The sequence below is a fragment of the Dreissena polymorpha genome, chromosome 3 (assembly GCF_020536995.1).
Source record: "Dreissena polymorpha isolate Duluth1 chromosome 3, UMN_Dpol_1.0, whole genome shotgun sequence".
Taxonomy (NCBI): domain Eukaryota; kingdom Metazoa; phylum Mollusca; class Bivalvia; order Myida; family Dreissenidae; genus Dreissena; species Dreissena polymorpha.
In genome coordinates, this window is record NC_068357.1 from 36,011,032 (window position 1) to 36,066,133 (window position 55,102).

At 36.8% G+C, this 55,102-nt stretch overlaps 1 protein-coding gene and 1 long non-coding RNA gene across 2 annotated transcripts; both read left to right on the plus strand.

The window, feature by feature from the left end:
• Positions 1–607: 607 nt before the first annotated feature.
• On the plus strand, positions 608–30,119 carry LOC127873675 (zinc finger protein ZFP2-like). Its single transcript, XM_052417606.1, has 4 exons — positions 608–663; positions 783–927; positions 24,537–25,008; positions 26,512–30,119. The coding sequence occupies exons 3-4, from the start codon at positions 24,561–24,563 to the stop codon at positions 28,329–28,331; spliced, it is 2,268 nt and encodes a 755-aa protein (XP_052273566.1). The 5' UTR covers positions 608–663; positions 783–927; positions 24,537–24,560; the 3' UTR covers positions 28,332–30,119.
• Positions 30,120–39,557: 9,438 nt separating this feature from the next.
• LOC127873684 (uncharacterized) lies at positions 39,558–41,255 on the plus strand. Its single transcript, XR_008046329.1, has 3 exons — positions 39,558–39,701; positions 40,132–40,207; positions 41,132–41,255. It is a non-coding gene; the product is annotated as an uncharacterized LOC127873684 (long non-coding RNA).
• The last annotated feature ends 13,847 nt before the right edge of the window (positions 41,256–55,102 follow it).

A 55,102-nucleotide genomic window follows, 5' to 3' on the forward strand; every position in this document is an offset into this window, starting at 1 on the left:
TGCAGTAATGTACGATGGTGTCATTTTAAGAGGCATTTATTGTGGCCATAGTCGACTTTTAGTAATGAACGATGGTGTCATTTTAAGGGTCATTTACTGTGGCCATAGTCGACTTGCAGTAATGAACGATGCTGTCATTTTAAGAGTCATTTACTGTGGCCATAGTCAACTTTAGTAATGAACGATGGTGTCATTTTAAGAGTCAATTACTGTGGCCATAGTCGACTTGCAGTAATGAACGATGGTGTCATTTTAAGAGTCATTTACTGTGGCCATAATCGAATTGCAGTAATGAACGATGGTGTTATTTTAAGAGTCATTTACTGTGGCCATAGTCGACTTTCAATAATGAACGATGGTGTCATTTTAAGAGTCATTTAGTGTGGCCATAGTCGACTTTCAGTAATGAACCAAGGTGCGATTTTCATTGTTATTTACTGTGGCCATATTCGACCTCTAGTAAAGACTATAGACTATATAGTCAAGAACAATATTTCGATTTTATAATAATCTTCAGTGGTAAAGGATGAGGTGTGTTAACGAATGCAATTTGAAAAAATATTTTCTCACGCCGTGGCTAGACATATAGAAGGAAAGATCTAAAAAAAATAGACTTTTTTTTAATGTATTAGTCCGTCGGTACCGGACATATTACGAACAAAAGTAGGCGCTTTAAAATTTAACTTAAATCTTTTGAACATCATCCACAAACTAATTAGCGTTGAACTGTTTTGCTAAAAAAAACTTGTTGCGTAATTTAGTGTTTCACTGTCTTTTTGCAGACAATGGAAAAGAGACGTTTCAGACAATGGAAAAGAGACGTTCCCCAGCCGCCATTTTGACAGAGAGACCGTGACAAAGCGATTTAGTCAGATTAAGATTACAAATCAACCAAGTGTTGCCAACAAAGAAGTATTCATTGCAAAGGTTTGTTGAATTTGAGACATCTTATTGTTTTATTTGTTTTCGACTATGCTTTGTATTTACTAATAACAAGAAATATCTTTAAAAAAGATATACGGCGTTGATTGTGGTTTGAGTTTGTGACAGGTAAAGAGTTTAAAAAATGAGACCAAGGATAGCGAATGTCTTTTTCTGTGCGGTTCTTAGCTGGATCACACGCAATACGGGATGTTACGCGGAGTTTTCGCGGCTTATTTTACATAATTACATATTGCTGGTCATAAACCTATAGATACAAAACAGAAAACCAAATGAAGAATGGAAGTGAAATTTAAACATATGAGTCAACCGGCCACACGTGAAGTATTCGTACAGATTTTAAATATTTATACACGCGTTCTTCGAACAAACCTGTTTTAGTGGTTTGTCGGGCATTGGTTTTTGATTCGATTATTAACAGTATCGAGAATCATCGCGCTCATGCTTAATACATTAGGCAATATGGTGGAATAATTCTTGTTAAATTAATTAAAAATAATATTTATCATGGTATTGTTATAAACACATAAAGACTCTATTATTGACATACCAAAATTATATTGCTGAATATCTTCATTTAACATTTTTTGTGGTCTTAAAAAAATCTCAGTTCACCTTGTTCACGGATAGGGTCTATATTATATAACAAACTGGCCACGAACTCAGGTCAGCACATAAGCGTCTTCGGACGCAGCGATGACCTGTAAATAAACCCTGATAACTCGCTGGTTGAAATGCAATGCATTAAAGTGAGGCCACCCTTCCACTGCTTTTTATACTTTTACATGTTAAAATGTTGATAGGAATATGAAAATCAGTACTAACATGAGAACATAGCCTTTAAGTAAAAACGCTGTTGGCTCTGAAAATAAAAGGAGGACGCACAAACTGTATTGATGTCGAGATTGAGTGTAAAATTGTTCTACCTATTAAGCCTTTTCATTAGAGATAAATTGTTTCATGCTGAACACGCAGTAAAACAGTGTTACAAAGACGCGGACATGTTTCCAATGTTCTGATGGTATGCTCATATCAGACTATGGGATAACTGAAGTGTATTCATTCTGAACTAGCCGCGGGAAATTTTATTTGAATTTTATTGGACAGTTAGTGAGTTACAAAGGTCAGGTAAGGTGAAAAGCTGGCGTATACAGCTAACGCCGAAAAACAACGGTGGGTAGTTTCACCAAATCATGCGTATCATTGTTAAGACTTCCATTAGTCAATATAAATTGCCGCCATATAGTCTTTTGATGATTTTTGTTTTGGCAGACTTTATTCTGAACGCGAATTATTTCAGCTACACTTCCATAATCCGATAAACATATGTTGTGGCTTTTTTCAAAAGGCTTGGTCAAATAAAACTCTATACTATTCATGTTGGTATTCTTACAAACGTTAAATTTCAATGCATTGTGTGGTGAAAACTTAATTTACATTATTTGCTAATTTATTATTTTAAAATAGCTCAAAGATTATAGAATTTTAGTCATTTTTAGCTCATCTATTTTTTGGAAAAAAAATATGAGCTATTATCATCACCTTGGCGTCGGCGTCCGGTTAAGTTTTGCGTTTAGGTCCACTTTTCTCAGAAAGTATCAATGCTATTGCATTCAAACTTGGTACACTTACTTACTATCATGAGGGGACTGGACAGGCAAAGTAAGATAACTCTGGCGTGCATTTTGACTGAATTATGTGCCCTTTTTATACTTAGAAAATTGACAATTTTGGTTAAGTTTTGCGTTTAGGTCCACTTTTTTCAGAAAGTATCAATGCTATTGCATTCAAACTTGGTACACTTACTTACTATCATGAGGGGACTGGGCAGGCAAAGTTAGATAACTCTGGCATGCATTTTGACAGAATTATGTGCCCTTTTTATACTTAAAAAATTGAAAATTTTGGTTAAGTTTTGTGTTTAGGTCCATTTTATTCCTTAAGTATCAAAGCTATTGCTTTCATACTTGAAACACTTACTAACTATCATAATGGGCCTGTGCAGGCAAAGTAATGTAACTCTGACTGGCATTTTGACAGAATTATGTGCCCTTTTTATACTTAGAAAATTGAAAATTTTGTTATGTTTTGTGTTTAGGTCCACTTTATTCCTACAGTATCAAAGCTATTGCTTTCATACTTGCAACCATTATTAACTATCGTAAGGGGACTGTGCAGGCAAAGTTATGTAACTCTGACTGGCATTTGGACGGAATTATGGGCCCTTTATACTTAGAAAATTGAAAGTTTGGTTAAGTTTTGTGTTTTGGTCCACTTTACCCCTAAAGTATTATAGATATTGCTTTCATACTTGGAACACTCGCAAACTATCATAAGGGTACAGTAAAAGGACAAGTTGCATAACTCTGGATGTCATTTTTACGGAATTATGGCCCTTTTTTGACTTAGTAACTTTGAATATATGGTTAAATTTTGTGTTTCGATCCACTTTACTTCTTAAGTATCAAGGCTATTGCTTTCAAACTTCAAATACTTTCATGCTATCATGAGGTTACTGTACCTGGCAAGTTGAATTTTACCTTGACCTTTGAATGACCTTGACTCTCAAGGTCAAATTATTAAATTTTGCTAAAATTGCCATAACTTCTTTGTTTATGATTAGATTTGATTGATACTTTGACAAAACTACTCTTACCTGACAAACCATTAATAGACTCCACCCAAACCATCGCCCGTGCCCCCCCCTCCCCCCCCATTTTTTTTTTACGGTTAAAAAACTAAACTATTTATTTTGATTATTTTATGTTTGAAATACCGTCCAACCATCGCACCCAAGAAACACCCCTACCCACCCCCCCCACCCCCCCTCCCCCCAACCGAATCCCCCCCCCCCCTAAATTTTTTTTTTTTTTTTTTTTTAAGATCACAAATTACCACCACACCCTCACACTATACCCCCCCCCCCCCCCCACCTCACCCCCCCCCCCCCAATTTATGTTTTTTGAAACGGTTACAAAACAAAAATATTTATTTTTATTATTTTATGTTTGAAATACCGTCCAACCATCGCACCCAAGAATCCCCCCCCCCCCCCCACCCACCCCCCACCCCCCCCCCTCCCCGATTTTTTTTTCCTTTTTTTCGCATTTTTGGAAGATAATGTAATAAATGTCCACACCCCCACACAATGCACCCCTCTTCTATCCACCCCTCCCTCCTTTGTGATTGAATTTGAAAATGATAGTCCCTTCACCTTTAAAAAGAAAATAGATGAGCGGTCTGCACCCGCAAGGCGGTGCTCTTGTTTTATTTTTAATCACTTTCAGTGTTATCAACATATGTCCCAGCTTTTTTCGAAAGGCTCAGTCAATACTATCTCTATAATAATATTGTAGGTATCTTTACAACCGTTACATTCTAATGCATTGTGTGCTGCAATTTTTATTTGTATTATTTGCAAATTCATGATTTTGAATGAGCACAAAGACAATACAATTTTAGTTTTTTTAATTTTTTTTTACCACTATCAGTTTGATCAACATATGTCGTGGCTCTTTTTAAAAGGCTCAGTCAATACTAGCCCTATAGTTATCATGTTTGTATCTTTACAAACGTTACATTTCAATGCATTGTGTGGTGAAAATTTAATTTGCATTATTTGCAAAATCATAATTTTGTATTAGCTCAAAGATTATACAAATTTAGTCATTTTTGACGATGCTGGAACAGCATCGTCCAAGGTATGATAACCATCAAAATTTTTTTCACAATGGCGACCTATTTTAAAGACCGAGCCAGTCCGATTGAGATAACTCGATTTTTCAGTTACTTCCCTTTTGCATTCGCCAGTGCGTAGGAGATTGCTCGTCATTGAGAACATTCTCCTAGCAGAGTTGTCGTTCGTGTTTCAACATTCAACAATGGCCGCCCCCATGAGAGTCTCGATTCAAATCTTTCTTACTGCATAAATTGGCTTGTTTTGCTATTAAGAAGCTGTCATTTAAGATATATGCATTATTTATTCACTATATCTCCGCTTATGACAACAATAGTTGGAATTCGAAGGATATATACTCAATGTGAATAAAGGACTTTCTGGATCGTAACAGCTTGACACCGCAAAACTGGCATTCTGGTATTTTTAGTTATCAATATAAGTCACATTGTGCTTTATAAATTGTAATCGAGCATTGTGCGACTTATTGAATGACTATGATACCCGATATCAACATTTCATCGGGGATTTGCAGATCACCAAGCTGTCCTGAAATTCAACATTGATTTCAAACTCTTTACTGGTTTGTATACTCTTTCTTAGTGTTAATACTTTTTATGCCCCCCTTCGAAAAAGAGGGGGTATCAGCGATTTTCCTCCTTCTTTATAAAGTACCGGAAAACTGTACTTTCCCAATCGAGCGAAAATTCCCAAATTCCCAATCGGCATCTGAAAAAATCCCAATCGGCGTCCGAATTTTTTCTCAAAACGATAGAAAGTTTCGTAACAAAACCCAACTTTCGGCGAGCGAACAAAGAAAATCGTATACTGTGAAACCATTTATTTTCGACAGCACAAAATTTCGTCATTTTTATAAAAATGACGATTTCGTCAGCACTTAAATTCGCCGATTTCTGATTTTGAATTTTTTTAAAAATGCGTCAGTCAATATCCGATTGGTGTGTAATACATATTCGCGATCAATCGCAGTTGCGAAAAATCGTGGTACGAATGCGGGAACACACTTGAGAATCACTGCAGGAGGTGGGGCCTGTTTGTCACATGCCAATTAACTAGTCTTTTGTTATCAAGGGACATTAATGGACCCTCTTAATGTATGCCATTCACACGTTCATTGTTATGATTAACGGACAAGTAGGATCGAATAACCGTCAACGAGTGTTTGTAACAACGAAGCCAATTGCCAATTAGTCTTATTCTATTAATTGCCATACTAAAATATTCTTTATTAATTTGTGATAAATACGCATATTGATCACACATCGTCATCTTTTCATTTGGTTTATTGTCTTTCATCGGCATTCGCACATGCGTGATGGCTAATATGCAACACCCCTGAAAACACAATGCACCTAATGGGTAATAACGTTATAAACAATAAGCGCTAATTCATTACCATTCTACATAAACGAAGTCAACGCATTCGATACAGCTGTACTGCACACGCGTTTTAAAGAAGTGTAACGTGTCAGTTAAGTACCTTGTGTAATCTACATCCCTTTGTGTCAAAACCGGATTAGTCTTGATTACGAAACAGCAGTGAATGTGTGCATGGATTATGTTGGAATTTAATGCCTCATGTCTACGGTAAAGTTTTAAAATATTGTTCAACTAAGTGTTTGTTTTTGTTCAAACAAAGAGCATGATTGTTCGTTAGGATCTTAAATTCGCCGATCGGTCGACTGACGAAATTTATGAAAATTAATGCCTGACGATTAATAATGGTTTCACAGTAGTTGTGTGTAACCACGCGCTCGATTAATATCGGGTTTTATTATTCAGCGCGTTCAATCAAAAGAGTCGTTACTGTTTGCGGTTCTTTTGTCAGGCAGCCAGCGTACTGATTGACGTCGGTTTGAAACCTTATCGTAGTTTGAAATGCCCTCCAGCACTGCCACTGTGGAAAGGTTGTTCAGTCTAATGAACAATCTTTGCACGACCAATCGGAACCGTCTATCACAGGACACATTGACAGCTCTACTGATGCTGTGCAGAGAGGGATGCCAGTTACTGAGTGATGATCAAACATCAAAGATTGTTGAAATTTTCAAAAAAATGAAAGCGAGAGACATTGCTTTATTAAAGATTAAAACAACTAGTTATTGATTTTGTGTCTTCTATATAATATTTTGTTATTTATATCAACTTTATTACTTTAAGTAATGGTCATTAAGGCATGCCTGCAAATGATTATTTTAATGGGTATGTTCAATTAAGTTTGAACTGTATGATGTATTCAATAAGACCCAAACTTCACGACGCGATTATCCCAATTGAAGGATTTCACGACTCGATTTTTCCCAATTTTGAGGTTTTCACGACTCAATTTTTCCCAATTAGACCGGTACGGGTTCTTTTCCCAATTGGACAAGGAAATCGCTGGGTATATTGCTTTGCTCATGTCGGTCGGTCTGTCGGTAAGTCTGTCGGTCCGTCCACCAGGTGGTTGTCAGACGATAACTCAAGAATGCTAAGGCCAAGGATCATGAAACTTCATAGGTACATTGATCATGACTCGCAGATGACCCCTATTGATTTTGAGGTCACTAAGTCAAAGGTCAAGGTCACTGTGACCCGAAATAGTAAAATGGTTTCTGGATGATAATTCAAGAACGCTTATGCCTAGGATCATGAAACTTGATAGGTGGATTGATCATGACTAGCAGATGACCCCTATTGATTTTCAGGTCACTAGGTCAAAGGTCAAGGTCACGGTGACCCGAAATAGTAAAATGGTTTCCGGATGATAATTTAAGAACGCTTATGCCTAGGATCATGAAACTTGATAGGTAGATTGATCATGACTCGCAGATGACCCCTATTGATTTTGAGGTTACTAGGTCAAAGGTCAAGGTCACAGTGACCCGAAATAGTATAATGGTTTCCGGATGATAACTCAAGAATGCTTATGCCTAGGATCATGAAACTTGATTGGTACATTGATCATGACTCGCAGATGACCCCTATTGATTTTCAGGTCACTAGGTCAAAGGTCAAGGTCACAGTGACCCCAAATAGTAAAATGGTTTCCTGATGATAACTCAAGAAAGCTTATGGCTAGGATCATGAAACTTCATAGGTACATTGATCGTGACTCGCAGATGACCCCTATTGATTTTCAGGTCACTAGGTCAAAGGTAAAGGTCACAGTGACAAAAAAAAAAGCGTTTTTCTGACAATAACAAATAATTTAATTGGATACTGATTTGACTGCGCTTTTCCTGTGACCTGGCTCAAATAATAGAATTGTCATTAATCAAATTATTTATTTCGAACATTAATCAATTGTTTTTCTTGTCCCTCGGGATCAATGACTCCAGCACTTTCCTGTTGAGAATTAAATACTGCTAAAGGCGATGCTAGGGGGCGTGAGAGAAGTTGCACCTTCCAGCAGGGGTGGCAAAATCTCAAAAAAGTATACTTGTCCACGGACAACCATTTAAGAAATTTAACTTGTCCGTTGCTGAACTACACTTGTCCGTTATTGTTTATATAAACTATTAACGCATTTATTGATTAATGTTCAGGCTTGGCGAAATTGCCAGTCCGCCGGTCCTGACACGGCGACCGGCAAAATGTGAAATGAATGCAAACAAATCATATTTGTTTCAAAAGTGAAAACTCAAAAGCAAACCCCTTTCTATGTACATTGTTTTGATGTTTGCAATAAGTTTGTTACATACAATTAGCAAATCTGACTGGTTACACAACAGCTACTTCAAACTCAGTCGCAATATCGGCAATTGCGTTCTAACAAAAAAGATCTTGATAGCTTTGACATATTTTTCCAGTAGATAAGGTCATGAAAAATGCATTTCTTTATGTAACATGGCTTTAAAAAGGTTGTTTATAAAAAATAAACAATGTTCTAGTGATATCTTAACAACATGCACTCGCCATTGGACTCCAAAAATGTTATCATTTTACATTGTACAAGTTAGTGTATGTTAACCGCAATTTTATTTTCGATACTTCTTGTTTCTTTAGTTTACGTTGTTTTAATGGCTAAATGGATATAATTGGTCAGTTAAGTATAGTTTAACCAATAAGATGCTATGATACATATTTCGTTGGATGATCATCATCCAATATATTGTCGTTTTTATGTTGTTGTTTCGGTCCGTCTAAATTTTCTCCGGACCAGCACATTTTCTGAAATGCCTGTCCGGATTACCGGCATTTTTTTTCCCAATTTCGCCAAGCCCGATGTTATTACAGGGGTGTCAATTTTCCGGATTATTCCGGAAATCCGGATTTGAGCCGTCCAGGGTTGATTTTGAGGTGAATGTAAATCCGATGAGTTTGTTTAAGGCGGGTGGGGTTAGGGACAAAATTCTTTTAGTGCGGGATCATTTCAGAACGAATATTGTTACGGCATCGTCGGCATTCCGGACATTTGCGCTTGGTACCGATTTTATTTATTGATTTCTGATTGGTAAGCGGCTGGCACTGACATGAGCAGGCACTGGCAAAGTAAAGCACTGCAATATCATATTTTAAAACAATATGTTAATCAAATTATATATTGACTGCGTATTTGCTAGGTTACTGGTTACTGGTTTTCATTTTCTGCAGTCAAACGATATGCATATTTAATTTCATTTGCAAATGATGTATCGCGACATGTTTTCGGACAGTCGTTTTCGGATACGCTGGTTTGTTTATTACATTTCGAAGTTCTTAATATCATTTGTTTAGAATGACAAATACACCTGCAGTGTTACGGATGGTTTGGCTTATAATATTTCGCATTGTACTCACCAGAAATTGCACCTAGAAAGACTATAAAAAAAGAACAATAAGCTAGGGCTCGGGGGGGTGGGCCCTCTCTTCCCTTTATCCTACGGCTTAATTTTCCGGATTTCAAATTTGGGCCAATTGACACCCCTGTTGTTAAATAATGTGGAATTAATTAAAATGAGTAGTATTTGCTTGTTTTAGTTATAGTTGTATTTCCATTGTACATTCATTATAGCAGTATATTATAAACAATATTAAGACTTTTTCAAACTTTAAATCTTGCAAAGCTAGTGTTATCATTGTTCTGCTCTGTTGAGGAAGATTTTTTTAAAACGTTCCATCTTTACTGTTAAAGTTGTCTGTCATTGTGTGCACTCCCGTCTTACTGACAATAACGTAGTGACGTCACCATCTACATGTATGTATAGAATGTTCGTCTGTAATAAGGTAGACCGTGCTTTGATCATATTAGTTCGATACTTTTATTTCCATCTGATTGTAAATGTGTCAACAAACGATCTTTCGTGTCAATAACTAAGTGACCTTATCATCATGTATAGAATGTCTGATTGTAAAAAAAACAACAGTATGTACACTGTCTAACAGTCAGGCAGAATGTTGAAAATGCAGCATGCTCCCGGTCTCTTATAGAATAAGGGAGATCACTGCGCAGGAGAGTGTCCATATTTTAGGTTCATTGCTCCGCAAATTGAACTGACAATGTAATCGCGTCGCCGTGTCAACATCCGGTTTTGTAAAAATTAATTACGGCTTTAATTCGATGTATTTTTTTGTATTCCTCGACCCGACTGGTTGTCCACGGACAACTAAATTGAAAAAGATCAGTTGCCCAGACAAGCAAATGTACGACTCGGGCATTTGATTTCGCCACCCCTCATTCCAGTATCGCTCGATTGTTCATTGTCAGCTCGGGTACTACGTACATGTACCCCGGGTACTCTTAAGTATACTTTCATGTATCCCGGGTACGGTAAATATACTAAAATGTACCCGGGAAATTTAACCCTAAATCAATCGTTGTCGACTATTTTTTTTGTAATTATATAATTATATATACACATCAGGGCTTAACACTAACTTTTTTTCAACTAGCCCGTTCGGGCTAGTAAATGCAGAACCTACTAGCCCTGACCAATCGTTCATGTGTCCTGACCCAAGTATTATAAAAACCTTTATATTTATCATTCAACTTGTATTTTCTTGTGCTTGGAGATGCGCAATTATGATTGAATCATTCTAATTAGCTTGCCTTACTAATGCTATTGAATTCAATATTCATCTATTTAAGACAACTATTTGTAATCTTCTGGAGAAATTTTCTTGTTTTTTTATTTCCTCATACTTTCTCTTATTTCCTCCTTCCCTTTTCTTTTCGTATCCGAGGAACCCCCATGCCCACCCGTAAAGCCAAACTTAAACACAACATGAACGTTAAACTCTTTTTTACATAGATTGCCGGGTTACCGTCTTACAAGAAATGGTAAGTGAATCTTAGCAAAATAACGTGTTACGGTAGTTGTAACAATTGTACAGGGTTAACTCTCTACTAAAAGCGAGGATCGACCATTAATATTAGTTTTGCTAATTGAATTGCGTAAAAAATATTGTCAAAACACTTCTAATCTAAATAAAGTCTCAATCTTCCTCTAAATGGATTTATTAATCGTCTAAAGGATGGAATAACTTTTCCATAATGACAACAAATTAAAATTATTTAAAATTGATAAATACACTGTCGAAGGAAAACTTTGTAGCGAAGAGAATGCTGTATCTTTGACGCCATGCTCTTTCAGGTAGTTTAGTTTTGAAACAGGTAGTGTACTGTGTACTGATTTACCGGAAAATCTGGTCAATACTGGATTTAATTTTGGGTATTGTGAAAACATGATTAGCAGTGTTAAGACTGCGTTGTTTTGACAAATGTGTGCGTTTTCGATTGTTTGACATCATGTTTAGATATGATTTACTGCGACGCATTTGTCATACATGCCATACGTCGCGGATCGTCCGGGACAGTCCCGGAAATGCATACCCTGTCCCGCAGTCTCGGAAATTTGTCAAATGTCCCGGATTTCAGTAAAACCTGTATGTTCCTTATCTAATCATGCAAATCTGTACTTGCCACTGATATTGCGTCATCTCCAAAGCAATGCTTGTCCGATTAGGCAAAAACGCTACGTGTCAAAATCGATCAATTGACGGGGGGTCCTATTATCTTGACGATTGTCTCGTAATCACAGTCAAACAAAAGGGGTTAATTCGTTGTGAATTGGCTTGCTCAAAATTGATGGCTGTGTAGTTTAAACGGATTACGCGATGCACATTCATGAATAAATCCAGTTTCACCCGGATTTTTGCGGTGTCAGATTCATTCACACTCATATTGCGACAAACAACACGCCTTTACGCTCAGCGCATACAATGTAAGTTGTAACAGTTTGACGTCATAGCTTACACCGCGCGCGCCACCCATGACAACGTCCGAATTCATCACCCGTGTTACAGGCAGTCCACATTTTAAGTGTATACAGTGCCTGAAAATTAAATCAGCACTGAACTATCTCATGTTTATATACATGTACTCTTTTCAAACACGCAAAACACGTGGCTTGTATCTAGTAACAGATGTAGAAATGTTTAATTTGTCAATTGTTTAAGCAATTTACGATGTTAATTATAATTTATTCTTCTTGTTTAAATAACGTTTTTTTGTGCATTGATCTTAAATGGATGTTAAATTTGTTTATTCCAGGTAAGTTACATAAGTAATTTAACTAATTGGATATCGCGAAAAAAATGCGTACCAAAAATACATGTATGACTTCATATATCGCTATTTGTATACATGTCCAAGAAAATCGGCAAATGTCCCGGAAAAGTTAGCACAATGTCCTGGATTATCGGTCTGGAAATTTATGGCATGAATGGCATTTGTGTATGTTTATATACACGAACTGAGAATATAGTGTAACCTATTGCAAAATGTCGAGCAAGACATGTCAACAGTTTGTTTCTAATCAGCAACACACTCTTTAATTGTTTCTAAGCGACAACAAACTGTTGAAGTGTGTTACTCGACAGTTTGCTTTTGAAAGTTTGCACCTGACTGCACACCGGAGACTCCAGTGTTTGCATTGTACTTGTTCGCATACTACACCTGTTAGTCACGTGACGCTTGACAGACGCTGCATACATGAATGGTGTGAAATGAAAACAAAGGCAGTCAATTGAGCGTGTCTGTCAAAATCGTCGATACGATGCGTATCCTTGGAGATTCATGACATTCTTTGCTGGATTATAGTGTGGATTATAGTGTTAAATAGAAAATTGACTATTCAATTAACCGAAATACACCGTATTTCCTATCAGAATATGTGGAGTTTTTACAACGGGAAGATATGCAAATGGTTTGGTGTTTTCAATTCCTAATCAATTAACCGAATTATTCGATTATCCGATATTCAATTAAGTGGAATCTACTGTAACTATTATTTTAATAGTTACTTTGTGTTAATGTTGAGTTTTATACCTACATCATTCCGGACAATCCTGGGCGATCCTGGCTTTTAGTTTCAAACGTATTTTCATTGAGAAAACACGTCACTTCGAGGAAACCAATCAAAAACCGTGTCTAGCGGCATTCCGTTTAAAAAAAGGTACTGACGTGTTTTACCAGAAAAAACGCCGGGGATTTTCTGAATTGTCGGCCTCTTTTTAATCGCAATCAGGGGGTTCCGAATCTATTTCGAGATACGATCCTTTTGTTGTCTCCGAACTCACTCTGGGATTTAATTGTCATCTGATCGTACTGTATTAAGATTTTTGCATCTTTGAAAAGCTTATTTAAAACTCAGTTTATTGATATAGAACATATAATCCCGCCCAAAATACACACGACCGGTCGGGCATGTTCCTGGGACATTGGCTAGCCCGGACCAAGGTACAGGCTGTGAAGGTCGTTCGGATGTGCCTTAGTGTTAAGCCCTGCACATTTATGTCAATTTTCTGTAGAATGGCCTCTATATTAATTTATCGGAGCACATACTCAAAAAGCATGTTGATGCAGTGTTTTTTGAAGAGAAGTGTGTTTAAGATAATCGGTTGCGCGTTTTACGACATCATATTTTGGGCGCGAATACAACTCGGGTACAGTCTAATATGGACCGAGTACAATTACGTTTATTTACCGTACCTGGGGTACATGTAAGTATACTTAGAGTACCAAGGGTACATGTAAGTATACTTAAGACAGCGCTTCCGTTAGCTTTCAAAAGTTGCAAGTCCCGACTTCCAAGCCTAAAAGTTTGGACGTCCCAGGCATACATTTTGAAGTCCCACTTTATTTTAGAATTTTAATATACGTACATGTTCCAACTCTTTCCATTACCCGATAATCCAGTATTAAAACGATTTCTATTTTCAAAACCAAAATACGGACAATATTGACGTCCGCTACCGTCCGCCATTTTACGCAAGTTGAATTGTGAGATGGGGGAATTCCCATTAAACATGCGTAAATCACGTGACGCGATTTGAGAGCAAAGAGCTGAGCACTGTTCATATTGAGTAATTATGACAAATCAACGACTGAATTTTAAATGTAACATGTAAATTATGATCGACGACAAATACTGTATCCGAAAACGACTGTCCGAAATAAATGTACTTGTTTTGCACATGAAATAACATGTGCATATCGTTTGACTGCAGAAAATGAAAACCAAATACTCATTAAATACGTAATGATTAATCAATGTATAATTTGGTTAACATATTGCTTTACAATATGCTTTTGCACTACTTTACTTTGTTTACTAATATTTCAAGATGGCAGACATTTGACTTTAAAGATTTTTTGGAAACTAGCGAAGATATTTCGTCAATTGCAGTTCATGTCCGTACCATCTGCTAACAAATCGGAAAATAAATTAATAAAATACCGGGGAAAATCGATACCGAACGAACATTTCCGAAATGCCGAATTCGTTCTCAAATGATCGCGCACGCGAACGAATTTTCGTGAATTGATTATTTGTCGGTTTATTTCCAAACTGTCTTTTCAGATTTTTGCCATCGCCAGAGCCGAGATTTAATCGCATTGGCGATCAGGCGATGGGTTAATTTTGCAGACTGCTTATTTTCAAATGCGTATAATCAAACGTGTTATCCGAAAAATTCAGGACTTTATTATTCACGGAAGGTTACGAAAATTCTAGCAAAAAATAAACATTTCTCGTGTATTTCGTGTACAGATGAAAATCATGCGAAAATTAGACTTCATGTACAACGTCACGTCATTCTTCCTCGGGGAAAGCATGGACTTATTTGATTGCTGAATAAAAACTTCGTAACGCAGAGGTCGCTAATATTATTGTATACAGCTTCACGTGGAGTCGGCGTGTATTGGGCTGCATGAGCGCTGATTGGCTGATGCGCTTACCAAGAAGACTTTAATTGACAGCTGGAAAAATCAATATTGGCCACTCGCTGAGAAATTCATTGAAAACAGTAGCTCTTGGTAACGCATGCGCAATTAATTTCCTTCTATATTACATATAAAATAGTTGAAGTTCGATATTAATTTTTACCATGATCAAGCGCATACCCACTGTATCATCATACATCATTGGAAAGATAAATGCATAATCTTTTGAAAAAAATGCATGTCATTAAATTCTATACGCGCTAACTCAAAATATTTACCTTAGAAAAGGCAAACCGGTTTTGACAGCTATTCAGACAACCATTTTGGGCTCTCTACATCTACATCTACATGGTATCATCAAACTGTCATGGATTGACATTTCTTTAAAAGTGCGCAAGGCAAGAATATATTAAAGTAAAGAGTAAAGCTACAATAGTAAAGGTAGAAAAAAGCTAGATAAAAGTAAGAAAGTATAGTAGTGACCCCAGTTACTTTTCACATCCATCAGGGCAAGACCTGTTTAGCTTCCGTGACGGTACCAGGGCACAAGCCCCCGCCAACATAGCTCTAGTCTGTCATTTGAATGCTTAATTCGTAACTGGGAGGGTGTCCCCTTAGAAGGTTAGGCTGGAAAGCCCACTCTTGAAGGATGCCAGAGATGGGGCCTCAGCAACGGATGCTGGTAGATCATTCCAAAGTGGTATACTACGTGGAAAAAAGCTGTATTTGAAGGTGTCAGATGTAGGTGTGACTGGTAAGAAGCCGGATCCGTGCGGGTGTCTAGGCATCTTCCTTCGTGGTGTCAGGTACTTGTTGGCATCAATGTCAACCAGCTTGTTGACTATGCGGTAGAGCATTGTAAGTTGATGTTTTGTGCAGCGTGTTTCGAGGGTTTCCCAGTTTAGCTCTTCCAGCATACTATCAACACTGCTTGTATTGTGGAATCTGTTTGTAATAAAGCGCGCTGCACGACGTTGTACCATCTCGAGCTGATACTTGTGAGTTCCATAGTGTGGACTCCATACTGTGCAGCAGTACTCTACGCTGGAGCGAACTAGTGCGATGTAGGCGTTTGTCTTGGTTTGTTGAGAGGTGTTTCTCAGATTCCGCCGCAGGAAACCGAGCATGTTATTTGCTTTCTTGGTAACTCGGTCATAGTGATGCCTCCAAGACAATTCTGAGTCAAGATCCACACCTAGGTATTTAGTTGTTTTGTCGATCGATAGTTTGATGCCTTTCAGTATGTATTCAGATGGTATAAGGTTGGATGTAGCACACTGCACTTCTGTGGGTGGAAGTCCATACCCCAGGTGGCTTCCCATCTGGCTAGTGCATCCAGGTCCGCTTGGAGAAGCTGACGATCAAGGTCAGTTTTGATCTGGCGGTAAAGAATGCAGTCATCGGGGAAAAGGCGAACTCTTGACAGCAGCCCCTCAGGCAGGTCATTGATGAAGATTAGGAACAATAGAGATCCTAATACCGAACCCTGAGGGACACCACTGACTACTGGGACCTCTTCTGAATGTTGACCGTTGACCACAACTCTTTGTGTCCTGTGTAAGAAGGATGATATCCAAGCTAAGGTGTTTCCTCTTATACCTCTTATACCGTAATGGTTTACTTTCTTGAAAGGACGCTGGTGTGGCACGCGGTCAAACGCCTTGCTAAAGTCAAGTATGATTAGGTCTGTTTGAATCTGCTTGTCAAGTGATTCTGCAAGCTCGTGGGTGAGGGTTAGAAGTTGTGTCTCGCAACTTCTCTTAGCTCGGAAACCGTGCTGGCAGTCGTGAAGAATGGCATGCTTGTCTAGGTGCTTGAGTGTCTGGCTGACGATAACATGCTCAAGCAACTTACAACAATAGCTGGTTAGGGACACCGGACGGTAATTGGCAGGCTCAAATAGTATGACCTACTTTCAAAGCCGGGAACCATCAACACAAAAAGTAGAGCACAAAAATGGCTAATTTTCTTATTGCTTACATATACCTTCAAGTTGATACCAAAACTAACCATTTGCAATGTATTTTACAAATCCTAGGCAGCATACACTCAACAATGTGTGCTAAGTATCAAACTGTCTGCATGTAACCCTAAAAACAGGAGTTCCGGTTTAGGGTTATGTGACCTCTTTGGCGGAGTTAACTGTCTGAAAAACCTGATTTACTGTTGACATTTGTACGTGTTGTGTATTCGAAAATAGCATACATGCGGATTATCGGACGTCCAAGGGACTTCCACCATTCGCATAATGGACGTACGACTGCCGTTTTCGGGCGTAATTTACGCCCGGACGTCCCCTAACGGAAGCGTTGTTAAGAGTACCCAGGGTACATGTAAGTAGTACCAGAGCCGACAATGACCAATTGAGCTCCATTATCCCTCAAGAACCGACTAAAAAAACCGAGTCGGTAATATTTGACTTAATTTTTGGTTTGGTTGCTCTCGAGGGATCGAAAATTTCAGAATCTTCCTAAAAGCCCTACGGGTTTGATCCCCAGAAGCGACATTGAAAAATAGCAGACTTTGTTATCTAAAAGGCTGCTAAACCTGATATACAATGATAATGTGAATTTTCTCTCACATGATGTTCATCAGTCATATTATATAAAAACTTACAGCAGTAGTAAACAACTGGACAATAATTAATGACTGCATCTTTCATTTGTCTTTGACACTTTGATTTTGACATGGCTTAGATTTAAATATGTGACTGGACTTTACCAGCACTCTTGTAACAGAGCTAAAGTTTAAATGTACCATTGAAGATCACCTAAATCCAGATTTGCTATTATAGACGTGTGGAAAGTTTTAAGGGTGTGACAAGTAAGCAAAAATTGGTCATTACTTAGAGGCCACAACTAATCTATGACTGTAGATTTCCTTAGATAGTTCAATAAAAACTTATTTTATAAGCCTGGTAACAGTTTAAATGTAATGCTACCAATGTGTCACACCAGGGCCTTGAATTTGAAATCTAGGACATGCATGGTCATTTCTTCATGAAATCAGGACACAAAATTGTATTTTAAGTCCTTAATTGACCTGGCTACAGTTCTCAGATTATTATAAGCTCAATCAGTATATTTATATCATTATTTATGCTTTGTGTATTGTAAACATATACACAATCATGCAGTTACATGATAGCAATAAATAATATCAAAGCTACCCATACTATAAAGGTCATTAACAAAGCCTATGGTCAAAATGTGAACACATTGCAGGGCCCTCAATCTATCAAATCTGCCGCCGAATTTCGGCGGCAGTCCCCCACCTGAAAAGTATACTTTTTTCCCCTTTTGGGGGAAAAAATTCCCCCTAAAAAAAAAAAAAAAATTTTTTTTTTTTTTATTTAATAGAAAGATGTGTCTCATGATTATTTTATCTCAATTCTATTTCAATTTAATCTTTTCAAACATACTAAATTATGAAAAATGCAATGAATATAGTGCAAACATGTACAAATGAAATAATGAGAGAGTAAGTAAAAAATTCCCCCAAAAAGGGAAACGACGCGAAAATTCCCCCTCCTAAGGGCTGCAGACCCCTTCCCCCAAAGTAGTGCGAGGGCCCTGCATTGAGTGTAATCGCCCTCTTGTGCCAGCAAAAACAACACGTTGACAGGTTGTCATTTTTTACAGTTCTACTTTCACTTTCATTTTGTGATATCAAACTATTAACAATTATGTGGCTGAGAAAAATATCGCCTTTGCTTTTTATCCCCGGTAGGGTGGCCTATATCAGTTGAACTGTCAGTCAGTCAGTGTGTCAGTCTGTCCGTCCGTTCGAAAACTTTAATGGCCATAACTTTTTTAATATTGAACATAGCAACTTGATATTTGGCATACATGTGCATCTCATGGAGCTGCACATTTTCAGTTGTGAAAGGTGAAGGTGAAGGTCATCCTTCAAGGTCAAATGTCAAATATAAGCGTCTGTCTGTCCGAAAACTTTAACATTGGCCATAACTTTTTCAATATTGGCGTGCATGCGTATCTCATAGAGCTGCACATTTTGATTGGTGAAATGTCAAGGTCATCCTTCAAGGTCAAGGTCAAAGGTCAAATTTTGCAATATTGAAGATAGCAACTCAATATTCGGCATGCATGTGTATGTCACTCATGGAGCTGCACATTTTGAGTGGTGAAAGGTCAAGGTCATCCTTTAAGGTCAAAGGTAAAATATATGGCTTCAAAGCTTCGCAGCAGGGGGCATTGTGTTTCACAAACACAGCTCTTGTTTAATATATTTTCTGCACATTTCTTTAAAAAACTTACATCAATACACGATTTTCTTTGTTAATTCAATCATTCCTGACAGACTTGTGTACATATTTATGCCCCCTTTCGAAGAAGAGGGGGTATATTGCTTTGCTCATGTCGGTCGGTCGGTCGTTAGGTAGGTCGGTCGGTCGGTCCGTCCACCAGGTGGTTGTCAGACGATAACTCAAGAACGCTTGGGCCTAGGATCATGAAACTTCATAGGTACATTGATCATGACTTGCAGATGACCCCTATTGATTTTGAGGTCACTAGGTCAAAGGTCAAGGTCACGGTGACCCGAAATAGTAAAATGGTTTCCGGATGATAACTCAAGAACGCATACGCCTAGGATCATGAAACTTCATGGGTAGATTGATCATGACTCGCAGATGACCCCTATTGATTTTCAGGTCACTAGGTCAAAGGTCAAGGTCACAGTGACCCGAAATAGTAAAATGATTTTCGGATGATAACTCAAGAACGCATATGCCTAGGATCATGAAACTTCATAGGTAGATTGATCATGACTCGCAGATGACCCCTATTGAATTGAGGTCACAAGGTCAAAGGTCAAGGTCACGGTGACCCGAAATAGTAAAATGTTTTTCGGATGATAACTCAAGAACGCTTTTGCCTAGGATCATGACACTTCATAGGTACATTGATCGTGACTTGCAGATGACCCCTATTGATTTTCAGGTCACTAGTTCGCTTAAATTTTGACGCGCGCAGGTAGGACAGCATTACCGCTTCCGAAATGTGTATTCATACTATTGCCTTCGAGGAACTTATCTGATGTTTGACGGAAAGGGCCGAAAATGTGCGAGTGTGGGTCAAGTTCCCCACAGGTACTACTTTCCCGTTCCTCCAATTTTTTTTCGTACCTAAAATTTTTCGTACTCAATTTTTTTTTTCGTACCCAATTTTTTTTTCATTCCCAATTTTTTGTTCGTACCCATATTTTTTTTGGTCCCAATTTTTTTGTTCCCAATTTTTTTTTTTCGCACCAAAATTTGTTTTCATACCCAAATTTTTTTTGATTTTTTTTTGTACCAAATGTTTTTTTGTACCAACATACACAATTGTGGTGATTGTGGTGATGTAGATAAACTTAACTTGATGCTTTTATATCCATCCTCTCAAAAGCATCGTCACACCAGTACTGTCAGTACTTTGATTTAATTTTGTTATCACTATCAATTTTATCAAATATGTCGCAGCATTTTTCGAAAGGCTCAGTCAATACTAGCCCTTTAATAATCATGATGGTATCTTTACAAACGTTGCATTTCAATCTATTGTGTGGTGCAAATTTCATTTGCATTATTTGCAAAATCATAATGTTGTAAGCCCAAAAATAATACAATTTTAGTCATTTTTTAAATTATAACCACTATTAATTTGATCAACATATTTCGCAGCATTTTTGGAAAGGCTCAGTCAATACTAGCCCTTTATTTATCATGTTGGTTTAAATTCATATTGTTTTATATTTTCAGTGCGCTGAAAAGAAGCAAAAGAAGGTCTCTTGCTCTTAAGACGGAAATTTTGACCCCGCAAAGGAAAATGTCATGACGCCAGCGGAACTTGGGCGTACAAATCCAGGTCATTTCCACATTAAGAACTTTTAATGGTTGAAAAAACATTGTGGACTTTAAATAGTGCTGACATACATGGGTGTTCACAGCTATGCCAAGGATACTGATACTGTCTGATTCAACACGGAAATTGGATTCCTTTCTTTTCCTGAGACGTACCTTGACCATCCCAGCACTAAGATGATGTTACTATATTCATGTCAACGAGATAAAGCAGTGGCGACAACAAACTTCACAAACCTTCAGACTTGCCGAAGACAAAAGAAAATTCAGTATGAATTAGTTTTAAATATTCAATTGATTAAATTAAACTGTTGCATTTTTTCATAAATGAACACGTTCCAGCAGTAAATATCTCTGCTTAACTCAAAAGTGACTGTTAGATCTTTGATCATGTTAATCAAAAATGTATTCCCAAAACTCATTATAAATATGAAATTTTCAAACTTGTTTAAACAATATAATTTGGTATTTAATTTTAGTAAGCTTTTTGTATTGCTGTAGGCTTCGAATAAATCTGCATCACCATGTCAGGAGGAATCTCAATCTTTTGTTGTTGAAATAATAAATAGAAAAATTGTTAGTATTATTATCAAATTTATGTTGTTCTATTTCACCTTGCAAAATGGTTACTTGTGCAAAATCTTTTACAAACATGTGTTATTTTACATGCTATTGAGTTTTTATAATATTTTCTTTAACTGAAGGCTCATTATACTTAGTAACATGAATGTATTGTTACACATACATGTACTCTTAAAATTAAATAATACTAAGATTACCTATCATGCATGAACTAACGTGTATATTTCAGGGATTTACTGATTTATACTGAGAAATAAAACATAAACGACTTTTATGAATTGCATTGCCTTCAAATTCTGCTGATTTTTGTTCAATACTTGAACACGAAATCACGAAAAGACTTTCAGTACTACTATGGGTATCATGTTCATAAGGAGTCCAACAAAATAATATAATGGCATGCGAACCTTCATTGTCTTGGATGATAAAGAACAATTATACATTTTAAATTGTAAGCATTTGACAGGCGTTGATAATGTTGATATTTTTCACACAGCAGAATAACATTTTTAATTAATTAAAAGTCCGGATTTTGCTACATGCACATATTATGTGCGATATACAATGGCAATTGAAACCCTGAGAAACAAATGGCAGTGTTACTCGTCAACGCATCCGGTAATTGGGTTCCGTGTAGCATACTGCGTGTTAATATTACTAATTATTAATTTACAAGAAAAACAAGGCAAAATTGAACGAATATGTATTTGTTTATTAAACAAAGAAAGTCGAATATTGCGAAACAACTATCACCATAAATGAGCGAAATCGCTCGCAATCGAATGAATTGATCTGCTTTCCTTCAACTACATGAAGGTCAGTCTGGCTGCACAGGTTCTGAGCGACTCTGTTGGTGAATATTAAAATGGCATGCGAAACTTTGCTGCGTCGGAGGTTAAAAGAACAGTTATACATTTTGAGTTGTTTGCACTTAACATGTCTTGATTATGTTGCTGTTTCAAACAAAACATGGTAACATTTTAATTCTATTAAAAGACCGGTCTTTTGTACATGCACATACGTGCGATACACAACGGCAATTTAACCCTGGCGAAACAACCGGCAATTAATATTCATCAAAGGGTCCGATAATTGGGTCCCCGTTCGACATACTGCGTAATAATTAGACTAATTAATGATTGATTTTGAGATCAACAACGCAACAATTGAACGAATATGTACTTGTTTATTTAACATAATATAATTTGAATCCGAATAAACGTAACCCGCTCAATAAGCGAAATCCCTCGCAATCGATATCGTGTAGCCGCATTATCGCTACACAGGGACCAGTCAATCGAGATTATCAAATCTCGCGCACCGGTTTATTTCGCGTGCTGTATCGGGATATCGCGAGGTTGCGCAGCCCTTTGTTTGTATAGGTCCCTGTTATAACGTTTTTTTTCTCGGTACATGAATAACGCTCTCAAACGTTTGCGCGCTGACCGAAATCGAACCTGTTATTACGTGTGATGTTGGTATTAGCAATAAATTAACACTTCTTCAACGGCATTTACCCATGTTATTAACGAAACATTTCCACTTGTGTATTTGACACGAAATAGCGCTTTAAACTGGGATTTCGGTGAAGTTTTACACGCTTTCTGACACCGAGTGTACCAAAATCCCACATGTTATTACGTATAAAAGTGATATTAATAATATTAAATATTGATTATGGAACATTTATCAATCACCATAATTGAAAGTGCAAGACAGCACAATAAGTTTGGTCGTTGTCATATATAAAGTAGCGCTGTATGAAGGGGAAATTCAGTAAAGCTACCTGTATCAGACGCTGGCGCAGGTACCGACTTCTCCCAAGTTCGGCATTTATTGGTTATATCAGTAATAATAAATCTTATTATGTGGCATTTATCGATTCGATTCTATTTAAATAGAAACATATAATCGTTTTCACCTGTATCTGACACACACAAAACTCGATTTATAACGGGGATTTCGTTAAGTTACGCAAAGTTGGTACCAATCTTCTCTATTATTCTACAAGCACACGTGATATAATTCATACTTAATAATGCGTAGTTATTTCTAACATAACATTTCCAGTTTTTTAAATAAATAAATGCTCCATAAGGGTGATCTCGGTAATTCTACACCTTGAAGCTTCCACTTGCTCTTGTCAAGACCGCATTTCCGCGTTTGAAATGGTATATATTTAATTAATCTAACTTATGGATACCGAATGTCAGAGTTACATAAAACCTATTCACACCGTTTTTGAAATATGTGATAATAAGATCGACAACATAAACTATTTAAATCTGCTAGTATATCCGATAAAAATATATTATAATTGTCTTTGACAGTGTTGACTTTCAGTTGTTCGTGGTGACGACCTCATGCATTTATACATCTCTTACACTTCTTAAGATCTCTTTTCGGCTTTGGAAACGATATAAATTAAATGTCACCAACTAATCTTTCAGGATGTCCGAGTTACATAGTCCCCATCGACACCGTTTAACCATTTTTAATCTACCTTTTTTAAAGAGGAAAACAAAAGAAACTCACTAAAGTAAAGGTGAACCTATACATAGCTTGTCTAGAAAATGGCGGACAGTTCGTTGCTAACTAACGCGCCCGATTAATCGATCGCTGATTGGTAGATCAGTTCTTAGATAAGAACTTGATTGACAGGCGGCGTCATGTCAATTGTGCGCGGTTGCTCTCCTGAATATTCATACCAGCCATATTGCTTTTAAAACTATGTTTTGTTTCTGGTGTAAGAACCTACCTAGAATGATGAAATTGAAATAAAATTAGAATGATATCGCCTCTCACCATTTCAACGTTCGAAAATGAAACCATACCTTCCCTACGTGCTAAAGCGGCTGATAGTAACAAATGAATATTTTTATTATGATTATTATTTAATTTAATTAAAAATCTTAACCCATTACTGAGATATTCAAGTTAGAAAAGGCTTACGTTAGATAAGTATCCAATTGTATTTAGTCAACACAATTATATGTATGCATCTCATCTTTGTATGGTGGATTTGGTTTCTCAACTGAATTACGTTAATTTAAAGGTGATTGTGTTTAAGAAGATCTTTAAATATATGCGAAAGTAAGTGAGTAATGACTGTGGATTTGTCTTTTTCCAAATATGTGTCATGGGGGCTTTAGTGTCTGTAACAAATCATGTTAATAATGTACCGTTTTAGTTTTTACATTTCGAGGAAATACGTGTTGCCAATTATTCGTCAATAATAAATGAACACTTTATTTGAATTATTACAGGTTTGCCAGTGTATTAAAGAGGAAATGAAATCCAATGGAAACAATACACAGTTCCCACTGCATTGCGAACGAGAAATGGAGTCCTCAGCGTCCAGAAAATGCATTGACCCTGATCCATTAACACATATGCAAACCTATGCGAACCTCTTAATCGGTCAAGATATATTGACAAATGCAAACCCATTTGACGAAAGAGAGATGCCAGCATCAAACAACAACTTCTCTGAAGATCTTGTAGAATCACATTGCAGCTTTTATAGCAAAGTAAAGGAGCAGTTCTGGTGCGACCTTTGTGGTCGTGGTCTGCGGGACCTGATAAGCTTGCGACGGCATGTTGCGGATCACATTGTTGATTCCACCGCAGACAAAACTGACACCTATGCCAGCCACACTTTACATGCAGGTGCTTTGAGTAACCAGGAACCTTTAACTGGTAGAAATATAAAGATAAAAATAGAAGACACTACACTAGGTATGTTGACCCTCTGTGCGCCACTTGCTTTGCTATTTTTATGCCCCCCCCCTTCGAAGAAGAGGGGGTATATTGCTTTGCTCATGTCGGTCGGTCGGTCGGTCCGTTCACCAGGTGGTTTCTGGATGATAACTCAAGAACGCTTAGGGCTAGGATCATGAAACTTCATAGGTACATTGATCATGACTCGCAGATGACCCCTATTGATTTTGAGGTCACTAGGTCAAAGGTCAAGGTCACAGGTGAAGGTCACAGTTACTGGAAATAGGCATTTTAAGGATTTAGCATGGTTCAAATAAGGGAAACAACTACAGTTTATGCATGTTCTTTTTATTACAGCATTTGCCTCCCTTTAATTCATTTAAAATCTCATTTTACAGCAGAGATTCCAATCTGACCTGTAAATGAGCCCCATATTTACTGCCAGTGCTAGGTTACCTTTTCCCATTTGATCATTCTAAAGTATTGGTATTGTTATGCTGCTGCTACTGCTACTGCTACTACTACTACTACTACTTCTAGTACTACTACTACTGCTACTACTACTACTACTACTACTACTACTACTACTACTACTACTACTACTACTACTGCACCACCACCACCACCACCACCACCACCACCACCACCACCACCACCACCGTTCACAGTGACAAAAAACGTATTCACACAATGGCTGCTACTTCAACTTATAGCCTTTATAGGGGGGCATGCATGTTTTACAAACAGCCCTTGTTTAGTTTGTTTCTGTTGTGTACGCCAAAATAGTTCATTAATGCGACAAACAGTTGATTGTTTTACAATCTAGCAACTGGACTTTAGTATAATAATTATTTTCGTTTTCCCTACGTTCAAATTTGAATTATTATTGTTGATTTGGTGATTGTATAAGAAGGCAAGTTGCGAGTTGAAAAAATACACATCTTTAGAAAATGCTTATTTGTGTCATTTTACGCACAACCAGAACAACTAATAGGGCTATTCTATGCTACAATATCATCCGTAGTAAGTCCGGACAATAATGACTCTATAAATAAGACACTTTTTAAATGAACGTTCCTTAAATGATCAGCTAATGGTGAGCTTTGAGACCCATTGCAAGAACTCAACCCTTGACTTCAAAGTCTATGTGACGAATAGACGTCAAAGGCACATTATTCCTATGTTTAAATCCTGGGTATATCTGGTTTGTATGAGGTAACGAACTGATTTAAAAGGTTGAATGTAATAATTATACTGTAAACATTGTTGACCTCGGATTATATATAAGACTTTGTCTTAACATTTGTCACAATATCGCCAACTGTCTGGAAGCTGGATCATTTGGGATCAAAAATGTTTTTTGTCTGGATTTTATAACACTACATTGATTTGTTGGTTGTGTCAATTTGTCTTATCAAGCAGATTTGAATTATCTTCTGCACATTTTTTCATGAAGCATTTATTTGGTCTTTATAATGTTGTGTCATTAAATTGATTGTCTATTGCATTGCTGTTTCAAAGGGCCTTGCGACTGTTCAGAGATTGCTGGATGTCGGTACACTTGCTCAATATGCGGCGCAGAGTTCTCAGTGTTGCAGGAGTTCAGAAGACACCAACGTGTACACAATGGAATAGGTATTACATCTCCAATTGAAAACGTGCTTCAAGTCAACAAGGGGATTCGGTCAAATAACCTTCATAATCATAAAAGGACTCACGAAGGAGATCTACCGCATCCCTGCAGCGTGTATGGAAAGTGCTTTCTCTTAAGCAACGATCTAACTAGGCATATGAGAATTCATACAGGAGAGCGGCCATACAGTTGCAGCATTTGTGGAGAGGCATTTTTCACCAGTTTCGAACTAACAAAGCATATGCGGATTAACACTAAAAAGCGGCCACACAATAGCAATGTTTGTGGAAAGGGATTCGTCAAAAATTTCAACCTCACTCAGCATATGAGGATTCACACCGGAGAGCGGCCACACAGTTGCAGTGTTTGTAGAAAGGGCTTTGTCAACAGTTCTAAACTCACTAAGCATATGAAGATGCACACTGGAGAGAGGCTGCACAGTTGCAGTGTTTGCGGAAAGGGCTTCATCACCAGCTCTGAACTTACCGTGCATATGAGGATTCACACCGGAGAGAGGCCGCACAGTTGCAGTGTTTGCGGAAAGGGCTGTATCACCAGCTCTCAACTTACTGTGCATATGAGGATTCACACCGGAGAGAGGCCGCACAGTTGCAGTGTTTGTGGAAAGGGCTTTGTCAACAGTTCCAACCTCACTAAGCATATGCGGACGCACACTGGAGAGAGGCCGCATAGTTGCAGTGTTTGCGGAAAGGACTATATCACCAGCTCTGAACTTACCGTGCATATGAGGATTCACACCGGAGAGAGGCCGCACAGTTGCAGTGTTTGTGGAAAGGGCTTTGTCAACAGTTCTAAACTCACTAAGCATATGCAGATGCACACTGGAGAGAGGCCGCACAGTTGCAGTGTTTGCGGAAAGGGCTTTATCACCAGCTCTCAACTTTCTGTGCATATGAGGATTCACACCGGAGAGAGGCCGCACAGTTGCAGTGTTTGTGGAAAGGGCTATATCACCAGCTCTCAGCTTACTGTGCATATGAGGATTCACACCGGAGAGAGGCCGCACAGTTGCAATTTTTGTGGAAAGGGCTATATCACCAGCTCTCAGCTTACTGTGCATATGAGGATTCACACCGGAGAGAGGCCGCACAGTTGCAATTTTTGTGGAAAGGGATTTGTCAACAGTTCCCACCTCACTAAGCATATGAAGATTCACACTGGAGAGAGGCCGCATAGTTGCAGTGTTTGTGGAAAGGGATTCGTCAACAGTTCCACCCTCACCAAGCATATGAAGATTCACACTGTAGAGAGGCCGCATAGTTGCAGTGTTTGTGGAAAGGGCTTTGTCACTAGTTATAAAGTCACTGAGCATATGAGGATTCACACCGGAGAGAGGCCGTACAGTTGCGGTGTTTGTGGAAAGGGCTTTATTACCAGTTCTCATCTCATTGAGCATATGAGGATGCACACCGGAGAGAGGCCGCACAGTTGCAGTGTTTGTGGAAAGAAATTTGTCAACAGTTACAACGTCACTAAGCATATGAAGATTCACACTAGAGAGAGGCCGCACAGTTGCAGTGTTTGTGGAAAGGGATTTATCTACAATTCCGATCTCACAAATCATATGAGGATTCACACCGGAGAGCGTCCACACAGTTGCAGTGTTTGTGGAAAGGGATTTGTCACGAGTTCCAACCTCACTAAGCATATGCAGATTCACACGAGAGAGCGGCCACATACTGAGTAGTTGTAGTGTTTGTGGAAAGGGATTTGTCACCATTTCCAATCTCACTCTGCATATGCAGATTCACACGAGAGAGTTGCCACATAGATGTAGTGATTGTGGAATGGGATTTGTAACCTGTTTTTCTTCTCTCTGAGCGTATGATAAGTCACACGGGATAGGATTCACACAGTTGCAGTGTTTGTGGAAAGGGATACATCAGCTGATCAAACCGCTATCAGCGCATGAAGATTCATACAGGAGAGCTGCCGTACCTGTGAAGCTTGTGTGGAAAGGGCTTTGATAATGATTTCATCCTCAAAAGGCATATGTGGATTCACACGAGAGAGCGGTCTCAAAGTTAAAACATGTGTGGAAGGGGATTTCTAATCAGATCCCATCCCCAGTGTTACCTGAGATTCGACGCATGGAAATGGTTGCACAGATGCAGAGTATTGGGCAACAGCTATTAAAGTACATCAGGCCTGTAAGTGCACATAAGGAGCCACACCCGATTAAAACCTGAAAAATGTAGCTTTTGAGGGGCGAAGTTATGCAAACACGTATAATTTGATATACATATACAGATCCACAATAACGAGCTCAGATATGAATGCCTTGTTTTCAAGAGGAACTTTGCGAAGTTCTTTTCATTAAACGCTCATAGCAACCGCTGTTATCACGATGATCATAATAAGTAACGCCAACTTATCACAGTTTAAGATTAATGTATATTCACAAACGACTTATGCACAGGGATTGACATACACACCATGTCGTTTTATTATTTGTTCAAACATTCTCCGGATTATTTGACCATATTGCCTAAGATGTAATATGGTCATTTCTTTATATTGAGCTACTTTGCTATGTTCACACAGCCTTAAGCCCGCAAAAGTTGGGATGGCGGAGATTTTATAAGCAATGCCAGGGAGTTCCAGTGAGTTGAATAAGGGATATGTACGAATATTCGAAAGTCAGCCGAATATTGGAATCCTGTATTCCTATTTGAATTTTCGATTTCTTTTCAAAGATACTAAAAACAATATCTTGCCATTTGTTCATCTGTCTGGTTGTATTGTAAACGATTAAAGTGATTTGTCCAAAATATATTATGAACAAGTATATACTGTATAGATATAAGCAAGTTGTATCATATAAATAAAGTGTTTTATTACTTAAAATGTTAAATATTGTACAATTTTATACAATTTACTTCAAAACACTTAACATACTTAGGTTCATGGGGGGGGGGGGGGGGATAAATTTCATTAAAACTTCGCCTTGGTTTTTCTTCATTGAATGTGGTACAATATGGTCAAACTATATATCATTTTAAAGCTAAAGACGGATAGAATAACATAAACACATTTTCGACATTCAATATTTGTGTGCTTTATTCATATTTTGGTTTAAAACCAATACATTTTTACACTAATTTACAAAATCTCAATCTAAAGTTAGGAAGGACATGCACTACCTTAAGTTGAATAAATACAAAGCTATATACATATACAAGGTCAAGTTAGCAACATTTCACAGAAAATAATTGTCCTAAAACAACAAATGAGTTTTTATTCAACTGCCTTTTTTGGATAAATATCCTAAACAGAGTTCTAAAAATAACTAAAACGTAACTACTTTTTAAAAATCCAGGTATGGTGGATAATAAGAGTCACAATTCTATTTCAAAGGCTTAACAATTGTGTTATTTACCTCTCAACCAAATTGCAAATTTTAAACCATCTCAAATTGAAATAGATTGCAGACGACATATAAAATTGTAAAGGAATAAAGAAATTGGCAAAATTATTGATTTTATATGTCGATTCCTTCTACCCATTTTGAAAGCGTGGCCATCGCTGTGATCCGTAGAAAAACGTGCAAAACAAATGGGTTGAAACCACGTGCAGTGGTGAGAAAACAGCGTATATATATACACATACCTGAGAAATTACATGTTCTTATTTTGACAGTTGGGTGGCAACTAGTAAAACAACTATTAACATTAATCAGCAAGAGATCGCACTAAATAACAGAAATGACCACGTAGAGATATCATCACTTACCCTATTTAAAATATTTTCCAGCTGAAAATTGTCCCCCACACGTCTTTTTTAGTTTATTTGTTTTGTTTTTCTGGAGCCGAAGTGCATCTCACAGAATATCCATCCAACTTCCGTTGTTTTCACTTTCGTTATTAAAAACTCCGTTTAAAAGAATTATTTCTACTTTTAGATTGTTAAAGCGATGTATTATTATATATTATCGATAGAATAGTATACCTTGATGAATTGAACGGAGTTACGTATCGATCTTTATGTCAGTCTGTAAGCGTACTATTTTATGCGCAATAATATAAGTACAGTGACTCGACAACGATTGTAAACATTGGTGAAATGCTTCTTACATAGTTATTCTTTTGAGTGTTTATGAGGTCTGATCGTGCAGTTTGCAAACATCAAAGGAAAGATAACAATCCAATGCATTTGTCATCGTCAACCGTTTGGAATGTCAATTAGGCGATGAGTGAGTTTTTAGCATGTTTCTTTCTATTTAATTAATTTAAAAATAGCTGCCCCCATTGTGATGAAATGACATGTGTTCGAGTTTTGATATTTCTAGATATGTGAAGTTTTTTTTACTATTTAAGCGTAACTTGCCCTCGTCAATGTCGATATTATTCACTAGTTATATAATTTTCCGCCGAAATACGTGGAATAAACATGATTCAGATTTTTGAAAATAATGTATATTTTAGTGTTAAAATCGCTTTGTATTTTGATTGATTTTGTGGATGTTATGATACGTTGATGTACAAAATTGGTAGCAGTTTGAAGGAAAAACATCATATATGTATACAGTTTCAATGCGGCACTCTTCCTTTAGTCAAATTTGAGTTCAATGCTATGGGTCCCACATTTTTCAAAATGAAGCCTCTACATGAACCTTAATGGGTACCGGTCAATTGATCTCTTTGACCTTCACCTTGAACTTAGGGTCCGCGTTTAGGTTTCAAATTCTGCGTTTAGGTTTCGAAAAATGCTCATAACTTCTTTGTCGCTTCAGATGTTACCTTCATATTTGGTATTCATGTGTGTATTGACAAGACCTTTCTATACGCACACATATTTTGACCCCTTTGACATTGACCTTGAACTAAGGGTCTACGTTTAGGTTTCGAAATCTGCGTTTAGGTTTCGAAAAATGCTCATAACTTCTATCAAGGAGTTTTTTGGGGCATATGTAATCCGATGAAGACAGCTCTTGTTTTAAATCCGGAATGCTTGACAACGACAATTGTAAAATAATTTTACTAAAATTGTACTATACGTACCTGTAGGTTAACACTTAAAGCCTGCCAAAATGGTCATTATTTAGCGCCACTAAATTAAATCAATTGATAGTACTAATTCTGGACAATAATCTGACTAAATGGTAAGTTATTCAATAGATTTGAAAACGTTACACCTTATGCCAACTGCGTTCAAATATCCTTACTCTGATTATATACTGGTCTATTTCGCTGTCTTGTTGGTGCAATTGTTGGTACATGCGCTTCTCACCTATGCGACCCGGGTGCAATCCCCGTTCTCGGAAGCGTCTGAGTCTGGTTGTTGGTCACCTTACCGAAGGGTGGGGTTTTACTTCCTCCACAACAAAAGACCACATAAAAATTGACAGTCTTTTAGTCACAAATAAAAAGCTGGAAATTGCGGCTATAATTCAAAATTCGTCCAAATTTTCGTGAGTCTATTAAGTTAATTCGGTTGAAGTGATGGGACAAAAACTCCGAGCCCACACAGTTTGTAACCTTAGGCACGGAAGGACCTCATTAATTTAAAAGAAAAACACACAATGATACCATTTAAATTAGAACATGTTTTTGCAAATCAATTTATCTATTAGAAGTGAAAGTCGTATTTTTATTGCACTTATTTCTTTCACAAACAGACGTGTACATAACAGGTAGCAATATCTATTTTTATTATCAACACATATTTCAATGGATGCAGTACCCCAATCGGTAATCAAATGATACCACGGAGGCTTAGCGGTGTATACATACTGATGTCAAATATGATCATTACTTGTCACTGATATTGCACGATAAATGACGAAGTTATTATTGGTCTGTATTGCCAACTTTAAACTTATTATTCTGACATAACACTATTGGTCAACGTGTGGTAATTTTCTGTAATACCGTTGCCCGTTGTTAACGACTCGACGTTTTTTTACGTTGACACGCTTTAATTAGAACAGTAGTTGAGACGTCCATTTGATATAAGTCCCTGGCCTGGGTAACGAGTGCATATTGTGTTTAAATTTGTTGATATATAATGATCTTAAAGTATCGTTCCTTGGGTTTTTGTGTCGAACCAACTTCAATTTTGGGAGTAAGGATCTGAGGATATTGCGTTCGGATTCTGCGATTAAGAAGTTATAAGAACCGAAAGTTTGAATGTCATTATTCACCAAAACATGTCACCACTGCTGTTATTTCCATACATGGCTTAAGTGTGCCCCCAAACAAGTATGTCAGACCTTACATTTTAATACAAGCTGTATATGTCTGTTTTTGCAAGTGTCCTATTGGCGCTACATAATTATGTGATACAAATTATTTTTTGTTTTTGTACGGGTAATATTGCGTTTTGTTGACAGTTACATCGGATATTGATATATTTGTATTCTATTAAATAACCTTAATTAAGATATAATTATTGCATCCATATATTTAGTATTTTTTCTACGGGCATTGTTATTTAATGACGGTGTATAAATTAACATCGTCATTTGAAAATGGGTCGCACATTATGTCAGGAGCTACCCTGTCCGCTAAATAGACCATGAATCATTATAGCGGACAGCGTATGTCTTGACCAGACGGCACGGATACACAGGCTGGTCCGGAGCTTAATTGAAGACACATAGAAACGACCATAGGCGCATAGCGCAGGTCATATAATACCAATGATAATCATATGTGTATATCGGGTATGTTTTTTCTGATTGACTGTCTTGCGATGAAGTGGCTGCGGCAGACGGTGTATTTTGCAGACATAGGAACCCTTTGGGACTTTCATGGTTTCCTTATAAACATTGTAGAAATTCATTCTTTAATGTTTGTATAAAATTCATTTAGGGAGACATGCAATATTCACACGGCAACACAATAATACAGTAATAAAACTGCCTTTTATGATTTTTTTTCTTTAACTTTTTAGTTATCGCATGTATGCATTCGATTGTGATTACCGTTTTAAAATATGATGAACATGCTTTTCGTGGTATAATAAGGTGTAAACAATATTGGTTGTTTCGACTAACCCGACCGACCCTGATATTTCGCACCGACATTGATTTGTTTGGTATTCCAGATAGTTTTCATTTGTTTTGGTATATTAAATCCTATTCGATAAAATTACTTTTTAATAAATAAACTAAAAAGGCTGCCAAGCGATTTTAAATATTTCTCACGTTGAACATTGTTATTATCTGGAAATTATTAGCGTGTTGTAAAACAAAAAACGTTAAGAAAATAATTTTTTTTTTCGGCTAATCAATCCTATATTACGGAGATATAATGAAAATATATAGCTTAGCTTCTTGGAATTTATAAGGGGAACACAGGCTTTAAGATTAATACAGCCCTTGATGCATCATCAGTCTAAGGTTTGAGTCTGTCAATATTTTTTTCTAGTGTGCGCAGTGAAGTCACACAACTACTTGTCTTATCGTCGGTTTTTTCAGTGTAGTACTACAAATACTGAACACAACCTTGTAAAGACCATTACAAGCATGAACGTTAAACGCCTCAATATCGTGTAGCGGCTCGACAAAACAACTCGCGTAATATGTCACCATATTGGCGGAAGTAGATTTTTGTACATGTTCACACACGCGTGGAATTTGTGCTGACTTTATGCGCTCTAGGCAAGTGAGATTTTGAATATATAGTACTGTTCTGCAGCAAAATATAACATATTTTAAATTATCATTGAATTTAAAGCAGAATGAATTGAAAAACAACACCAACAAATTTATTCCTAAATGATTGTTCTGATGATAATGATGAAGATTTAATTATGATGATGATGACGAAGAGGAGGAATACGATGGCGAAAAAGTTGCTGATGCAAGTGATGATGATAACGATGAGTGTGGTTACTATATTGCTGTTGTTGATGATGGTTATGATAATGTTAATGATTATTATTTATTTTTTATGAAATAAATAGGCTGTAAATAAGATAAATCTTGACAACCTAGATTTATACATAAAAATATGTTTTATAAATGTCTGATTGTACTTAATAGTGATATAACAATGAAGTTATCTAATTTTCTGCAGACCTGATGTTGGTTAACTTTAATCTGAATAATATGTTTCATATTTATGGAATCATGTGTGCCCATTTATTAAAAAGTTTAAACATTACATAGCATTAAACTAGTCTCTTACAGCCTGGAAACGTAGTAAAAATGTAAGTTACAAAATTTGACGGCCTTTGAAACGTTTGAGAAAACTCCTTTTTAATTGAATTATGTAAACATTGTATGCTTGATCAGCTAGTGCCTCAATCACCCATTCTCTATATACGGTGTTGCGAAATCTTAAGCACACAAACACCACTAAGAGGGTCTTCTGCAGAAACAAAGATTTACTACGTAGCCTTTAAATACATGTTTATACTGCTTCCTTACCAATATAATTATTACATGTAACCGTGCCCAATAGTCCGCCTTGTTTCCAGAACAAGCCAGATGTAAACAAATAGCATGGCTATGACAGCAACACATTCAGGAGGAATTGGGTGTGAGGACGCAAACCAATGTCCAAAACTTTTATTTGCAATTTAGCAACTACTGTCACATATACCAATTGAACATCAACATAGAACTATGCAAAAACCCTAACCTGCAATTTAGAAGACTTATCCCTCTTTATGTACTTTGTAAATTCAGGAAGAATGTATACATTTTTGGGGGCAAAAATCTACCATTTTAAGGTGACTTTTTTCTTCCCAATACAAAGGAATACACCTTTTATCAACTCGACCATATGCCTTGTCTCAAAAACTAATCTTTATGACATAACTTAGAAAAACTGAGGAACTTACCTCTCGCGCGTGGCTTTTGTTGTTTTCTGTTATCAAAGTACCATCTATTATCGAAGTATCCGCATTACCAGCGTGTTGCCTGCAATAACTTATATCTCTAGATGAAATGTAGAACGGTAATGGTATTGTATTTGATACTAGTTGGTCACGTTCATAGTGACCGGGTGGCTGGTACAATTATGGGCTCAATACATTCATAAGGAATGAGATACTGTGCTTAAATTTTGTGTATAGTTAGGTTACATGCTATTTACTAAAAGGAGTGCTTTTCGGACAAAACAATCAAGGTCACTTGTAATTTTGCTTGTAGGTAGCCTTCATAGAAAGCTAGATGGTGATGCATTTTTGGCCAGTGCCATCAAAGCCCCATTTGCTGAATACACAAACATCGTTTCCGCTCAATAACATATATTGGAGGGACGAATTGTGGTCATGTTGTTCGAAGGTAGATTAAATGCAAAATTATTTATCGGAAAAAAAGATGAATCTCTAGTTCATTGGCATGGTCAAATTAATTGTTTTAATTTATAATTGTTCACCTTTGATTTTATTTACACCATATCACGAATATAAATTTGCATGATTTAAATTCAACTTTAAAGAGGCCTTTTCACAGATTTTTGCATGTAATGAAGTTTGTCATTAAAGGGACCTTTTCACAAATGTTTGCATGTATTGAAGTGTGTCATTAAATGCTTTATATTGATAAATGTAAACATTGGATCTAAAAGGCTCCACAAAAAAACAAGAGTAAAATTTAAACAAGAGAAAAAAGTAACCCTCAAAAGGGCTCGAACCACTGACCCCTGAAGTTATGGAGTAAAAAGTCACCCACTAGACCACTTGGCCATTCGTGCTCATACAACAAAGGATGTATTTTGTTCTCTTTATAAGCAATCCTCGTAGTTTCACAAAACGACAACAACCGAACTCTCCAAATTATTCAATCGTTTCGCGTTGCGACGCTTTATAATTTTCAGGTTTTTAAATCGTCAAAAGATGCATGTAATGGGTATTTTTTAGCATGGTAAATGTTTAGTGTAATCTTTCCTCACAAATATTAGCACTACAACGAAAATTTGCAAATCTGAAACAATTGTCAATTAACCAAAACGTGAAGGCTTTATATTGATACATGTAAACATTGGATCTTAAAAGCTCCATTGAAAATCAAGAATAAAATTAAAGAAAGACAAAAATGTCACTCTCAACTGGGCTTGAACCACTGAATCCTGGAGTAAAAGTCTATTGCTTTGACCACTCGGCCATCCGTGCTCATACAATGAGTGATGTATTTTATACGTTATATAAGCAATCCTGATAGTATCACGCAAAAATAACGACACAACACAACTTATTCAATCGTTTTGCGTTGCAACGCTTAAAAATTTTCAGGTCTTTTAATCGTCAAAAGATGTATTAAATGGATATCTAAGAGCATGTTAAATGTTCATTATTACTGTTTCCTCACAAATATCATAACTACAACGAAAATCTGCTAATTTTTTTTTTTTTTTCTTATTTTGTCAATTTACCCAAACGTGAAAAGGCCCCTTTTAATGTCTTTGAGGTCAATATATTGGGTTCTGACGTTGTACAATAGGCTATCACCGCGGAATAATATCAAGTCTTGAGACAGCTTTTGTTTTCACATTCATGAAACATTTGTTTTAAGAATATGTTGTCTGATTTGTAAAATGTTAACGAGTACTGTTTTTTGGGGTCTTGTGTGAATGGTCTTGGGGCTTTTGCCCTCTAGTTTTAGAAAGTATGGATTCAGTTGGCCATGATAAGATATATTGCCATATATATATATATATATATTTCGTTGTTTGCTGGGCATAAAATATTGTAGACGTTTGTAGTGTACGGAAAATTTACTAAACATATTCACCTGTGTTAATTTTGTTCTGACCAAGTGGCATGCAATCTTAACAAATATGCTGTTCTTGCTTGTTGTTGCCCCATCTTTCGAACTACCGGTACTTTCAAAAGTACAACAACATTAATGACAGTAGAAGACAATTTTAATTGCGAAAAGTTGAAAAATTGAGTACAATGTCACGGTTGTTGAGTGGTGGAATAGAGTTATTTTCAACTGTACGAAGCATTTGAACTGGTAGTGGAATTGTTGGTGGAAATTGAAATAAGAAATATGTCTAATAATTCATCATCGTGTAGAATAATCAACAGCATCATTTCTGTGGAAAATTGCATTATTCAAAATACAAGTGCTTCATAGCTATGGTGCTTTTGACATAGTTCACTAACTAGTTGAAATAATCCAACTCCCAGCTATTGACCCTCCGGGTCGCTGGGAGTTGCAACTGCTAACCCGATTTTCCATAGAAACGTGCCGCCCAGAATCCGGGCGGCAGTTTAATCGGAAATATGAGACACATAAACTATTTTCTGGCTTAAATAAACAATTAAACACAAATAGATTGTTAATATATCCATTATAAATGCGCAAATTAAAACATCTTACATGATATGTTATGCTCGCATAATATTGATATTAACCAAAGTTTCAAACACGTCAACGGTTCATTTATATATATATATATTTGCAATGGACAAAGCCGAGTATTCCGAGTAATTCCGAAATCAAAAATACGTTATAGACTATCTCCGGAATCCTCGGTGAGAAAGATCTCGTGGCTAATCTACCAATCGTAATATACCGACTATCTCCGGAACATCCGTAAGATAGCTCGATTCGTCAATTCAAAACTTCGGCTTTCGGTTTGATAACGGTTTTTGGCCTGGGGCGAAGCCCCTAGGCCATAGTACTCATACCGATTTTTGAGACAAGCTGACTTGGCTGGCTGCCAAAACAATTACGAATGAATGAATTTGTGAAAGTCCGATTTACCACTTGGCGGTCATTCATGCGCAATCAAAGAAGACGGACCTATACAAACAAATAGGTCCCTGCAAAGAAGTTCTCAATAACCCGCATTGTAAATACAGAATATCACTATATAACATGACAGTGTTATAAAACGTGTAAAAAATATTATTGAAGCAAAATCGCTAAGCATTGGGTACGACATAGTTTTAATTATTGTTTGCATATTCATGCGAGAATAAGTTCCTCGCTTGACGGTCTAGGCCGAAAATATACGAGTGTCTACGGAGACAGTAAGAAGATTTTTTACTGATACATTTTTTAAGGTATTAGCACTCTAATGAACTTCGTTCAATATCGCATTCTTTCGTACATATCCGTCACTCCGAACGCTGGACTGTGTAGAAAAATAAGAATATTCTATAAATACGCTATGAAATACTAAATGTAGGACCCGCTTAAAGGGATCTTTTCACGCTTTGGTAAATTGACAAAATTGAAAAAAGTTGTTTCAGATTCGCAAATTTTCGTTTTAGTTATGATATTTGTGAGGAAACAGTAATACTGAACATTTACCATGGTCTAATATAGCCATTATATGCATCTTTTGACGATTTTAAAACCTAAAAATTATAAAGCGTTGCAACGCGAAACGATTGAGTAATTTGGAGAGTTCTGTTTTTGTCGTGAAATTTTTTGAAACAACGAAGATTGCTTATATAAGGTATAAAATACTTCAAATATATGTACTCGGCGGAATAGCTCAGTAGGCTAAAGCGTTTTTACATCAGGACTCTGGCAGGACTCCTGGGGTCACTGGTTCGAAACCTGGTCCGGGCAATGTTCTTTTCCTTTTTTAAATTTTATTCTTGATTTTTTACTGGAGCTTTTACGATCCAATGTTTACATTTATCGATATAAAGCATTTAATGAATAAGTTAAAAAATGCCAAAATCTGTGAAAAGGCCCCTTTAATACAATGACAACAAATATGGCCGACATTGTACCTGACAGATTGGGTCGTTTAAAGAAAAAGCAATTTGCTATATTGAAAGAGAACAATTAATAAAAGTGTTATTATTGTTCATATTAATGTGACTGGAGTTAATGATAAACGTCAACTAATGCATGGCAGTGTTGATATTTATGAAGAAAACGATTCCTGGAAATACAAATGTCAAACGAATGAAAATTTTTACCACTGTGAAGAATAACGTCTATAACCTGTGTCATTTACAAAATTTAATATTGTTCTTGAGCAGTAAAAGGGGATAAAGTGGATTAATGATTGTGTGATGACTGTAGCCATGTGAACGGGTTATCGTACGGCAAAACCCATCACGTAAAGAAGAGTCTTCAACTTTTCAAGAAAGGAATGCCTTGTTTTGCTATCAACACAAAGCTCGGAACAGGAAGGTACATGGATTACAGTATGCAATATTTTTTCAAGTATAACAGTTTCATTATTCATAATTGGAGTTCATGCGAGAATAAGTTCCTCACTGCACGGTCTCTAACTACCGTTTCGCGGAGTTTGTCAAAACAAGAGCAACTTGTTTGCCATTCATAATAGTTTTACTTTGAACTTTAATACATGTAAAAAAATATTATTGAATCAAAATTGTTAAGCATTAGCTACGGCATAGTTTTTATTGTTTACATATTCATGCGAGAATAAGTAGCTCACTTGACGGTCTCTAACTACCGTTTCGCGGACTTTGTCAAAACAATAACAACTTGTTTGCCAGTAACTTTGAACTATAATCTAAACTAATAAAAATAAGTCAATGGAACTTAAATTTACCGTATTTTCTCTTGATTTTTGCATGGTTTGAATTAACCTCAGCTTTAATAACAATGAATACAGTAGGGCACAGTCGACAGTGACAATTTTCGGATAAACTTCCTGGTTTTTGTCAAAGGTAAATTAAAATAAGTTTTTCATTTGTTTTTCTCATTAAAAAAGAATCAAAGTTGGTCTTAAAAGATGGAATTTCATGTTTAATGAATCTATTACACCAATCATGATGTTTGTATCAGCCGTTTTGGCGGTCATAACGACGATTTTAGACGCTGTTTATGTGTCTGTTTGCCTAGGTAGTTGTCAAAATCTTAAACACTTCTCAATTTATCATTTGTTGTTGAACTTTTCTATAATGACAATATTAACATTTCGTTGAACAATTTACGGGCATATATTCCATTAGACGTATCCTACTTTCATTTTATGTACTTAAAATTATTGTTTTACATTTAACAGACTGTGAACTGAACAAGGTTGTATCAAAAAGTAATATCAAATTTATGTTGCAAATCTTTGTGCAATCTGACAATGACAGGTTAGCGATGACAATTCCATGCGAAATGATAGCATTAATGCATATGTCAGGAATGTGTTTAATTACAATGTATATTTGATTATTTTTATTGGTACATATTTAAATGTTTCTATTCTTGTAAAAATTTATAGTTTTGGATGTCAATATTAATTGTTGTGTTCATGATCAAGTTTAACATAAAAGCAATGATGATCTAAGATTCATAACGACAAATAAAGAAAGTAGAAAGAAAAAATATCTTTCTCATAAAGTACGACCAACTACACAAATATGTTGTAATGCTTTTGAAACTTTATATTTTCAATGAATTGTCAGACATGACCAAGAGGTTGCAGCTTAAGAAAACTGATTAAATGTTCTCAGTCAATATGTTTCTGGACTATCGGAATATCGTTTAGATTGTATTGAGATGTAATACTTCAGCAGACCTTTGTTTTCATTGTCATATATTATTTTCAACTATAACACAATCATACATAAATATTTTGCTATATTTTATTTATTCAGGGGCAGAACCTACTACCTGGTAGTTTCAATGATGAGCTATCATGATATAGGGCTAAAAGATGGATGTGCCAAATCCACCTCATGAAAAACAGATTGGGCAAAAAAGGAGTGCGAACACTAAATGATGTGCTGCTAAATAGCAGGTTTGATATGATTTACACCTTGCATTGTTTACACTGCACCTTCATGTATACCAGTGACTTTAAGATCTGTGTTGGGAGAATAAGGCGCGACCTAGATAACATTTTTAAGGAAGTCTTTTTAAATTATTTCACCATTTGTAATGGGATAATGTCGAGAGCTCGCTCATTCGTGATAGTGTTCTATAGATTTTATGATTTTTTTAACAAGTAAGTTATTTTCAGTAAAGTGCAATCGCGCGTTTGTAATATGAAGTCCCAACGCTGATCCGACATTTTTCTAACCGTTCAAACGCGTCATTGCACATTACTCGAAAAATACTGATTTGTTTAAAAAAAATCATGATACATGTACCTATAGAAAACTCTCACGATTCAGCCGGCTCTCGACTTTATCCCATTTAAAATAGTGAAATATTTAAAAAGAAATCCGTGAAAATGTTAACTGGGATGCGCTTTATTCTCCCAACACAGATGGTTTACCTTTATGGTGTTAAGTATGGATACTATTTCTTAATATTAAACATTGACAATATACAGTACTATTCACTATGCATAACTTGAGGGTTCAGATTGTATAATGTACCAAGCAATAATCTGTTTTTCGTCTTGATTACATAGTTTTAATAATATTTCTTGTGTTATTTTCACATACATGTAGATTAAGTTAAACAAGCATTAAGGCAAAACTAAAACATGACATGGTTTTCAATTTCAATAAATTGTTGACAAGCTTATGGTATCTACTGGTGATATGTATTTTTTATGTGTTTGTTTAAGGTTTCTAATCAGGCATTTTTATTTTTATTATTGCAGATCTTTACAAGTGAATTCGGCAAATCCTGATGCAACCTGAGCTTACCAAGTTTACTGACAGTTTGGACTCTGTGTGGATGATAATATGGACAATATATTGTGCTCATGTTGTGTTGTGATTGACATTTTTTAACAGATAAGATTTTTTAATCCAGACTTAACAGGTGATTTTTCTTCAAAGAATAATTACAATACTTTTTTATTGATGTGCATGAATTTGAGTACAAAATATCAACAATGTTTATCTTGTGTTGTTTTTCCAATCAGTCTGTCATCCATAGGTAATATATTAAGTATGAGAAGGGTATATTTTATTTTTACATTTTTGTTGTTTCTGCACACCATGTCAGATACATGAAAATATATTTTATGCCCCCAACGGGCGGCATATATTTTTCGCACTGTCCGTCTGTCAGTATGTCTGTCCTCCGTAACACTTTTGGTGTTCACTCTCTAATTCAAGTAGTTCTAATCCGATCTCCAAACTTGGTCAGAAGTTGCATCCGGATAATGTCTAGGTCAAGACGAACATGGGTCATGCCGGGCCAAAAACTATGTCATAGGGTCACTTAGTGCCTTTCAAACATTCAGCATGGTGTCCGCTCTCTAATTCAAGTAGTTTTCATCCGATCTTTCCCAAACTCTGTCAGATGTTATATCTACATAATGTCTACGCCAAGTGTGAACATGGGGCATGCCGGGCTAAAAACTAGTTCACTGGGTCACTTAGTGCGTTTTAAACATTCAGCTTGTAGTCCGCTCTCTAATTCAAGTAGTTTTCATCTGATCTTCACCAAACTTGTTCACAAGTTTTATCTAGATGGTCTCTAGGCCAAGTTCGAACATGCATGTTAAGAATTGGCAGAAAAAAACATCTACAAACTGCAGCAGATGACATATGTAACAAACAAAATATAAATATTGAACACCTGTTATGTAGCAAACTAATAGTTAAATAAAATAAAGGCGATGTATATCTCAAAAACATTTGCACACTTATGCTTTTATGTAGTGACAAAGTTACAGTTGGGGGCATCCGTGTCGTGTGAACACATTTGTTTGATTAATGATAAACAACTCATTCATAGTGATCTAACTATAAAATGTTCTTTACACGATAAGAAATACATTGTATTGTATGCCTGCTAATATTGTGGTCTTAAAATAATATCACTAATACTGTTGTAGTTCATTTAAACATCAAGATATGTGATGTTAACGTATGTGTTCATGTTATGTTTGTATTTGATTTATTTTTACATGTTAATGAATATTTTGGTGTTTAAAGTTCAATCTATAGTGAATTAATTAGTGACGTGTGCAATTAAATATGTAGTGCTTATTGCTTTTATTTTGTTTAAGTTGGAAATCATGTTTTTGAATCTCTACGGATGAAATGCACTAGTGAATTTGGTTTGACACTTATGCGAAGATTAATAATATATTAACTTCAAATACATTGTTGATCACAAACAGCATGTATATGCAATCCACAAATTACTGTTTCCGTAGCAACTGTTAACTTAATGTATTTTGTCTACTTAATTTTATCAATCATGGAACAAAATAGAATTGCTAAATAAAAAAATAATGTCTGGCAGTACAGACACACAACACAAATTGTATCATGAGGAGTTATTCGTTTTAGTATTAAGTTCATAGCTGTACAAAATGTTCAATTTCTGAATACACACCTTTTTCCAGAAAATGTGCATATATTTATGTATATAATAAACATGTAAATGATGTTCCATATCTGTCCAGAACATATTTTGTTGATTTTCTGTGTCTTTTTTGGCTTAAATTCTTTAAAATAGTAATAAATATGAAAAAAAAGAACATGTCTTGTTCCCATGGCAACCATGAGTATTTACGGATTAATTTTAGTACAATTAATTTCGTACTTTGAAATGAATTATGTTCATCCAGATACGCAATCAATGGAGATATTATCAACACAAACTGATCAGCATAACAAGTACCGATACTGGTTGAATAAGGACGTCATGTCATCCAAAACGGGCATTAAGCATTTATGACACACAAAAAGTGACAGACCCAGATGGGTCATATTCTCGTTCCCAGCCACATATCTTCATCGCCTATGTAGGATGGCCATGACTTATTGATCGACTATCCATTGGGACTTTTTGAAAAATGCAGCTGCAGCTTTGATTTTTATAAACCTGTTTATAATAATGCATACACATACTAAATCAATAAAAAAACTTCCGACAAAACGTCTTCTTAAAAAAAGATAGTTTGACTATGTATAAAGATATTGACAACTATAAACATAGTCAAACTATCTTTTTTTAAGAACTAAACTTCTTCTCAAGCACACTAAATCTAGCCCCAGGCCTTCAGCGCCTATGGCGCTTTGATTGTATAAAGTTTTAGTTTTTAGTATTTCTCCACAATTCACTCGCAAATTGATAGCGGTAATAACAGGTATTGTGTTTGTAACGATGTATTCGGTTGATTAAACTCGATTTTATAGACGTACGTGAAACATATTTTTTTTTACATTAAAAATGGGTAAACAAGAAGAACTCTGAGCTGTACGTATGTACTTATAAAAGCTCAGTGCATTCAAGAAGAACTAGTTCACTAACCATCAAGCCGGAAATGATTCCTGCACACAGGTAAAGTAAATAATACAATTTGTGCAGAATGTTTATTTTTTACAAAATATTATTTAAACCATTATATTTTAGATGGATTGAACTGAAACTCAAAGTCTAAAGCTAAGTAAGACACTTAAGCCAGTTTCCTGGGTAGAAACAATACTTGTTCATAGTATAGCAGACTCATGCGGCCTCATGTTTATTTGGCCTCGGCCTTTGACCTGGGTCGCTTTGATTTCAGGTGTTTAGCCCCCATATCAACAAGGCTTTCTCGACCCTATCTGTACTTATTATCCCCTGCCATAGGCGGAGGGATATTTTTCTGGCGTTGTCCGTCCGTCATTCCGTCCGTCCTTCCGTCCGTCCTTCCGTCCATCCGTCCGCCCTTCCGTCCGTCTGTCCGTCCATCCGGAGCCATACCTTGGAAGTGCTTTGGCGGATTTCATTAAAACTTGGTATGAGTATATATATGGATAAGAGAATGATGCACGTTAATTGGCATTGTACACCATCTGTTAATAACAGAGTTATGGCCCTTTGTATCTTGAAAAAAATGTTTTTTGTGTGTGTCCAGAGCCATATCTTAGAAGTGCTTTGGGGGATTTCATTGAAACTTGGTATGGATATGTATATCAATAAGAGGATGATGCACGCCAAATGGCATTGTACACCATCTGTTAATAACGGGGTTATGGCCCTTTGTATCTTGAAAAAATGCTTGTTTGAGTGTCAAATATAACACTTTTGTGTCCAGAAGCATATTGGCGGGGGATATCAATTCAACGAATTTGCGTGTTCAAATTTTTGACGATGCTGCGAAGTAGCACGTCTAAGGTATCATACCATGAACAAATTCTTCTCAATGGCGACCTATGTAAAAGACCGAGCCAGTCCGATTGAGATAGCTCGATTTTTCTAATCGGCATACCTCGCTTATTATTATTGATAAAGGTATAGGAAGCTCAGCTATAAATAGGACAGCATATTCTGGGAAAAAGATTTAATAATAGTTTGAAAACGTTAATTTTTAATCAGTTATATTCAATTCATTATATGTTTGTAGATCAATGAAACAACTATGCATTTTCTGTATTGTATTTGACATTTGTCGTGATTCAGTAAATAAATTGCGAATTAAAACGTGTATTATTAACTTTCAACGCGATCATGAGTGTAAAGAAAACGAATTATTTCGAACCTGCCAATTGTAAACGTTGTAGCGACTATGGTATATAAACAGCATAATAGCCTATGACATCTGAGACTCAGCTTCCCTTTCTCGTTTTGACTGCCGGGCGAATAGGACGTGCGAATAGGACGTGTCGATAAATCGGATAATTTCGATAAGGATTAAATTCGGATTAACTATAAAATCTATTTAGGTTAATATTAAAGTTAATTCTAAAAAAGTGAATAATACATAAAATTTGGAGCTCTCGTTTGGAGCTAAATCTGGGGAAAAGTGTTAAAATCAGGAAAGTGCATTTGTGAAAATAACCAGAAAATAATAATAGTAGCTAGTAAAGAACGTATTTAACAAATCGGACTTAAAATAATTAATTAAATTATTTCTCTTTAATCACGTGTTTATATTATCAAACCTAAAACAAAAAACTATATGACAGGTAATTAGTAGGGTATCCAGATAGCAGGTAAAACTAGAGCTCTTAGTGCAATTGCTTCGAATTCTATAAATATTTTGTGGTGTAATTGGTGGGATATCGAACCAAGAAGAAGGGTGCGTCAACGGGAAAGTAGTAAGTCTGTACAGATTTTAGTAGGCACTAACGACTACAATCATAGATACCCCGCATAGTAGCTAATAAAAGTAGGTAAAGTATTATATTCGGATAAAACATAATAATTTAAAGAACAATATAATTGTGGTAAAACTTTGGAGCCTAAAATCTATCAATTTACGTAAACGCAATCCAGACTACTTAAGTAAATTTCCTAATAGACCCTCTAATTACCTCCACATTCCATAGCTAGCCAAACAAGCGAACAAATGGTTTTTCATCGCCCAATTAAGATCAATTTGGGCTAGAAACATCTGTGCAATTATCACTCCTAGCGAATCCTCCAAAACAAGCTCTATTAACTATTAACACTTATTAGGTAATTACGCAAGAAATACGCGTCCTTAACAAAAAATATAATAAATTAATAATAACCGTAATAGTAAAAGGTATTAATTACAATCTCCAACTCGCGCGCGCGGTATATACGAAACTTAACAAATCGCTTTTTTAACACTTCCAAACAAGTGTTTGCAGTATCAGAACAAACAACATTTAGGGACATATCTATCTCAATACGTTACCAAATAGGGCCAATTAACAAATAAAGGAATTAGACTCCAATCGGCGTAAGTAACACTCTTTTCGATTGTAATCAGTAATTCTAAAAATATGATGAGAAAAATCACTCTAACCGCTAAGACCTCTGAAACGCCTAAATCAAAAAGGGCACAAAAGGCAAAATCCAGCAAAAAAACCCGCGCTGGAGATGCTTCATTTGACTCCCCTCAGGCAAACAAGTCATGTAATGGGAAGCTCTTATCTCCTCTCTCCGACCCTAACCCTTCATCCCATGAAAAACCCCATTCTGAAAAAAGGACCCATACTGGCCCCTTCAAATCAGGCCCCGCACAGGCACTATGGATTACGGTCACCCTCACGACGGTGGGCATTATTTTCCCGCGCGACAAGGCAAATGCCATCGGGGAAGCTTTTCTTAAGTATATGGGGAGCGAGGTCGCGCGGCCACAACACGAGACTAACAAAGGTCTGATATTTAGTGTTCGTAAAGACTGTCTTAACAATGCCGAAAAATTCTCCTACAACAGAAACAAATACGATTTTAAATTAACAGTTAAATCTCCCCAAGCGAAAGGAATTATCCATGTCCCAAAAAGCGCGAACATTACCAAAATCAAGCAAGAACTACAAGCCAAAAAAAACGTAGAGTCTGTCCATAGTGGGGTAAATTATACTTTTATTACCGTCACATTCAAAACCGAAAACGCGCCAACCAAATTACTTGGACTTAACGTTAAGCCCGCGCTGCACTCTTACATCAGGTGCGCGAAATGCCAGATGTTCGGACATGCCGAGCTAAATTGCAAGAATAATGCCAGATGCCCCCATTGTGCGGGAAATCACACCCATGACACGTGTCAAAACAGAACTAACAAAAAATGTGCGAATTGCAACGGTAATCATAGCGCGGCTTATAAAAATTGTCCCACTTACCTCAAGTACGTAATGAAGATTCAGGAAAAAAACCTTAATGAAACAAACAAATACATTAATAATATCCATACGAATGCCAAACCTACCAATCTAGAGAACCTAGCAAAACTTCCAGTCAGTAAACAGAATTAGAAATCCTAGCTATTCTGAAAGATAAACTGGGCGATAGCGACCCTGACCCCAGCAATGACCACACTACATCAAACACAAAAATACAAACATCATCAACAACAACACTACCAGAATCCCAGCAGCAACTGCAAGCATCCGCCATCAGCCAGCAATCCCAACAACTACGAAGCAAACAAACTATCATCAACCACAATCATCTCACACAAACACGCCAGCGCCACCAACAACAAGCCTATCGCTATTACTACAACAAAGGGCCATATAATAGCCACAAACAATTTCACTATCATAGGGCTATGCGCACCCATACAATGCTATACCAGCCAAATCACGGAGCATGGCACACAGGCGCCCCCCCCCCTTTTCCGGCCTTCGCCAGGAACATTTACGGTTACTATTAGGCAGTTGTATTAACTAGATAAAGAAATAATTCATACTTCCTAGAGGCATTATAACATCCTAAAGCCCTCAAATGACCTAACCTAACAAACCTAACCGTCATGTCGTGGAACGCCCGAGGGATAGGAAAACAAAATGAAAAAATGTACGAATTACAAAATTATATTAACAAAAACGAAGTACATGTAATCTGCCTACAGGAAACCAACTTCAAAAGCACTCACCGACAAGTTCATCTCAAAGGGTACCAACCACCAGTTAGGTCTAAACAAAGAGACAAAATGATAGGCACTGGAGTAGCAATTTACGTAAAAGAGGGCATACCTTTTACTGAAATAGAAGTCAACCAAGAAAGCCCCATTGAATCATGTGCCATCACACTTTACACGACTAAACACCAATCATTCCGTATTCAATGCGTATATGCACAAACTAAAGATAATACCACCAAAAACTATTCTAAAATATTTCAAAAAATGACTTACAGAAATAGTAATATTATTGTTGGAGATTTCAACTTAAAACACCCCTGTTGGAACCCTGAGGGCGACCCACGATGTGACGATCATGCCGAAAATCTCTTGAAATTTCTTAATGATAACAGCATTAACTTCATTAACGACGGCCAAGTAACGAGACTGGCTGACCGCGAAGATCACCGTGATAGCGCGATCGACCTTGCCCTTATTTCATCCCACCTCCAACCAGTAAGCGAATTCAACGTAATTGATAATTCCTTTGGCAGTGACCATCTTCCGATAATAATAAACCTTAAGCTTAAAATGCAAAATACCCTTCCGTCCACACAACACAAATGGAAAATTAACAAAGCCTCACCTGAGAAATGGAATAACTTTAAAACTCAGTGTGATAACGAATTCACCCACAATCAAGATAACACTGATATCAATACTCACTTTAAAACTTATGTGACCAAACTTAAGACAGCGCTTGATAATTCCATCCCTGTAGTAAACAACAAACCCCAAAAAATTAAACGCTCAGTTCCATGGTGGAATCAGGAATGCGATGACGCCATTAGATATCGCGAAAAATGTAGGAAAACATGTATCCGCATCAAAACAGGACCTAAATATGAAAAATTAAGAGAAGCCCGCATAAGAGTCAAACAGGTAATTAAAAAGGCAAAAACAGATAGTTGGAATGAATTTTGTAATACAATTTCATATAAAACAACAAGTAAAGAACTATGGGATCACGTAAGTCGTATGCAAGGCAGACCTCCAACTATAACACCTATTTTCCGCGTAAATAACCAAATTCTTGTTACTAATGCAGATAAAGCCTCGGCGCTGGTCCAGCATTATCAAAACATAAGCAGTGACGAAGGTTACTCTGAAACTTTTAAAGCAAGAAAACAAATTCCTAAAAATGAATTCCCTGACTGGCTACAATCTACCGACCAGGGCAAAATCCACAAATACAATGCTCCATTTAGTCTGTTTGAACTCGAAGCGGCTCTCCTAACTTGCAAAAATCTCGCACCGGGCGATGATAACATTAATTACAAAATTCTAAAACATTTGCCGATATCCGCGAAACAAGAACTAATAACTCTCTTCAATAAATCTTGGGCCGAAGGTACTCTTCCCGACCAATGGAACGAGGCCATAATTATTCCAATCATAAAAGCAAATAAACCAAAAGACTCCCCAGCCTCATATCGACCCATCTCACTTACCTCTACCTTTACCAAACTTATGCAGAAAATGATAAAACCGAGACTCTGCGCGTACTTAGAAAAACACAACACAATTGCTCAAGTTCAATCAGGCTGCAGATCTAACCATTCTTGCGAAGATCATATAGTCCGCTTAGAAGCCGATATAAAAAAAGCACAACTTCTCGGTCAGACAGTGGAAGCCGTTTTTTTGGATCTCACGGCTGCCTTTGATAAATTATGGAATGAGCATGCCATTCAGCTTCTTTATGAATTAGGAATAGAGGGCACCATGCTTAAATGGCTAGCAGCGTTCCTTAAAACCCGTAAAATTAAGGTGAGATTAAACGGCGAAACCTCCGAGACTGTGGAAACTGTTAATGGTTGCCCCCAAGGTAGTGTACTGTCGCCGATAATTTTTTCAATTGCTATGAACACGCTTGAAACAGCAATAAAGGAGCAAAACTCTAAAAACTGTAACGACCAAATACAATTATCACTCTTCGTAGATGACAGCGCGATATAGGCCGCATCTAAATCACCGACTTTAGCCATTCAGAAAATACAAGCGGCCCTAACTGCGATTGAAAACTGGAGCACAAATTATGGTTTTCTTATAAATCCAACAAAAACTCAAGCCATTTTATTCCCTGCAAGTACACGCAAATCTTAAATATACAACGAAATCCCGCAACTCACGCTATGCGACATACCACTTACGTTCCTCGATAACATTACGTTCCTAGGAATGACATTCGATAAACAATTAACATGGAAAGACCACATATTTAACTTAATTACTAGATGTCAAAAGGACCTAAATTTTCTAAAAGCAATCCAAAGACACAACTGGGGAACTGACAAAAAAACCCTCATGCGCATATATAAAACCACTATCTGGGCAAAAATAAACTACGGTAGCATCGCATACCACTCTGCTAGCGACTCACTATTAAACAAACTGCAAGTTATCCAAAACACAGCACTCAAAATTATTACCGGTACACGAAAAACAACAAGCACCATAGCACTACATATCGAATGTGGAATGCTCGAACTTAATCAACAAAGAGATATTAACCAATTGAAATATCGCGCGCGAACGGCCTCTATGGGAAGCAACCTTCCAATAAATGAGAGTGTTACGGAAGATCCAGCTTATTTTAAAACAAAACATAAAAAGCGATTCGGACTTCCGTATGCACAGAAAGTGCGAACGTTAGGCAGTTACTACAAAACTGACAAAATTATAACACAAGCACCCACTTACTATAGCCTTAGCTCACTCTCCAGACCTGACATCGACTTGCAACTAACAACTCTGATAAAAAAATCCGACAACGACCCCGAAAACGGTTCTATAGCCCAAACTCACATAACAAATAACTACTCTAATTACATCCAAATATATACCGATGGAAGCAAAAATGACGAACACAAATTAGCCGGCGCCGCATATGTAGTATATAACACTCAAAATGCTGTCATCCATCACAGTAAAGTAAAATACACAAAACACCTGACTATATTTACATGTGAATTAGCCATAATAAACAGCGCGCTAACTTAGCTGAACGAATTAGAAACGCATGAACTATTTAATTACGTAATTATATCTGATTCACTCAGCGCTTTGCAAGCGTTAAAAGCAGGTACATCCAGAACGCGACCAGACTTAATATATTCGGTGTTAAAGAAAATCTCTAAATTAACAACTAAAAACATCTCAATTAAATTTCTTTGGATTCCGAGTCACGTAGGTATTTTGGGAAACGATCATGCTGACCAACTCGCTAAGGTAGGATCACATGAGGGTCTACCTTCAAACCTACTCCCTAGCGCACGCGAACTGATCGCAATCATTAATCAGAAAGCTTATAACGAACAGGACCACCGATGGTCAATTTACTGTGCAGATCATGATTTTACGCTATTTAATAACCCTAGTCATAAGATCAACATCTACAGCCCCATTAAACGGGAAGATAGAGCATACACACGCCTGAGGCTGCGGGTGTCACGTCTGCATGGGGACTATTACAAACCTGTCAACTGCCCGCAATGTAACATTCCAAATACGTTCGAACACCTCTTTTTTGTATTTCCGGCATATACTGTACACCGCCTAGAATTAAGTGCAGGGGTACTAGCAGCGTACAAAAAAAATACTGTGATTGATCGCGGTCTACTGCTAATGCCGCCGAGCGGGATCGGCCCTATTGCAAGACAACATGTTTTCAAATTTTTGCGAGACACGGGGTACCTCGATAAAATATAAATATACTAATTAAATCACGTACATCGAAACACATCGCGTTTACTGACGTAGGCATTTACAGCAACCAATACAATACCCAGAACAACATTTTCAAATGTCTGGAATAAATTTTTGTGAGAATTATGATATCACATTGTGATCATCAGGCTTCCGTAAAGCCCTCACATAATTGAAACCAGACATCTACATATCATCTGGACAAGATTCAATTTACAATTAAACACGATAAATAGCAATTTATGATCCATAAACTGAAAACCACTACCAAAGGACTGGAATTGATTTTCGTGAGAATTACGATATCACATTGTGATCATCAGGCTACAGTATAGCCCTCACAAAATCGAAACCAGATATATAAATATCAGCTGAAATAAACTCAAATGAGAATTGGAATCTCAATACAGCACCAACAACACACAATGCTAAAACGACGGAAGGGTACGTTTTCCCCAACACGCAGGTCACTCAGCCGTTCAACGACGGGAGGGTACATTCCCCCTAATACATATGTCACTCGGCCTTTCTCGACCACTATGGATAAGCTCTAATCCTTCTTTTAAATCCAAATATCGCTCTAGATAACACAATCCAGGGTTCCGCGAGACCCTCTTTTTCCTTCTCTCAAGCTGTAAACAGCCACCGACCACGAAGGCAGGGGAAAGCACACAGATAACATACTTCCACGCAATGTCGGAAGATATTAAGTGCGCACGTGGGCAAATCGCTTTTACTCACAGTGCAACCCCTATAGTTGTAAATAATGTTGTAAATAAATATGACAAGTAAACTTTTCCCATATCCACACTAACAAAACATGTTGGGTGGAGCGCGTCGGCAGGGCTAGTAGAGCGCGCCTGGCGAAATACCAACTTGTCCGTGCACTCTGGCTCTGTTGAAATGACCCACCCATCATAACCAAAAAAAGAATGGTGACGGTTTTTATTGTTGTTTTCCCTACTGTAGTGTAGATGATGCTTTCCCGTTGTGTAGTTTAAACAGAGCCCGTTATATGACAGGAGTGTTAAATGAATAAGTTAGGAAATTCTAATTCACCCATGAATGCAAACCAAACCAAACCAAACCAACGGTGGCTTTTTTTCTCTTGTTAATCGCATGCTCTCTTATATTCTTCATATTATCTGGTTTATAGTGCATGATATTTTTAATGATAATTCAATACTGCTCCAGCAGCTGGAGTTTCACTTCTTTATATTGATATATATGGGCGACGAGGAAACAGCCTAAATTAGGAAAGAAGCTGTATACCTACTCTGCAATATGCTTGATTTTCACTCACTGGTCATATATCTGGTTATTAGTGTGTGCGTGTTTAAATTGTTTTACTAATACTGTTAATCCTAACCTAACTGACTCACACGTCTTCCGCGAGGGACGTTAAACGGGGGTGCAGTGTATCGGTGCTCTACACCGGGCACTTTAAAGAACCAGGAACGCCTCTGGAAGTGGGGCGTTTCCTGTATCCTGCTCGAACCCCCACTAATACCTCTCCTGGGGCGGAGAGCCCTATAAAATCACACACAATTTCGTAAAACAAACCATAAACAAAAAATCATAAATAATAATAATTATAATAATGATAATAATAATGGTTATGATGAGAATGATGGTTATGTTAATGTAAGTGATGATTATGAAGTTGGGGTTAATGATAATGATGATAACTTACTAATTATGGTTATAATAGGAAAAAATGTGCACACTTAACGAAAGATATTCCTAATCATTTATCTATTTTATATTATAACGGGTCTACTATGATTAACGTTTTTTAAAATTGTAATATAATTCTCCTCCTGTCTTCTTTTTTATTTTTTATATATTTATTTTATACCAGTGAACGATAAGGTCTCATTGGCCACTGTGCACTGGTGTATTTGTATTAAAAATAGTAATATTAATAATAATAAACCTTTGGCGAAAACCCGAGCTGTGGGGGTAAATTTGACCTACTTTGGTTCAAAATTAGAATATTTTCCCCTGACAGGTCACAGGGGCAGGTCCGCACATAAGGCTGTCGGGAAGACGCAGCGAGACCTGTAAATAAACTCTGACATTCACACATGACATCTGAGAAACTCGCTCTTATGCGTGCTTTCTCATTTTTGCATGTTTAATAAACGTTTCAAACAGAAATTACAGAGCCACATCAGTGCACATACTATGTTTGATTATTCATTCGTTTGTTGGATATTGTTTGCTGTTTTAAACACATATTAGGCCATATCGCGGGGATTTAGTTAACCTTACCATGTGTTCAAAGGCGAACTCACGTATTCAAGTGCTCTTACGACTATGTGCTCATACCTACTTTCCGGAATCATCATGAAATTATTGCTGTACTTAATGAACAAACATGCCTAAGCTTATTGAATTAGAGAAAAAAAAATAATCAAAAGAAAAAATAAATATGTTCATGCACATGGGCATGTGAAATAACGTCCGTACAGCATCATTAACTTAGGAAAGTAAACAACGAAATATAAAGTTTGGTATGATAAACATGTGAAATTAAAGAGCTTGGTGTAATTAAAGAGCATGCCAAGTTTTGAATTTATATGCTGAAACGTTATGTTATAACCCATAAACGTTTTACCGTAACATGACGTTTTAAGATAAGTGG

What these genes read in the sequence shown, in the direction of transcription:
- LOC127873675 (XM_052417606.1), top strand. Translation starts at nt 24,561, where the DNA reads ATGAAATCCAATGGAAACAATACACAGTTCCCACTGCATTGCGAACGA. An exon ending in AATAGAAGACACTACACTAG is followed by an intron (nt 25,009 to 26,511) that starts GTATGTTGACCC and finishes GCTGTTTCAAAG; the next exon opens with GGCCTTGCGACTGTTCAGAG.